General features: G+C 42.3%; 1 protein-coding gene across 2 annotated transcripts; it reads left to right on the forward strand.

Moving 5' to 3' along the window:
• Positions 1 to 1,609: 1,609 nt before the first annotated feature.
• HTRA3 (HtrA serine peptidase 3) lies at positions 1,610 to 39,658 on the forward strand. Of its 2 annotated transcripts, XM_039541931.1 has the most exons (9): positions 1,610 to 2,665; positions 15,961 to 16,060; positions 18,955 to 19,177; positions 20,707 to 20,901; positions 24,096 to 24,128; positions 24,789 to 24,903; positions 33,211 to 33,259; positions 36,547 to 36,642; positions 38,144 to 39,658. In XM_039541931.1, the coding sequence occupies exons 1-9, from the start codon at positions 2,242 to 2,244 to the stop codon at positions 38,307 to 38,309; spliced, it is 1,401 nt and encodes a 466-aa protein (XP_039397865.1). In that variant the 5' UTR covers positions 1,610 to 2,241; the 3' UTR covers positions 38,310 to 39,658. The 2 variants fall into 2 exon arrangements, with proteins under 2 accessions (XP_039397865.1, XP_039397866.1); XM_039541932.1 differs by lacking the exon at positions 24,096 to 24,128.
• The last annotated feature ends 32,431 nt before the right edge of the window (positions 39,659 to 72,089 follow it).

A 72,089-nucleotide genomic window follows, 5' to 3' on the forward strand; every position in this document is an offset into this window, starting at 1 on the left:
CTGTGGCAAAGTCTCAGAGCCTAAGTCGTCTCACTCCGTCTCGTGAGCCATACAGACGTTCCTGCTCAGGCTGGAGCCTGGGCTCTGACACTCTTCCTCCTCACCTGGTTTTGGAGTCCAGGCTCCAGCCCAAGCAGTAACCTCTACACTGCTATTTTTAGCTCCATAGCACAAGCCCCACATGCCCATCAGTTGACGGGCTCTGAGACCATAGGTGCTGCAAATAGTGGTGCTGCCGCACCCCTTGGCTTGAATTGGTTTCCATTACATACAGGGTTTACAGTTTGGTTCAATGGCTCTCAGCACTTCCCACTATACAAATTGTTCCAGCCTCTCTCTGAGAATCGCAGCCGCAGGTTTGTTTTTGCAGTGTAGACTTACCCACAGAAGCAGAGGTGCAGTCTGAACAGATGACTGGAAGCTAGAAATTCCTGAGTACTACTATAGGCCGTGACAGTGTCCTCTCGTGGCCTTGGTCAAATCATTCATCACCTAAAGTCAATGGGTGCAATCTGGACTTCAGTCCATGCTGTAATTGCCCTCTCTATAAAATGGGAATATAATATTACAGCCCTACCACTCAGCACTATGAGGATTAATTAATATGTGCAAAGTACTATGTAAGTATTACCTAGGGTGACCAGACAGCAAATGTGAAAAATCGGAATGGGGGTGGGGGGTAATAGAAGCCTATATAAGAAAAAGACCCCAAAATTAGGACTGTCCCTATAAAATCGGGACATCTGGTCACCCTGGGATTACCTCCTACTGAAGTATTTTATAAGAATGAGAATGTAAAAAGTAAGAATTAAAGTAGTTTTCAGCTAGTGGTAATTTGCAGGCAAAGGGCCAGAGCCTCAGCTGGTGTATATAGGCATCATGATTTCAGTGGATCTACGCAGATTTACATCAGTTGGGAACCTCACCCAGAGCTGGGAGTCACGAAGTCCTGAGCTGTAATCTAGCTGTGCCACTGAGCCTTTCTGGGGGGTCCGGCAAATCATCTCTCTGTGCCTCAATTTGCTCATCTGTAAAAAGAGGATCATAATACCCACTGCCCTGATAAGAGTGTTGTGGGAATTCACAGGACAATGGAGTCTGATCTTGGTTGGTCGCTAGGCCTTACCACAATGAACACAATTAATAATGTTTGTAGGGTGGTTTGAACAAATAAATACAGCAAATTATAAGTGTTAATTAATTAAGGCAAAGGTGAGAGGGAAAGAGGAAGAACATGAGGGAAGATGATGCCGTAGGCCATTTCCCTCTCCGATTTCCATGCATGCCGCGACTGAATTGTTCACAGCTAATTTTGGACCATCTGCTTGCGAGTTAATCCCTCATTTTCACACAGTGTAGCTCTGTCCTTCTGCCCACGGGCCCCAGAAACGCTGGGCTCGCTCCTGCTTTTCATCCTCGCTCTGTTTACCAACAGTTACTGTGGTGACGCAAACATTAAAAACCGAGCCTCTGTCCCAAAGTAAACTGCAGTCATTTCCCTTTGCACTGAACCCAGCCAGCTTGCTGACCCCAGACGTGATGTAGCCCTGTGAGTGTTTGAAGGGAAGGGAGGAGGGTTCTCCACTGAGTAGGTGGGGCCTGAGACTGCTGGCTGAAGCTGAGGTCTGTGCAGCTGGTCCTGCCTGTGCTGCTGCTGACAGGGACGCCTGAGAGGCAGCTGCAGCAGCAGCCACATCCCGCATATAACTGTCTTGCTTAACTTGCTTCTGTCTTCACTGCCTCTTGCAACTCTTCCTCCTGCAGCGCTCCCGATAACTCCTTCACAGCCCTGCAGACCTGGGGAGATAGAGGCCGTGTGGGGAGACTTTTTGAGGATTAAATCAGCTTTCGGAATCCCAGCCCTGCAATCTAGTCCCGGAGAGCAGCTGAGCCTTTGCAAGTTTACTGTACGTGAATGGACTGACCCAGCCTTTACTTAGTGGCTTCATGTTTTAACCTCTTTCCAGCCTCTGTTTTCTTTCTGCCTACTGCTCCCTCCTGTATTGTGGAGAGCCCCATAACATTAGCAGGGGTGCGCGAGTCACAGGCTGGGGGCTGTTGAGGAAGATTACCCCTTTCCTTTTCTTGTGTGTGCGCAAAGCCTGACTTTCCCTTTTCTATTATTCCCTCATTGCATTTTAATTGCACATTTTGCCTGTTCTTACCCCCTTACCCCCACCCCTTGTTATTCCCCTGGATTTGCACATTTTCCTCTCCCTGATTAAAAAAGTGTCACGGGTGATGACGGTTTTTCTGTTGCGAGTTTCGTTCCTGCTGCTGCTAAGTTCTAGCCGGGCCTTTGCAGAGCCCTTTGTGGTCAATGGCAAGTGTCCAGCTCGTTGCGATGTCTCCAAGTGCCCAAGCCCCAGCTGCCCAAGCGGCTACGTCCCCGATCGTTGCAACTGCTGCCTCATCTGCGCCGCGGGAGAAGGTGATTCCTGTGGCCGCAAGGAAGACCCACCGTGCGGGGACAGCCTGGATTGCAAGCACCCCATGGGCAAGCGCTTCGGCAAAGGCGTATGCCAGTGCAAGCTCAGCTACCAGGTGTGCGGCAGCGATGGCAGGACCTATGACAATGTGTGTCAGCTGAAGGCGGTGAGCCGTAAGACTTTACAACAGGGGTTGCCAGCTGTCATCCAGATCCAGAAAGGCGCCTGTGAATCGGGTAAGACCATGCAGGGCACCGCCACCCGCATCGTTACCACTGGTAACATTGAGCTGCTGCACTTTCAGCAGGGCCATCTTGGGTGATCGGGACTGCTTAACGTGCTCCACCCAGGAGACAGGATGCAATGGGCGGGGGAAGGGAGGCGTTTTGTGGGTGAAAATGAACCCCTTAGCTGTTATGCACATCCCACATCAGTTTTCAAGTTAAGGAAACATTTAAATTTCAAGTGATCTTGGAGGAGTGGATGGCTCAGAGCTGTTGTCAGTTAGACGCCTTACTCAGTTTGGCAACCGAAGAAGATCTAAGTTGATTGTGGCCTATGTGAAATGAGCCAGGGTGTTCAGGCCTTGTCCATATCAGATCAATCAGACTCACTAATGGGCACTGTGAACTAGTGGTTAGAGCCCTGGATTCAGGAGTACTGTGTTCTATTCCTGCTCTGCTTTTGATCTGCTGTGCGACTTTGGGCAAGACACTCTCCGTGCTTCCGTTTACACCACTTAAAATGGAATAATGAGACTTACATTCCTTTGTAAAGCACACTGAGATCTTTGGATGAAAAGCGATATAAAGGAGTGAGCATAGCATTTTATTAGCAGTAAGAGAGCAGCAATAGAAAGGCCAGGACTGCACGGTCAACATTATCCTTTCACCCTTAAAAATGGTCCTTCCAAGTCAAAATCAGGGCACTGAAATCTTATAGTCTGGGGCATTTCACAATGCCTACATTTGCACAATGAAATGTTTTGACCTGCCATACATCTATAAAAAAAAAAGAAAAGCACCTGTGATATCTTATGTATAAAGCTGGGCAAGAAGAGACATAACAATAACCAGCTTATCAGGTGCAAGCTAAAATATCACTTATTTTTTGTTTTACTGTAACAATGTACCATAGTTCATCATCCATACAGTAATCCCCACATATCATAGTGCTTTTGTGTATTTTGAAATGGCAAAGATACCAGGATGCTATTGTCTGTTCATCTTGTACAGTAAATCATTTGAATGTTTTAGAGTGCAATTTGGTATTATGGTTTTTGCCTGCCCTAGGATATTGTACTATTCCCTGCTCATGTCCAACTGGATTTACTAACTTCAAAAGATTTCGGTGATCAATTATTGATTTTTAGGTATTAAAATGAACAACTTTTCTGGAAGTGTCAATTTTACTTATTTTTGCAAAAGTTCACAAATTTTCTAGTAAATTATTTAACGGCTGATTTTCACGTTGTTTCCATCAACATCCCCAAAAACAACAGTGGGTAGGTATTCTGGCATTTTAAGTAACACATTAGTGCTTCAATAATGGCAGATGAAATATATTAGCAAGGGTTGTAAAAACCATTAGAACTGTGGGCAAACAATTCATTGGAAAGGATGTAGGTAGGGAAAGGGGACTTGCCTATTGGCAGACTGTTACAGCACTTTTCATCTGTAGCTCTCAAAGTGCTTGAGAAAGGAGCTAAATATTGTGATCTCCATTTTATAGATGGGGAAACTGAGACAGAGAGGTGGAGTGACTTGTCCTAGGTTATCTTGCAGGCCAGGGGCAGAGCCAAGAATAAAATACAAATGTCATAAATCCCAGTCCACTGTACTTTCTACTGAGCCTCTTTGCCTCCCTAAAATTTTAAAGTTGTAAAGTGCTTTTATCTAGACATCACATATAAAATCATTAACTCTGACACTTTCCATACTTAGTTTGAACTCATTCATTCAGAACATTTAGAATGTTTAATCATAACAATTAGCATTTGATATTGTATCTAAGGACTTAAGGAATGTTTTGGTTTTAGTGCATGTGGCATTTCTTCATGGCATCCTCCTGTGTTCACTGTAATAGGACTCAGGAATTTGGAGCAGCGGGGTAGAGGTTACATTTTTTTCAAGTAACTGTTTTTGTGTTCCTTTTATTTGACAACTTGTTTATAACCTGGGAAAACATCAGCTCCAATGTAACATCTGGTTTAGAGTGAAGTTCTGATTTTTTTTTAATTCTACAGCTGTGCTGACTGAAGCTCAAAGTGACCAAATGTCTCGCCCAAAGGTCAGACAGAATCAGTGGATGAGGCAGGTGTAGAAATAAATTATGGTTCTTTTAAAAACAGTAACATGCTATGGCTGTCATAAAAGATTGTAAAAAAGTAACTGTTCAAAGTTAAAGTCGTGTTTCTACATTTTCTCTATTTGTGCAGGGAATCTGGCTGCAGATTGCTCAGAATTTGGAGACACTGACATACTTATAAAGTTGATCCAATTTCACTCCACCAGATGTATATAAAATAATATCCAGACTAATGATAGCTTTACCAAGTGGTTTAGGCTATACCTTACAGAATATACCATGGCACGGAGGAGTAACCTTGGAACTTCTGCTGCTTTGCTTGTCAGAAGTTTGACATATGTAGGTGAGGTTAAGTAGTCAGTATATTTAGCTAAGATAGGGAGATACAAAACACTGACTGTACTTTCTAATGACATACATCTCTGATAAGTGTGGATTGATAAAAATAGGGCTGGTGGAAGACAGAGGGAGGAAGAATAGATGTCAAAAACAGAGGCCCAGAATGACTGAGTGGGTGAAGAGCATTCATTTTTCTGACCACCTCTGCTCCTTCATAACATTCTTTTGATGAGAAAGTAGCATGAAGGACAGCACAGACTCTTACACTGGGCATGCCAAATTCAAAGAACTGAGTATCATAGATCATTTGTATATACAAACACACCTATAAGCACCATACCGTGATGTCACTATTGTTACTGTGTAATGGCTTGAGCCTACAAACATGAACAGCCTTACTCAGGCGAGTAGCCCCAATGACCATGCGACTACTCATAGAACTTGGGATCAGGCCATAGAACAAGTAATTTGTTACTGATTTAATACAATGCAAATTCATTTTTTTTTTAGTGAATCAGCATTTTGCTATAGCTCTTAGTTTTTAAATGAATGTGTTCTATTGTGTTTTCTATGCCAAATGTAAAAAGACAAGCCATCCAAAAATGTTTTCCTCATTGTTTTAATAGCAGCTTAAACCCTCCTGGAAAACAAATGCTTTGCAATCAAAGATGCAAACCCTTACCTTCCATTAAAGTAAACATTTTAAGTTGTAATAATATTACTTATGCTCCCAATAAAGTCAATCAAACTATTCAAATGATTAGAGAATTGAAAGATCAGGCTCAAATTTTGCAGGTGTATCACATATGTTTTGTATTTCTCTTGCCAATTTCTTAACTATTTAAGACATTTGCATGCAACACGTTTTTGAGAGCGCCTTAGAATTCATGTGCTGTTAATACAGTATTCCCTGCATGAATCATCATTCTCTGCAACATCAGAGTTGGTTTCTGTGTGAACAACCCCATTTCTATGATCTGGGGAACAGTAGAAAGGAACGGGTGAAGTCTTGGAAAAACAAAATCTTCTTGTCATATAAACACATTTAGCAATGAAAATCCAGGTAAGAAAATCAGAGAAAATAACTAATACACCATGCAAGTGGAATTACTGTTAATAAATCTATTATATTTCAAAATAGTGTATGTGCTCCGTATACTGAATATCCACACACACACATAATATACAATATTTCAAAAGTTGCTCATGGGGGTAAGTAGCTTTTTAGGGGCTTGATCTAAAGACTATTGAAGTTGATGGAAAGAGTCCCTTTGACTTCAGTCAGCTATGGATCAGGCTTTATGGCATTAAGCTTGCAAAGATTTATGCACAGAGGGACTTTATGCCATGAATAGTCCTGCTGAAGTCAAAGGCTACACATGGCACAAAGTTACTCATGTGATTCAGTCTTTGCAGGATCAGACCCTAAAAAGTTGAGTTGACTACAATGTTTAAATACTTGAAAAGAGAATCAGAAAAAATGTGACTACAAATCTATCCAGCTCAGCTCTGCCTGGGACATTGAGGTTTACCGACTGTTTGCACATGTGCGTAATCTTGAAGCTACAACTTGGTATATAATTACTTTAAATGTTTGAGGAATAAGGCCAAGTGGGAGAAGAACTAGAGTCTTTTTTTTTTCTATTGCTGTCATAAGAGCCTCCAAGCAGCCTATGACTGTATATTTTAATAAGGGCAGCCCATTGCAAGCTATCAACTGGAAACACAAACTCTAAGTCTAGGGGCACATTCCTTTTTTTTTTTTTTTGGACTGTTTTTGTTTAGTCTGAGACTGTTTTAAAACATTTGCTTTGAGCTCTTGTGGGGAGAAGGGAAAATATTATTTAGTGACCAAAAGGAAAATATTATTTAGTGACCAAAAGGACATTTAGAATTTGATACTTTATTGTTCTGGTACAGAACATCTAAGGGGAAAGAGACATTTTGATGATTTCTTATTGCTTTTATTGCTTGCGAAAGAAGATCAGGCAGAAAGGCAAAGTGAAGCTCTCTCCTTCTGAAGCTAGCTAGGCAGCAAACTGTCCTCAGCTGGAAGGTATCTTTCAATCCAGCTCCATCCTGCCTTTGTTAACGCAGCTAAAGATTGAGAAAGCCCATTTCAGTGTTTGTTATAAGAACATAAGAATGGCCATATTGGGTCAGACTAATGATTCACATAGTCCAGTATCCTGTCTTTTGACAGTGGCTGGTTCCAGATGTTTCAGAGGGAATGAACAGAATAGGGAAACTACTGAGTGATCGATCCCCTGTTTTCCAATCCCAGCTTTCGACAGTCAGAGGTTTAGGTCCACCCAGAACATGGGGTTGTGTCCCTGACGTCTCAGCTAATAGCCATTGCTGGACCTATCCTCCATGAACGTATCTAATTCTTTTTTGAACCCACTTATACTTCTGGCCTTCACAACATCCTCTGGCAAGGAGTTCCACAGGTTGGCTGTGTGTTGTGTGTAGAAATACTTCCTTGTGTTTGTTTTAAACCTGCTGCCTATTTATTTCATTGGGTGACTCCTGGTTCTTGTGTAATGTGAAGTAGTAAATTACACTTCCTTATTCACTTTCTCCACACCACTCATCATTTTAAAGACTTCTATCATATTGCCCCTTAGTCATCTCTTTTCTAAGTTGAACAGTCCCAGTGTTTATAATCTCTCCTCATATGGATGCTGTTCCATACCCCTCATCATTTTTGTTGCCCTCCTCTGTACTTTTTCTAATTCTTTTCTAGTATATCTTTTTTGAGATGGGTCGACCAGAACCTCACGCAGTATTCAAGATGTGGGCGTACCATGGATTTATTTAGTGGCATAATGATATTTGCTGTTCATCATGCTGTTTTCATTTGTGCATGTTAGACATCCATCATAATAATATGTTGCCCGAAACATGACATAGTCTTATACTAACCAAGACTTTATGGTCAATGCACAGCTATACAACTTAATCTTAATTCATCAGAAAAGCTGCCTGGGATCCTATGATGCCAGCAGATGTTTCTGTTTTTTAAGCAGACACATAATCTTTTTATTTCTTTTTCATTTCTTTCCATGAGCAAATCCAAGCACAACAGGGACAATGCTTTCCTCCAGTGATCATTTGTCAGGTTGCAGTCCTCTATAAGCCTTAATAATATAGCTAAACACACAAATCTCTTCAATTTTAGACTTTAAATTAATTCTGAACCTGAATTTTTTAAAAAATTAGAAGACCACAAATTCCTACTAAGCACAAAATGGCCTATTTTAATATAACGTATTACCTCCAGAAAGGTAATGAGCCTCATCTTGCTCTCCCTCTTATTAATAGGCCAGATCCTCAGCTGGTATAAATTGGTGTATTTCCATTGACTTCAAAGGGGCTATGGCCATTTACTCCAAGTGGAGGATCTGGCTCACTGCCTCCACACTGGTTTAACTATTGACTTCAGCTGAGTTTTCCAGATTTACATGAGGGTTAGTGAGATCAGAATCAAGCCCATCATCTCTGCAGTTCAGCAAATCCACAAGTTATTATAGACTTCAGAATCTAAGATAGTAATAAGATGATAACCATGACACCTACATTTTCAGTGACATAAGGTTTAACCCCACAACTCCTAGTGATGTCAAAGAGGATTTTAATGATACCTGTATGTGGTTAAATCCCATAAAACTGAAAACTTAGGGCCAGATTTTTAAAAAAGATCTAACAGTGAATTACTCCCACTGAGGCATCTAAACAGAGGGGCAGGAGTTTGTGTTCTCAGTGGCAGCTGCTGTGTGCTGAACCCTTGTGAAAATCTATTCACTTAAGTTAGATGTCTAATTAGGAGCTAAACTTTTTGGAGAGTCTGGCCCCATGAGCACTTTTGGAAATCTTGTAGACAACTACAGATTCAGACAGTCCAGAAACAGTTCTGTCCAAAGTGCAATACTATGCAATGCCCTTATTTTGATTAACAAATGTATTTGAGCATAAGCTCTTGTGGGCTACTGGGGACCTCCCGCAGGCAAGCTGCCGAAGGCAGCCTGCCTGCCATGCTTGGGGCGGCAAAATACCTAGAGCCGCCCCAAGCACGGCAGGCAGGCTGCCTTCGGCGGCTTGCCTGTGGGAGGTCCCCGGTCCCGCGGATTCGGCGGCATGCCTGCGGGAGGTCTGCCAAAGCCGCGGGACCAGCGGACCTCCCGCAGGCAAGCCGCTGAAGGCAGCCTGCCTGCCATCCTCGCGGTGACTGGCAGAGCGCCCCCCGTGGCTTGTCGCCCAGGCACGCGCTTGGCGTGCTGGTGCCTGGAGCCACCCCTGAGCCCACTTCATCAGATGCATAGAATGGAACATATAGTGAGGAGATATATATACATACAGAGAATATGAAAAGGTGGGAGTTGCCCACTCTAAGAGGCTAATTAATTCAGATGAGCTATTAGCAGCAGGAGAAAAAAAACCTTTGTAGTGATAATCAAGATAGCCCATTTGAGACAGTTTGACAAGAAGGTGTGAGGATACTTAACATGGGGAAATAGATTCAATGTGTGTAATGGCTCATGTATCCTCAAGTTTATTTTGGTGAGTCTGAGGGATGATCTGGGATGAATGGATAGTTATAACATAGACAAAAAGGACGTTATCAAGGTGCCTTCAGAAAAAAAATGCAGCAAGTCTCAGTACATCAGTGGGTCAACTCATACCAAGGTATACTAGACTACAGCTCTTACCTTTACAGTCCACCAAATGTCTAGAGCTGTGTGTAGTTTGACAGAGTTTGTAAAAACTTAGAAGCATGTGGTGTCCCCACAATATATATTTTTTTGGTCTTTATTATAAAGCTGTCATACTGATATGGGACTTCTGACTGTTCAAAAAGTAACATTTATGTAGTTTCATAAGTTCTCAGCACCCACAATTGGGACAAGATTTTCCAGAGAGTTCACTTCCTATGTAGACTCCTAAATGAAGTGTCCAGTTCTTCAAATGTGTTCAGCTCCCATTGAGAACAATCCAGTTTACTGCTCCTGGGTATCAGATTGGTAGCTCTTCATAGAACCTCTCTCCTAAAATGAACTAAGTCTATTTATTCTGTATCCTGTACCCTCTTTACTCTGGGTTTCCCCTTCCTCCATTTTAGACTTAATAGAAATAAGTGGAAATGGGGAGTGAGATATTGGGTATGTCTACACTGCAATTAAACACCTGTGGCTGGCCCATGTGAGCTGACTTAGGCTCACAGGGCTTGTGCTGCGGGACAGAAAAACTGTGGTGTAGACATTTGGGTGTGGACTGGAGCCTGGGCTCTGGGACTCTTCCCTCTTGTGGGGTCCCAGAGCTTGGGCTCCAGTCTGAGCCCAAATGTCTACACTGCAATTTTATAAACCCACAGCTTAAGCCCCATGAGCCCAAGTCAGCTGACACAGGCCAGCCACAGGTGTTTAATTGCAGTGCAGACATATCCAATATCTCACTGCCCAGTTCCACTTCTTTCTGCCACGCCTCTCTCTCTCTCCTTTTATTTTACTTAAGGAAGAGACAAAAATATAAACTCACCATCAGTTGTTGAAGGCTCTAATGTTAATAACTTACTTTTTGGAATCTGTTGTTCCAGCTGGTCCAAATCAAACCCTCTCAGTACGTGAGCTGCGTACATGTACTGTGTCCTAGGCATCCAGGGCCTGGAGGCAGTCTTCTGCTGCTAATTAATATAAAACATTTCTACAAAGTTATAAATTTTGCTTCTCCAGCCAGTCACAAGGGAGTCACTAGAGTCAGGCTCTGAATCACCCTCATGGCTGAGTATACTGTCTGCAGTGCTTCTGATATTTGCTGGCCCAGGGAAAGAGGGACAAAGTTGTCTCCAGGCTAGGCCATGCTCATTGGTACAGGACTGCCCCACCTCATTTTGTCAGCCCCCTTCTCTGTTTGTGTGACTCTCCCCCTGTTACCCCCCAGCGTTGTCTTCTTCCCTTCCTCTCCTACCATATTTTCCTTCCTCCTCTTCAGTTTATCTTTCCCTCCTCCCCTAGACCAGTGGTGCACAAACTTTTCCAGTTGTGCCCCCACTTAACATGCACGGGATTTGTCATAACCCTCTCCCCTCCAGTACTTCTAATTGGAAACTGTTTGTTTGTTTTTGCAAGTTGGCAGAATGAAAAAATATTATTTTTTATTACTAAATTTATAAGACCAGCTAAAAGTTGTTAGGAAGTAGTAAACACAGCGTATTACGAACTGCAAATGTAGATTTAAAAAAAAAATTCAAATGAAAACAAATTAACCACTCGTGGACTATTTGTTAATATCACTTCTCACATCAGACTTACTAGCACCCCATTCCCACCCTTACTTCTCCGCTGCTGCAGGCAGCAGCATGGCTTTCAGAGCTGGGTGGCTCTGAAGGCAGTGCCGCAACCAGCGCCGCAGCAGTGCAGAAGCAAGGGTGGGGATGGGGCGCTAGTAAGTCTGCTGTGAGAAGTGATATTAATGAAGTTTCTTCCTGCCCTCCAAGAAAACCTCTTGTGCTCCCCACCCCCGTGGGGGGGCACACTCCCCAATTGGCGCACCACTGCCACAGATCACACCTGGAAAGCTGCTGCCACTCATAATGCTTCCTTAGTGGTCCAGCAGGAGCAGCCATGTGTAACGGATCCATTGTTTGCGAGACTCACTCTCCTGCTGATTCTGGTGGACTAGGGAAATGCTGCAGACAGGATCCTAGGCACAGACACAAAGGGTAAATTGGTGCAGTTCTATTGTTTTAAATGGAGCTATGCTGATTTTCATCAGCAGAGATCTGGCCTACAGGGCCACATTTATCATTAGATTACTCTAGTTTTGTGGCAGTTTACATCAACTGAGGTTCTGGCCCTCAGGCTTTCAGAGAACCTATAGGAAGACGTGATAATAATATTATGTCATGTCAGGGCATGTACTGAACTTGTATGTAAGTATTTAAACTCTTATAAGTAGATTTCATTGGAACAAGATGTACTACAGAGTCAAGCAAATTGCCTGTGATTTGAAAGTCAAATGAATCCCATGTAGCAGACATAAAATAAACAGCACTGTACACTGCTTATAGCTGATTGACCTACGTGATCCCTGTTTGCCGAATCCCCTTCGAACAAGGTACTGGAACAAGTGTATACGGTTAGTTAGAGAGATTGTTCAGAGTGCGTGAGAATGAACATAGAAATAAAAGGCTGCATCTAACTCTGCCAAGTCATTCCATCTATTTACACAATATCATATACATTTAGCTTGCTGAATATAAGTGTGGTTTCCACTAAAAAGCAAATCCTGCTCCAACAAAAGAAAAACCACAGCTGATTGTTACTACTATGGGAGTTCTATGGAGAAATGCCCAGTTGTCTTTCAGTTGGCTTAATCTGTGAGAGGTTTCGTTCCTTGGAACACTTCGCTGGTATTCGTGTTACAATTGTATCCACTCCATACTGAACTCAGATTGCACTAAAAATCCAAGTCATTTTACCCAAGCCATCAGGAGTGAGCTGAGTTGGAGTATGTAGCCCAATGAGATCTCCTTGTTCTTGTGTCACAAGAAAGAAAGAGCAGATGCTCCCGATCTACCAGCTCTCTACCATTCCTTATTTTATCATGTTACCTCTTCTTTCTAAGGTAAATAGTCCCAGCCCACTTAGCCTCTCTTCACATTAAAGCATTTCCATGTCTCCCATCTTTTCCATCACTCTTTTCTGAATCCTCTCTAATTCTGCCCTAGACTTTTTGAGACGGGGTGACCAGCCCTGCACCCAGACACTCAGGCGCAAGTGCCACCAATTTATATAATGGCACTAAAACAGCTTCCATTTTATTTTCCATCCCCTTCCCTATACATCCTAACATCCTGTTTGTTTTTTTGGCTGCAGGCTGCACAGTGAGTCCAGGCCTTCATTGAGCTGGCAACAGGAGCTCCCTTTCCTAAGTCGATATATTTAATTTAAAACCCTGTAAGATGTATGAATGGTTTTATTGTTTCCTCCAGTGGTGCATTATTTTGTGTTTGTCAACAATGAACTTCATTAGCCATTCACCTACCTTGTTTAGATCCCCAAGATGCATCCTAGTCTTCTCTCTGGACTTCAGTAAACTAAATAACTTGGTGTTATCTGAAAATTTTGCTACTTCATTACTCACCCGCCTTTCCAGTTCATTAACACACTAGACTTGATAACTGAGGCACACTAAACTTGATAACTGAGGCACCCCATTGTTCACATTTTGCCATGCTGAAAATTGTCCATTCAGTCCTCTCTTTGTTTTCTGTCTCTTAGACATTTTTTGATCTGTGACAATACTTCGACTCTCACCCAACGACTACTTAGCTTCTTTAGTTCCTTCTAGTGAGAGATCTTGTCAAAGGCCTTTTGGAAGTCCAAATAAATTATGTCAACTTGTTCTCTTTTATGCACTAGTTTATTGATATATTCAAAGACTTCTAATAGATTAGTGAGACATAATGTCCTTTTGCAAAGCCCTTACTGGTTAGACCATATCATATCATGATCTTCCAGTTGTCTTATTATTCTCTTTCTAAAGATTATTTCAATGAATTTATCAGGCACAGATATAAGGCTAACTGGGCTGTAATTCTCTGGATCACCTCTAGAGCTCACCTTTAAACTTTGGTGCCCAAGATAATCTTTGAACTAAGAACCAGGTAGAATATCAAAATATAGGAAAATGTTTTAAATTATTACTGATTCCTTCTCCCATCCCTCTTCCCCCAGCCCCATGTCTCTTCTTCCTCTTCCTCCTCTGTGTCAGCCTCTCTCTCTATTTTTCCTTTGTTTCTGACTCCCTTTCCCCGCCCCCAGCCTTTTAGTCTCCCTACTCTTATTCTCAGTCTCCTTCTGGGTCTGTCTCTGTCTCCTTTAAAAGTTAGGTAAGCTGCTGCAGAAAGAAAACAATGTAGATTATGCAGAGAAGTGCTTTATCTGTGCCTCTTGCTTGTTACATTGACTAGGCTAAGAAAAGTCTAATACATTTCAGTAGACTCTTCCATTCATATAGCATTTTTCCCTGAAGCACTACATAAACTGAACATATTATGGTGCCAATTCAACCTTGAGCCTGAGCTGAGCTCAGTGCAGGGACTGAGGAGGAGGCATAAAAGATCAGGCCTAAACAGAATGGGCCTTACTTCTGTTCTAACAGTGAGAGAATAGGCTGTGTTCCCTTTTCATTCAATCCACATCCTGCAAGTCTCCCTTAGGTACCAGGTGTGATGGAATAAGTTTTATGATGTGTAGTGAGTCCATCAACTCCTTCCCTTAATGCATGGAACTACAGCCATTGCACCAGATCTGAACTAACCTAGAGATGAAAAGTGCTATGTCTCATTACAAATCCTCTGAGCAATCCGGTACCCTAAGAGTTTATTTTAAATCACCAGACTGTGTACATATGACTACAATTGAGATAGCCGAAGATATAAAAGAAAGCTGCGATTGATCTTCTGACAGTGTTACAAAACAAGATTAACTCTGTATTGGTTTAAGCACAAAGTTTACATCTACCCTGAAATGACTATACTGTGTTCCAGCGGGGAATGCCTTATTGTACTGATTTCTATGATCTGTTTAGTCTCCACCATGGTTTTGCTGGGTGGGAAACTAGTCACAATTTTGGTTACAGGTGCGAAGTGTGATCTCCTCCTGCTGTTCTGTGAGGAAAATCAGCTCAAACTTTATTCCTATGCTCATGCATATTCCTGCTGATTTAGATCCTGAACCTCCAATGGGATTCATTTGCGTGGAATGCCATTGAAGTCATTGGTACTCCCCGCCAGCATAAGGGTCTGTATAAACACTTCCCTTTGCAGGACTGGAGTCTTAGTTATTATGGGAGTGTACAGTTAGAGTTGTTTACAACAGGGCCACCCAGAGGATTCAGGGGGCCTGGGGCAAAGCAATTTCGGGGGGGCCCTTCCATAAAAAATAGTTGCAATACTATAGAATACTATATTCTCGTGGGGGGCCCTGTGGGACCTGGGGAAAATTGTCTCACTTGCCCCCTCCCTCCCCGGGTGGCCCTGGTTTACAAACAGCTTCTTTTATGCTAGGAAATTTCAGAAATGTACTATTTGCCATTGCAAAACATTTGCAACAGAGTTTATCATTAAAGTGCTGAGAAACAATTGTCCATGTCTTTTAAGCTTCCTGTACTTTCTTTGGGGCAAGACTATCTACTATTATGTTTGTACAGTGCTACAATGGGCCCCCGTTCTCCTTAGACACTACTGTAATAAACATGATCAATTAAATGTAACGGTACAGATGTTCCCAAACTTCAGTGTCAATAACAACACGGAAAGCTGGGTTGGCCGTGGTGTTTATCTCAGAGATAATCTTTCTTTTACAGAATTTCATATTTTATTCATGTTTCTTTTCATAATACTGTCAAACTTATTACTGGATTATAGTAACAGATCATAAGGATTCTGGTAGATCTGCTTTCAGTTGGTATTTTCACAGTGAGTTCACACATAAGCTTTTGGGGGCAAGGACTGTCATTTATGGTACTTTAGTATAGTGCCTTGCACAGTGGGATCCTGACTTGGATAAGATCTCTAGGTGCTACTGCAATAGAAATTGTGAATAACAATTATGACTAGTTCTGAAAAAAAACAGCCAGACAAGGCCATCATTAAACCTTGTGAATTCCAATTAATCTAGGAAGTTCTTAGCCAAATGACCTTGCCAGTTTCTCAGGCCAAAACAAAACACAAGCAATTTTTTAAAGTCTCTTAATGGCTTATATGCCTTTCCCCTGTCTGGTTGGAAAATGTCCCCATGTGAACTATAGACAAATTTAACTCATCTGATTGGTACAAAGGGTATTTTCTTATTAACATACCCAATTTTTTCTGCTAGTATAGGTCACCAACAGCCCAACAGCCCAAGATACAAGTTTAACTTCATTGCAGATGTGGTGGAAAAGATTGCGCCCGCAGTTGTACACATTGAACTTTTCCTGAGGTAACTTTTTTTGACTGTGTGTGTTCTAACTGCATTGTTTAGAAGCATGCGACACATGCTTGTTCTGCCTTTTGAAACCAAGCAGCCTAGTAGCAGACTAGCCTCTGACTGAAGCCTGTAACTGTTAACGTTTTCTTAGAAACCAGCAATGTCCTGTGGTCAGACAAAGATAAACAAAACCAAAGTCTTGCAGGAGTGTTTTTTCAAATGATGTCTCAACCTCCCTGGAGCAGTGATGCCCAGTGTTAATTCAGCTACGCTTGCATGTAGGAAGGAATCCTGGTATTAAGTGGTAGTGCAAATGGATAATAAATGATAGTATTAATAGTACCTAGCTACTTATACTGCTTAACATCATCACAGTACTGTACATATGTTAACTATCCTCAGAACCTTTGGCTAGATGAAGTATTATATAGAATAAAATGAAGCTATCTTACGTGTTTTTGAGATTCATTCAATCTTGATTTGGACAGAATGTAAAATACGAACCATTCCAGTAAAAAAAAAAGTACATAAAAAGCTAAGCTAGAAAAAGGCTGCTTAAGGTGAGAGCTTAGAGAACCTCACTCTATTTACTTTATCCATGAGAAGGTTAAGAAGCAATATGATCAGGAGCTGTAAGTACCTAATTGGGGAAAAGATATCTGATAGCAGAGGGTGCTTGAATCTATTTGACAAATGCATGATAAGAGCCAATGCCCGGAAGCTGAAGCTCGATAAATTCAGATGAGAAGCACGGTGCAGTTTTTTAACAGGTAAGGGAATGAACCATTGGAACAACTTACCTGGGGATCTGGGGGTTTCTCCATCACTTGACATCTTAAATTAAGTTTGGATGTCTTTCCAAAAGATCTGCTGCAGCTCAAAGAGAAGTTACAGGCTTGATGCAGGAATCACTTGGTGAACTTCTAAGATCTGTGGCATGTGGGAGGTCCAACTCAATTATTCTGCCTGTAAAATCTATGAATCTATTAATAGTTTGCAAAAACTTTAAAACCCAAGACCTGTTTGCTCTCTCTGTGTATATATTATAACTCCGTTCTCCTTTCCAGAAAAGAAAACATTTGCCCCAGAGTCCTTGCAAAAACTCAGATCAGATTAACTCCTCATCCCTCAATGATGTGCTTTGTATTGGGCACTGATTGTGTCCCAGGACTGGCTGCACTTCAGTGTTGCTGTATGTACCCTGGGCTTCAAATAATTTCACAGCCTGGACTGCATCTTACCAGGGAGATTGATTCCTGGACCAGCTCCCCTCCCGTTTGCTATCACTGAAACCATCTCCCTTCCTATTTGCATAAAACTCCTATAGCAATGGCAGCAATTGCTGACAAGGACGAGTCATACTTAGAAAAAATCCTAATGTATTTGTAACTGTCTTCAGTGCAGTAAGTGTTTCTTCAGTTTTCTTAATCACACCATTTGCTTGTGCTTTTCATTTTGTCTCTCTTTTCTATCTCTTCTTTCCCCTGCTCAACATCTGCCTTCCTCTGAACATGCTTTTGTGCCCCCTGCTCCACTCTCCTATCCATGAGTTCCTGCTGCCAGATCCTCCTCTTTCCTGCACAAGCTGCCTTTCTGCCTGGGGCCTTTCTCCCTTGTTCCCTGGTTCCTCACTCCTACCAGAGGCGCCAGTCCCATTTGCAGTTCCCTCTGGTGTCTGGAAGCTCTTGTTTCCTGCCTTCATTCTCCTCTCACATAGCAGCAGTGATGAGTGGAGTCAGACGGGTCGATTCCTTTCCCTTTATTCCAGCTACCTTTACTGGCATCCAGGCACCTTCTTTGCAATGTAAATTACAGATACCTGTAAAAGTAGCTGAAAACAAAGATGCAAAAGGACCATGTGACCTTCCAGCTCTTTGCAAGCCTCTAGCAAAGTGCTCCATGGTCCCACATTTCAGAATCCCTGGCATGACATTCATTAGAGCTGGTCTAACAATGAACATAACATAAGAACGTAAGAATGGCCGTACTGGGTCAGACCAAAGGTCCATCTAGCTCAGTATCCTGTCTACCGACAGTGGCCAATGCCAGGTTCCCCAGGGAGTGAACCTAACAGGTAATGATCAAGTGATTTCTCTCCTGCCATCCATCTCCACCCTCTGACAAACAAACAGAGTCTAGGGACACCATTCCTTACCCATCGTGGCTAACAGCCATTAATGGACTTAACCTCCATGAATTTGTCCAATTCTCTTTTAAACGCTGTTATAGTCCTAGCCTTCATAACCTCCTCAGATAAGGAGTTCCACAAGTTGACTGTGTGCTGTGTGAAGAAGAACTTCCTTTTATTTGTTTTAAACCTGCTGCCTATTAATTTCATTTGGTGACCCCTAGTTCTTGTATTATGGGAATAAGTAAATAACTTTTACTTATCTACTTTCTCCACATCACTCATAATTTTATATACCTCTATCATATCCCCCCTTAGTCTCCTCTTTTCCAAGCTGAAAAGTCCTAGCCCCTTTAATTTCTCCTCATATGGGACCGTCCTCAAACCCCTAATCATTTTAGTTGCCCTTCTCTGAACCTTTTCTGGTGCCAGTATATCTTTTTTGAGATGAGGCGACCGCATCTGTACGCAGTATTCAAGATGTGGGTGTACCATCAATTTATATAAGGGCAATAATATATTCTCCATCTCATTCTCTATCCCCTTTGGATCCACATTTTTGTGAAAATTTTGTCTTTTTTTGTCAAAGTTTTCAAATTCAGTATTTTTTTACTAGATATAATATCAATGATAAAGTGCTTTGGGGTTCTTCAGCGTGAAAGGTGATATATATGTATGAGTTGTTACAAACTGTAATAAGCCTCATTAAATAATAATATTATTATTCCCCACAAGCTATTTAATTTATGAGATATTTTGTTGTTTGCTTCCGGTACAGACATCCTCTCTTTGGCCGAAATGTCCCCTTGTCCAGTGGATCTGGGTTTATAATGTCAGACTCAGGTTTAATTGTTACCAATGCCCACGTGGTGTCAAGCAGCAATGCTATATCAGGGCGACAACAGTTAAAAGTGCAGCTGCAGAATGGCGATACCTATGAAGCAACAATCAAAGACATTGACAAGAAGTCTGATATAGCAACAATAAAGATTCATCCTAAAGTAAGTAATCTAAAGGATTAAATGAATCAGACTGGTTGCCTCAGCTCATTTGTGTTTTAGGCACAGCCTTGTTTGCTGGAACATATTCCTAAGAATTCTTTAGAAACATATGTGGACTTGTTCATTATTAATGTCATGCAAATTTCACAGTGCAAATGAACCTAAGATATTTTTAATAGCAAGACATCGTCTTCACATTTCTTTGCTCCAATCAGGAATTAGCAGCCAGAGAGACTGCAAAATAAGCAAACAGCTTTCCAAGGAATTGTTTATTAGCAGATCTTGTTAATATGATACAATTCAGTTAAAAAGGGGAGGGAAAGAAGGTTCTCATTTCAATGACTAAACAGAGAGTAAAATCAAGAGCCCAGAACCAGTGATTTCAATGCAGTGCTCTGATTTATATCACTGAAGATCTGGCTCAAAATGTGGACTATTACTATTAGTGGAACATCACAGTGATCTTTAATAAAAGTCTGATTCTTCCAGTATTTTGACCAGAAATAGTTCCATCGTTGGGCAGGAATTGAACAAATTGCCTCATGGAAACTTATTTTGATTGTTGCCTGGGAATACTATATCTCTCATTCAGTAGTATTTACTAGTCAATGTGAAGCCTAATATAAATTGCAGATAAAATGTAAGGAATGGATTGCAGCTGTAGGCCTGGGAAATTTAACATCTTGTAATAAATTATTTCACCGTTTCTGGCATGGAAGCACTGATTAAAAGAAAGATGTGGATGCTGCATATTGGAAAACATAACTGGAGATGTGCGTGTGACTATGGTTGAAGAAAATAGTCCTTTTGATGTTGGGAGAGGATGGGATATTTGAAGTGAACATCCTCTCTCTCAAAAATTATCTGCTTTATTGGGACAGTTTAATACTTGTAGTTAAAGGCGCCATCCTACCTGAGGTGCACAAGAGGGGAACATTGGCCAAAGGGGAAGAGTCAGCCTGCTGAGAGCAGAATATGTGATGTGGTTGTACAGAAGGGAACCTGCCGTAGTACACAAGAGTCCCCTAGCAGTTACTCATAGCTTACATACAGCCAGGCTCTCCCACCTTTACTCACACAAGGTGATACCTTACTCCACAAATAATCCCATTGATTTCAGTGGTGCTACTTGGGCAGTAAGATACTGCACAATGTAAGTAAGGATGGCAGAATCTGGCTTGTGATGGGTTGCACACTATGACAATGGTGATCCCATGGAAAATGGGTGAGTTTGTCCCAGAATCCTGTTGGGGCTTATTCTGCCATCTACAATAATTGCAAGGCAGCTCCATTAGCACTGAGCACTTTTCTTCTGAAGACAGTAGCAGGAAGCAGTGACCTGCAGTGCATTGAGCTGGCCTGAGCTGTGGTATCCTGACTTATGATGGCAGAATTGCTCTTCCGCTGGACATAGGTGGCAGCATATCCTTCTGGCCGGTAGATAGGATTTGGTCCTTACATTTAATTTTGATTTACCAGCCATAAACTGACAGTAATTCTTTGTTTTCTTCCTGTTTTTATTTTAAAAGAAAAAACTGCCCGTATTATTACTGGGCCACTCGGCTGATCTGCGTCCTGGGGAGTTTGTTGTGGCTATTGGGAGCCCCTTTGCCTTGCAGAACACTGTGACAACAGGTATTGTCAGCACTGCTCAGCGAGATGGAAAGGAGCTAGGCCTGAGGGACTCGGATATGGATTACATTCAGACAGATGCCATTATCAATGTAAGTACTGGATAGGTGAGGAGTTCAGAAACTCACCAGATTTATAGTCCTGGAACCTTGAAATTCCACCAGGGCTGCAGGGAATAATTGCCCTGTTAGAGGAATTCAACTGAATAAAAGGGACCTCCTATAAAATAAATTATGCCCTCTTCATGCATGACAGATAGATTATTCTCTGTCTATGGGTTAGATTCTGACCTTAGCCCTGAGGAAGAGAATGTGCACAAGATGCCCCACCCCAGCAATAGTCCTGGGAGGCATTGTGAATGAGAGGCACCCCTTGGAGTTACAATGCCCCCCGTTTCTGCCTTATTCCAGGGAGCATATGTGCAATGACTAGGGTGACCAGATGTCCAGATTTAATAGGGACAGTCCCAATTTTGGGATCTTTTTCTTATTTAGCCTCTTATTACCCTCCACCTGCTCCCCATTTTTCACATTTGCTGTCTGGTCACCCTAGCAATGACATATTACTGGTATAGACCAGCAACGAATTATCGTGCTCCTGTCTGCACTGGCTTGGGCTACTCTGGCATGCAAGTTGTGAGAGTGGAGCCAAAGGTCCATTCATTCTCTACCCAGGGAAAGAATAAATGGGTGAGTAGCAGCACGTACCTGTATGTGCCCAGTTTTAAGGTTCAGGGGTCCCACACAGAGACTTAAGGAGAAGTTCTTAAGCACTTGTTCTGCCGTATAGTCCAAATGAAAATCTAGCCCTAAATCACTGTAACAGCCTGAGACTCCAATCAGGATTGAGGCCCCATTGTGTTATGTGCTGTACAGACACATATGAAGGTGCAGTTGCTACTCATATGAGAGGCTACAAGGGATGACCGATAAAGACTAAATTATGCCCTCAGATACTTGCGTGCAACTTCTAGTGAGTTTAAGGCAAGATGACAACTAAAGTCTGCCAAAACTTTAAAACAAAAACATTCCCAGAAATATGTATTCACTAAATTCAGACAATGTACTCAGCTGAGTAAATTAATAATATTTAGCCTTTTACACGTGCAAAACCCTTTGTAAATATTCATTATTTCTCACAACACCCTTTTGAGGTGGTTGTATCAAAGAATCTGGTTTATACACTGGGAAACAGATGTAGATGAGATTGAGGGTGACATTTAACAGCCTAAGTCCCATTAACTTCTAAATCACGGAGGCACTTTAAAGGTTGTATTTGAAGGGACAAACAGCAAGTTGGTGGCAGAGCCAGGATTAGAGCAGGACTTTCTTGACTTCAAATCGGTGAACATTGCTCCAAACCTGTGCATGAGGCCACCTGTGCCCCCAAAAGCTTCTGATCCAGTTCAGACACAGACAGCAGAGTTCAATATGTAATACAAGAGCAAAGGTGATATTATAGTAGCCAGGGCTTAAATTCTCATAGAGTATTTCCTGGAGTCCCCCCACTGACTCCCCACCAAGCATGCTATGAAAACTCCAGGGGGATTGAAAATATTTCCTGGAGCTCCACTCTGGACTACTCCGGCTGAATGTAAGCCCTGAGAGTAGGGAAGAAAGGAAAAGACCGGAAAAAGCAACATTTTGAGTTGTTCTTCCAACCGAGAACATGGGGTATGAAGATGGTCTCAGGCCTGGAGAAGCAGGAAGCTTAGTTAATTCACTCATTCCTCCTAAGCATAGGAAGAGTCTGATAGTTGCTCTATTCAGAAGCATTCCTCCTGCTCAGCCAAGACACTTCAGCAAGAATGCGTAGCTGCCTTGTGAAAGGGAAGGACTGACAAAAGAGGGACTGGGCAATACTCTACTAAACTGAACTTTATTGTATCTGTACACATGGGGTTTTTACCATCAAATTATGCTAGCACAGGACAGCAAGTGAAAGGTGACTCTGGTTCTCTGTTATTGTGAAAGTTTTTGCATGATTCAGGGTATTGTGTCTGAAAGAGCTGCTTTCATGGCTCAGTTTTCCACAGTCAGAAATAATTCAGATCTGGTACAAATGATTACTTGAAAAAGATACGCCATGAAATTAATAAAAACCAAAGTAGATTTTATGTTTTATTTTTTTGAGAATAAACACCGCTTTGCCCAGTGCAATCAACAGGTAAACTCTTAGATGGCTCGTACTGGTATTATTCGTCCATTGCTTGTTTATTTTGACTAGTAGCTTGCTGCTCTTGGCTCTTTGATAAACTGACCCAAAGAGTTGTCCCAACTCAAAAATAAATGTGTGCAGCCAACAGGTAGATAGGCAAGTGACCTCTACACATCCCACTTCCTGCAGCTCTCTGCTTTTTGGGTTTTTTCCTGGAAAGTCTTCAGATACTGGGAAAACTCAAAACTGCTTAATTAAACAGTTGCCACATTTCCCCCCAGAGCTAGCTGCATATCCATGATTAGTAAAGCAATCCCTGTGTCTCCTTATCTACCTCACAAGGAGGAGATGCAGTGAAGCTTAATTAATGTTGGCCAGGTTCTTTGTGCTCCTTGGGGAAAGTAGCTGACAGTATCCCAACCCAATGTGCTGATTGACAGGTCTAGGTTTTATTAACAAATATTGGTTTATTAACATGGTCCTGAGATGTAATTTGCTAAACATGGATTAAATGTTTTCCAACCTTTTTGCAGCAATACCTACAAGAATAAAAATATGGTTTTACATTTTAGAGACTTTCTTTACCATTTCCCTAATACTAATCCCAGTTTAGAACCTGATCCTGCAAAGAAGCAAATATAATCATAAGGTTCACCACTTGGATTCCTGTGCAGGATCAGATCCTTTGATTCTCAGTTCTCTATGGTAGGGATTGTGTCCTTCAGTGCAGTGCCTAGCTCACTCTGGGTACGTCTTCACTACCCGCCATATCGGCGGGTAGCAATCGATTTCTCGGAGTTCGATATATCGTGTCTCATCTAGATGCGATATATCGAACTCCGAACGCGCTCCCGTCGACTCCGGAACTCCACCACCGCGAACGGCGGTGGCAGAGTCGACGGGGGAGCCGCGGACGTCGATCCCGCGCCGTGAGGACGGGTAAGTAATTCGAACTAAGGTACTTCGACTTCAGCTACGCTATTCGCGTAGCTGAAGTTGCGTACCTTAGATCGAACCCCCCCTCCAGTGTAGACCAGGTCAGGTGCTAATAAATAACAGGATCTGAAGTGCGATTTTCCTTTCCTGCCATAAAATAACAATTTAACATATTCTGCCATTATATTTACAGTATGGAAACTCAGGAGGACCTCTGGTTAATTTGGTAAGAACAGATCAACTTTTTTTTTCCTTTACAGAACTGGCTTACTTATCTCTCATGTTCTCAGTGAAGGTGGAATGTCCAATATATTATACACATACACAAATCTAACATCATTGAAGTGACACATCTTCAAGAAAAATCACTAATAGCTAAATTGTCAGATAATGGCATATAAGTTATGCCTGTGAAAAACATCTATATGTGTCCAGTGTGGCTGCAGACTCTCCCTTTGCTAATGCAAATCTGGTAATTGCACACCTAACTGTATATGTAGAAAGACATGTATCTGATGTGTGCACAAATGCCCATTTTCTGCTTGGAAAATGGGCAAGTGCACATTTTTTTGCACATAGAACTTAGCATTAAGGTCTGAAAATGTGTCACTAGAAGACAAGTAAAGAAAAACAATTTGATTCAAGGTGAAGAATAATTTTATCATTATTTATTGTATCACCACTACCATATTTTGGGTACCTTTCTCAAAACCCATGAAAACAGTGATAATAGGAAAGAATAGCTTCCCCAGTAAGTCATTGCTCTACTTCTCCGGAGAGTGAGTAACTGACCTCAACGTACTTATTTGAAAAATAAGGCCTTAGGCACTGGGATTAACCTCGTAGTCCTTTAGAGACAATTTCATTGGCTGTCTTCTTTCCACAGGATGGTGAAGTGATTGGAATAAACACTTTAAAGGTTACTGCTGGAATTTCCTTTGCTATTCCTTCTGATCGCATCTCTCAGTTCCTCACAGAGTCACATGACAAACAAAATAAAGGTAAGTTCTATCAAGCAACACTGGCTAGAAAAAATATTGTTCTAAATGATACTGCAAACTCGTATTTTAGTAGTTTGCTCTGTGTTAACCAAAAAAGAAATACAGTGGCTGATTGCAATATCCAGCATATCTATTGTATTGATGTGGCTCCATTACTATAATACCTCACAATATCTAATGCGTTTATCCTCACTAGTCGCCTGTGAGGTAGATATTACCCCCTTTTTATATATAGTGAACCGGGCAAAGAGAAACTAAGCAACTTGCAAAAGATCATTCAGGCCACATGTGGTATTGCAGACAACTGAACCTGCATCTCCTGGGTCCCACGCAAGCACGTAATCATTGCATCATTCTTCCTTTCTGTTAGGCTACTCTACTGTACTCTGTATTATAGAATAGCACCATGCCAGCAGTAATGTTGAAAGACAATAAAATTAGTTCATAGAGAACCTTTCATCCTGAAGTATAATTCATACATTATATCCCTATGGAAACACATAATAATGTTATAATAACTAAAAGAATGAAACATTATTTTACATTTTCCTTAATTAGTACCCAGTTCTGAGAGGCAACTAACAAGCCTCACAACAGGAGGAAAAGAAATGTTGACTAAGAAACCCTGCTGTATTCCCATTAAAAGTTCCATAAGATCTTTTAATCTTATGGGTTGACAGGACAGAAGTGAGGCTCAGATCGCTATATAAATAACTTACAAAACACATTTAATTAATAGGGAGGTGCTCTGGAATGCATTTATTTTAAGACTTTTTTTTTTATAAATATGTTATTTGAAAATACTGTGTGGATTTTAGCTGTAAATTATCTGGTTCAAGAACTGCGTAATTTGTACACATTCAGTTGGCAGAGTGACAAAATGGACAGCTACAGCTCTGGGACACTCTCAGGTATGAACTTGGAAGATGGGGGCTGTCAGTGAAAGGCCACCAGGATGCAGGTCTTGGTTTCTGTTGGTGTTCAAACTGATAAGGACAAATGCCACCCACCTGCCCCGATGGCTGGGGGAACTTGATATGGACGGCAGTGAAGGGGAACAGTCCCATCAGCAAGGGAGGGAGACACTCACTTAGGGACACTGGGTAGCTTCTCCTCCTGGGTGTCTCGGGCACCTACTGGCAAGCTGGTGGGGAGGGCTGCTGATTGGCTAGCATTTACCAACATTTTACGGGGTATGTAGAGCCTCTTTTTGCTCCTGGAACCAATTAAATACCTGGTACAGGAGAGTATGGATGATATGCAGGTAGCACCCCTCCTTTGTATTAAAGTTTAATAAAAGTTGGGGCCTCCTGCTTAATTTCATGCATGTGCCTGTCCTCATTTTGCTGCTGTGTCCGCATCAAAACACAGGAAGGCTGCACACAGCTGAGGAAAGGAGTGTTGGCTTACAGCCTGAGAGAGGTTGTGGCGTCATTGTATATGGGGATTTGGGATTTGAAGACAGCTTCTTGGAAGTAAAAGTGGTATTTCATTATTCATAAACCTAGAGACCCAAAGAATAGATAGTATCTCACATATAAGACTCAGAGGGAAATTCACCAGAAAGGGTGAGAGTTGTAGATGAACCAGCTTAACTTGAGGTACACTTAGAAACAGCCTGTAGCTTGACCTTAATCAAGGAGGATTTCCCTCCTCTTCTTTGTCTTTTGCAAGGGACAGGGACAACCCCATTGCAGATTACCCTAAGGAGACAGGGAGCAGGCAGGGTGGGGGATAAGATCCAAACACCCAGGACACACTGGGTAGCTTTGGGAGGGATAATGCCACTACACCCTATTCATAAATGACTTCTATTTGCATGGTCTCCACTACTGGTGTGGTGATGATGATGATTGATTGATGATTATTGATAGTGGGGTAGCAGCTAGGCACCCCAGTCAGGGCCCACAAACCCATTGTGCGAGGTGCTGTACAAACACAGAACAGAGCCTGCCCCCAAAGAACTTACAGTGTAAGTACTCCAATTACTGTCAAATGTACTTCCCCACGCTGGACGTATCTGCTGGTCTTCAGGCTCCTATCTCTAACTGTGTCTGACACCTCATGCTGAATGAGTTGTTGCCATTTCAGACTCAACATGGCCAAAACTGACCTACTAATATTTCAGCCCAAACCTTCCTCCCCACCTCCCTACCTCTCTACCTCCAGTGCAATTCATAACTTTACCATCTTCCCTATCCCCCAAATCCATAACTTAGGGGTTATCTTTCATTCCTCCCTGTTCTTTTCTCAGCACACCCAGCTGGTATCCAAGTGGGGTCACTTCTCTAAAACCCGCCCCTTTCTTTGTGTACTGACTGCCAAATTGTTTGTCCCCATCCATATCCTCTCCCACCATGACTGCTGCAAGCCTCTCTTATTGGGTCTCTTCCCTAGTAACCTGCCCCACCTTCTCGTGCCTGTCCATCCAAAATGCTGCTGCCAAAATCAGTTTTCCTATGCCATCCCCTCAGCCATGTTGAGTCATTGCAGTAGCTTCCCATTGCCCGAGCCTCACATTCACAGTCTTTGCGTTCAAGGCCAGACCTAGCCTACGTCTCTGACTTGGTCTTCTTTTGTGCCCTGTCTCTTACTCCTCTACACTCACCAATGATTCTGGCCTCGCTATCCTCTTTATCTGCTTCTCTCGCAGACATGCCTGTGTCTCTTTCCATGCTGGAATGCCCATCCGGAACCTGTACAACTGGTCCCTCCCTCCTCTTCCACCATATGCTACACAGAGCAGACAAGAAGTGAAAGGGAAGAGACAGACCATTGTGATGTGTATGTACCGTACCGAGTGGCCACCAGATCTTGTTATTTTCAACTTTGTTTCTTCTCTACATGTCACACTTGGTTACTAACCCTCACTTGCAGTGTCATACTGATTCAAGACACTCATCTGGTCAGGCACCACTTGTATACTTGTAAGGAAGCACCTGGCCCATTTGCCCTGAACCACTGCCAAAGCAGAGCTATTCTTTAAAGTCATTTACTAGCCCTTGCTGTGGTGGAAATGTGGAAGGAATGAGTTTATTTCAGCAGTTATTTGCATGGTGTTAAGGATTAAAGTTTGCATTTTTGGACACTTAGTAATAGTTTTCAAATTTCCATACTTATGTTGTTCCTTGTTATGACCATAAATAGAATTTCTAGTTTTTCATCATCCTTTTCCTTGGGGCCACTTACATTTCATCATATGAAAATATAAAAAGGGAATTGGTAGTTTAACTTTGATCCACCCTCAGAATCATGCTACAATTAAATCATAGGGAATAAGGATAAGGGTGTTTCCATTCTGCTCTGAATATCATCTAATTGAAAAGATTGGATTGTGGAAGCATAAACTAGTACAGTAACCTTCTTAGGAAATGACTCTTTACACCTTGATTCTGCTGTAGAGGAGACAGCCATGACATATAATTAGTATGACTATGGCTTTTAAAATCTCAGTTGAGCAGATAACTTCATCAGTGTTGTATAATGTACATAGTCATGAAATCTTACTGTGTTTACTATGTAATCTTACTTTTATTAGGAATCCTGAGCAATATTTAAATGTATAGTCATTTACCACTCTATCAAATGGGATGGTCATAATAATAATACCTTATTTATTATTACCTTAATAATAATACTTTTATTATATAGAGCTTCAGCCATTCAAAACTATGTAAAAGCATTAATTAACCCTGAGCACCTCAGGTAGGTAGGTAAAATCATCCCCATTATATAAATGGGAAAATTGACTGTGCAAAAGCTGGAATTTTCAAACGGGGTACCTAAAATTAGGCACTTAAATAAGTGGTGTGATTTTCAGAGGTGCTGAGAATCCCCAGCTCCCTATGACTTCAACAGCTCAGCACCTCTGAAAATCAGGCCACTTATTTAGGTTCGTAATTTCAGAGATCCAGATATGAAAAGATCGGCTTTAGCAATCTGCTGAAGGCCAAAGTGGGAATCACTGGCAGGACTGGGATCAGAACTCAGGACTTCCTAGAAGAGTATTAGCAGAGAGTATGGGATGAAAGACAGTAAACTAATTATTAGCCTAAATATCAGCAAAATATTCTTGCCTTTGAGGACAGCTAAACTGAAGCATCTCACAGGATTGGCTCCATCCAGGGCTAAGCAAGCTGTTGGGTTTAGCAAATAGTAATAATTATTGAAGATAATAATAGAGATAAATAGCCGCATACAGGTAAAGATATTGATAACTGTCATTTGGGCTGTTTTTCATCTTAGAGTTGCATTCAGATCATTGGTTCACTCTACAACTCAGTTATACAGCTTGAGAAAATACACAGCCCCCTGTAAACAGGAGAGGCTGGAGATTTTTCACCGTATCTGTTTGGCAGTGGAATATTTTTCTTAAATAATTTCAGGCCCGCTGATGCAGTCTAAATGCAATGGGTGTGAACCGAATAGTAGGAAGTTTCCCTGCTTACCAAGTAGAGTGCAAGATTAGTTCCTTCCTTAGAAGGTCTTGGTGAAATCCTCACCCCATTGAAGTCAACAACAAAACTCCCATTAACTTCAATGGCACCAGGATTGCACTCTTACTGACTGCTGACAGAGGCAATACTCACATGAGAAAGTTATTCATGTACATGAGTGTTTGCAGGTTCAGGCCCATAATTTGGCTCTAACAATAATACTTTACTTTTGCTGTACTTTAACTTTGAGAAGAAGAGGCTGATAGTATCTAGTGTCTTTCTTATGTATGAGAATATCTCCTAGAACAGAAAGCTCCTTAAGTAGTTAGCTACTTCCAGCCTTTGGGGCCAGATTCACTAGCAAGCTCTGGCTGCTTTGCACTACTCCAGTTTAACTGACCTGTTAAACCAGGTTTGCAGCTGTTTTGCATCACTGGAGTGGCACAAATTATCTAGATCACACTGGTGAGTCCAGCACGTTCTGTTTCAGAGAACTTTTTAAAAGATCTTCTCCATGGGTCATACTGGCTTCAGACTGAAGTTGTTCCACATGTGTATATCTTGATTATTCCAGCATATGAACATTTTAAAATAATAATAATAACGCCTTAGTTACTGTGATTTCACTCTGGTGAGAGGCTCATTATTTTCAGGACCTCTTTCCAGTCTGTGCTTGCTGTCTTAATTATTTTTTTTTCTGCCTCCTGATCCCTACAGCAATTTAAAGTGCTCATGAAAACTGCCAGCTTGACAGCTCTGGAGACTGTAGCATGGCACACCATAGCTCCAGCTTCCCCGCACTGCTCTGCTAATGTAACTCAACTCTGCCCTCAAAAGAGCCATCCCTTTGTGGTGACAATGCACTGTAATTGAGTCTCAATGCCCATTCATTCCTTGGCTTCTTTGCTAAGATTGCCAGCAAGGCTGCCATTTTATACTCCCTCCCTCTGGTTTTGTTGTAGAAAACTTAACGTTTGCATATGACATTCAACTTGGAGAAATGCAATGTGATGTCCTTTTTGCAAAGAGAGTCTTAGGTTCTCATGTGTTTTGATGAGAACGCTCCAAGAAAAAAAGATGCAGGAGTCCTTGCAGAAGGCTTCTGCCCAGGCCACAGCAACAGATAAAATAATCTCACAAATTAGATCCTCGTGTGCATTTTACTATAATTATAAAACCCTTATTTTAAATGAGGTTTGTCAAACTCATTCTGGAGAGAGGGCCAAATTCCATTTTTACTTATGGTCCATAAACCTTCAGTCCACAGCAGATCTCCCATTGGTCTGTATGGGCAATTTCTACAAAGATCTAGGGTGGAATAAGGCCTTTACGTAGTGACTAAGCCATTATCATTACATTATTCTTATTTGTTCAGTGCCTCATTATCACATTTAGCATCACCCACAGGGACAATAGTGCCCTTTAGGATCAGCACTCTCTCTTCCCTTGGTTTCTCATCCATCTCCATTCTGTATCTGTTCCTGTACTGCTTCCATATCTGTGCCTCTTATCCTTTCATTCATCTGCACTTTCTTCTTTGCAGCAATTCCCAATTCAACCCCCCTCTCCATTCTGTGCACCGTTGTACTGCTTTCCCCTTCGCTATCCCAAGTCTTAACATGACCAGCAATTAAATAGTTATTGGTGACATTTAAAGGGTCATCCGACTTGTACACGCTCTCAGAAACATCTTTTCAGACTGATTGCAGACTCAGGAAGATGACACATTGCATCATTTCACACTCAGGTCCCACTCAAGTTTGAGAGGTTCCCTTTGCAAACATGAGAGCTAGGAACTGTGTGGGTTTTTTTTTTTTAAATGGAAGTTTCAGTTCCGAAGAAGCTATATATATATATTCTACAGATCACATAAATGGATCTGGCCTAGGCCATGGTGGTTGACCAGCCCTGTTTTGAACAATAGAACTCTATCTGGAGTTTACTGTAGCCAGTTTTGCTCAATTCATCTTAAAAATTTCAGGAGAGACTAAGCATTCCAGGGAGGGCAACAAAGATGGCTGGAGTTATCCTGTAAGATTGCCAAGGACCCAGTAAATCCCACATTTCTGGGATATGTTCCATTGACTTTAATGGGGATATAGGGTGCAAGGAATGCAGGAGTAGGTCCCCAGCCTGGGATTATTTATCCTGGAAAGAACAAGTATTAGAGGCAACTGTTTAGTCTCTCCTCTTCATCCTCTCTCATAATGTGAAAGCAGTAGGATGCTCAAAGAAGTTGAAAGACAATTATTCTGGAACAAGTGAGAGGACATTCTCTTTTATACATGATATAATCAACTGCAGAAGCACTCACTGCAGGACATCATCAAATCAAATTAGTACATAAAGCAGCTTTTTGGCATCACTGCCACTCAGAACGGTTGTAGCTACAGAACCAATGGAGTTGTCCCTGCCTATAGCAGGGCTGAATTTGCCCCATTTAAACTCACTTGTGCCACAAGTTCAAATGTGTAAGGATCACTTCACTGTGTTTTCATTCTTTGGAAAGCAGATACATTGAGGGTTTGTCTACACTTGCAGAGCTGCAGTGGCACCACTGAAGTGCTTCAATATAGATACTAGCTTTGATTACAGGAGAGGTAATCCACCTCTCTGAGAGGCAGTAGTTACGGTATCTGAAGAAAGAATTATTCCATCAGCCTAGTGCTCCCTACATAGGGTCTTAGGCTGGCTAACTGTGTCTCTCAAGGGTGTGGATTTTTCACACCCTGAGTGACATTTTCTAATGTAGACTGGCCCTAAGTGTCATGTAGTTTACTTGTGTGGGGCTTTCAGAGGTGTCCTTAGAAGGTTCTGTCTCTATAAACGTGGAAGACCCCATGGCACTTTTGTCTCATTGTTTAGGCACAGGCCCGGGAGGCAGGAGACTGGTTCTGTGAGAGCTTGAGTCATGGAACCTCTCAGTAAAATGGGGCTGAGCATACTTATCTGCCTCATGGGTGTGTGGTGAATCTAAACTAATTGAAGTTTAGTGGCTGTATATATAGTATTGTAAAGCACTTTGGAGTGCTATGGGATCTGCTCACTATGTGTGCTGTGCGACTAGTCACCTAAAGTATTGTTTCTGCTCCCTGCTTGGAAACTTTTAAAACAAGAGAATAGGCCCTGGTCCTGCGAGCAGTTCTGTGGGGATTTCACAGTATGACCTGATGGTTAGCAAATGTGGGCTTTGACACACCAACAAGGGAAGCAATTTCCAGGGTTGAGGACCTATTACTGAGAATTCTTTGCCTTTAGCACACTTCTGATAAACCAGAAGCTCTTAGCTTGACCACTACATGTGAGCTCAACACCTGCGTATGAGGCAAGGAAAGAAGTGTTTTATTTATTTATTTAACATTGTATTTATTTAGTTTTTTTGGTGAAATTTCCATTCTCCTCCCCCTGAAATTTTTTTTTTTTCAAAATCTCATTTTTTACAAAATTGACTTAACCCTCTTTGGCTCAAACATACTTAGTTACAAAAATGTGCATTCTCTTAGGTGTAATAAGTTCTAAAGATTTTTGTACTACTAAATCTTTTAGAAATCTAAATGTTTCCTGAACTTTCCTTAAGGAAAACTTTTATAGTACTGAAACCGATCTTTTGTGAGTCCTTTTATAGTGCCTATTATCTCAGCAATGGGACTAGAGAGGAGAAATCTTGATTCTAATCGTCCAGGGCTTCATGAGAGAAGGCACAAGACCTTAGAGTCATTCTAATCACTATGCATGCTTTGCATTCTCTGTGCTATTAATCTTGGCAAAGGCTGATACCTCTTACTTTTACTGGCTCTTACCATTTCAGTGGAAAAGGTGTTCTTGTGATTGCCTAAAATCTTTATATATAGCTGCTGTGTTTTTTTTTCAGATGGGAAAAAACGCTTCATTGGCATAAGGATGCTGACAATAACACCCATGTAAGTATCTTTTAAGTATTTTCATATAAACTGCATTGGTATATATAAAATGTATTATAAAGGTTCAGAGCAACAAAGTTCTGATTTGTATGTAAACTTCCACAAGGTTTGTGAACATTTTTAGTTTTCGGTAGTGAAATTTACATTCTGAGATCAGGAAATTAATCATCTCACAGTTCTCCCACTCCTGCCAATATACATTAATGCCTGCTCTGCAAACTTTCTCACTCTGCTTTTCCCAGTCAGCTGATGTTCTGTCAGAATCCAATTCCTTTTCTACAACCAAAATGAAAGTCACACTAAGCATTATTTTGATACCAGGGCAATACTTTTCCTTTAGTCCAGATACAGTGTAGGACTAAAAAAGTTAACTCCATTCACTTGTCCCATTTCACAGCCTACTTTGTTAAGAAAACCAACAAAACATTCCCTTGCCAGCTGAATGTATGCAAAAGAACTGGCAGAATAAGAACAATTTCTTCCAATTCTCTCTTCATCATATTTAACATAAAATCTGTCATTGTCTAGTGTCTGAAATATCAGTGGAGAGCAAATGAACATAAGAATGGCCATATTGGGTCAGGCCAATGGTCTGTCTAGCCTAGTATCCTGTCTTCTGATAGTGACCAGTGCCAGATGCTTCAGAGGGAATGACCAGAACAGGGCAATTTTTATTGAGTGATCCCTGTCGTCCACTCCCAGCTTCTGGCAATCAGAGGTTTAGGGACACCCAGAGCATGGGGTTGTGTCCCTGATGATCTTCTCTAATAGTCATTGCTGGACCTATCCTTCATGAACTTATCTAATTCTTGTTTGAACCCACTTATACTTTTGGCCTTCGCAACATCCCCTGGCAATGAGTTCCACAGGTTGATTGTGTTGTGTGAAGAAGTACTTCCTTACGTTTGTTTTAAACCTGCCACCTATTCATTTCATCGGGTGACCCCTGGTTCTTGTGTTATGTGAAGGGGTAAATAGCACTTCCTTATTCACTTTCTCCACACCATTCATGATTTTATAGACTTGTATCATATCCTGCCTTAATTGTCTCTTTTCTAAAATGAACAGTCCCACTCTTTTTAATCTCTCCTCTTATGGAAGCTGGTCGATCCCCTAATTATTGTGTTGTCCTTCTCCATACTTTGCCAATTCAAATATACTTTTTTTGAGATGGGATGACCAGAACTGCATGTAATATATTCAATGTGTGAGTGGATTTATATAGTGGCATTATATTTTCTGTCTTATTATCTATTTCTTTCTTAATGATTCCTAACATTTAGCTTTTTTGACTGCCACTGTACATTTAGCAGATGTTTTCAGGGAACTATCCATGATGCCCATCGCCATGTTTGGGGTTGGAAAGGAATTTTCTCTAGGACAGATTGGCAGAGGTTTTTCACCTTCCTCTACAGCACAATCAACCTGTACCAATCATGGTTTAAACTAGTGTAAATGGTGAATTCTCTGTAACTTGAAGTCTTTAAACCATGATTTGAGGACTTCAGTAACTCAGCCAGAGGTTAGGGCTCTATTGTAGGCGTGAGTGGTGAGGTTCTGTGGCCTGCAGTGTGCAGAAAGTCAGACTAGGTGATCATAGAATCATAGAACTGGAAGGGACCTCAAGAGGTCATCTAGTCCAGTCCCCTGCTCTCAAGGCAGGACTAAGTATTATCTAGACCATCCTTGACAGGTGTTTGTCCAACCTGCTCTTAAAAATCCCCAATGATGGAGATTCCACAACCTCCGTAGGCAATTTATCCAGTGCTTAACCACTCTGGCAGTTAGGAAGTTTTTCCTAATGTCCAACCTAAATCAACCTTGCTGCAATGATCATGATTGTCCCTTCTGACCTTAAAGGCTATGTGTCTATGCCTGCAAGGTCTTGCTTGAGTGGTAACGCCTAATTTAGACCCCATCCTTTGTATTATATTGGGATTATATTTTCCAATGTGCATTACTTTGCATTTACCAGCATTGAATTTCATCTGCCATTCTGCTGCCCAGTCACCTAATTTTGTGAGATTTCTTTATAACCCTTTGTACTCTTCTGTTTACACTTAGACAATTCCTCTTCTATACCAGTAGCTCTGTCTCCAGTGTGGCAGAAGGCTGTGTGACTAAACACCTGTTTGCAGCATATGCAGCTGATGCTTTTGACTAAACAGTACTTATTTTATTGAGTTATATTTTTGCTGTCTCCCACATAAGGGTCAAATCCTCAGCAGGAATAAATCAGTGTGTCTTCATTAACTTCAGTAGAAGCTGACAGACACCAGCTGAGGATTTATCTTTAAATATCATGACATATGCAGTCAGTGTGAGGCTTTGCTGCATTTGCAATATCTAAAGAAATACGGCAAGAAGTTTCCCTGGCCGTTTTTTGTAAATAACGGTGTCTGTTTGTGTGTGTGTTTGTTTTAACTTTATTAACTTCTTAAGCAGTGCAGGTTTCCTTTCCGTCTGACTGCATAGCTCACAAACTCCCCAGTTATGATACTGAAGCACAGCTATCTATGAAACTGAGTTGAAAGTCTTTACACCCAGAGATGGGCTTGAAGCAACTCTGTACCCTAAGCCTGGGATTCAGTCATCCTCTAACATTAGGGGGCCAAAGTGTTTTACAATCTGTATTTTGCAGCTGGCTCCTTACTCTTTTAACAAGCCAAATGCAGAACACTCAAAAGCAGAGCAAAATTTCCCAAACAAGATTTTTCTTGAAAAACTCAGGAGTCTGGTATTGCTGTGGGCCAGACACAGGTCTTCTGTTTGACTACTGGAGTTTTCAAAAGTGTTGTATTTTTAATTGCAGACACAATGAGAATGAAATGCCAAAATAAAGAAACTAGACTATTAGCAAATGTTTGCCTTATCACCAGTGTGAATGTTACTCAGCTTAGAAACTCTCTGGGCCATCTTTTCATTCTGTGTTAGTACAGCACCCAGCACACTGGGGTCCATAACTGGAGCTCTTAGGTGCTTCCACAATACAAAGCACAGCAAAAACAGAACAAGCTATTTCTGCATGAGGTACAAGACAATAATTATAGCATGTGCAATTGAGGATGCATGATAACAAATCTGATTCCTTTTAAAAATCTGCTGATATAGAGAGTTTTTTTCATTCAGGCAATTTTAATGATAATTTGTGGATACATACTTAGGTTAAGTAATGTATTTTATGACACTTATTTTATTCAAGAGAAAGCTCAAGAATAATGTAGTACGTTTGAAAATTATTTCTCTTTGAAACAATTACTGATTCCAATATTTTAATCTTCTCTTAGTCTTGTGGAAGAACTAAAACTCGATAATCCTGACTTTCCTGATGTCAGCAGTGGAATTTATGTACATGAAGTTGTCCCAAATTCACCTTCTCAGAGGTAGGTGGAATCCAAAGCAAACATCATTTTTCTTCATATTGAAGAAACTTATCCAACTGAAACTAGCAGGCAGTGTTGTTGTTTATATTCAAGGTCTTGTATGTTCTTGCTTTATATTATTTTTGCTTTTCAAAGGGAATTTGGGCCTTTTAGTAAAATACCTGTTAAAATATTTTGATGAATTTCTATTAACATTTAAAATAGTCAAATATTTATAATATCATTGCTAAGGGCAACATCTTAAAGTATTAGCTAGTTTGAATTTTTAAATAAATAAACACGCTTGAAGAACTATGTAACCATATTTGTATTTGAAAAGCAAAATTAAGTGTGAATAAACAGAACCTTTAATATCAATGAGGATGCTGCTTGCCAATCTTTGTTGAATAAATGTCTTCATATGTTCCCTATTACTATGACATCGTAGCTGTTGGCTTGAATTTTCTACAGACTAGGCTCAGTTTTCAAATGTCATTTCATACTAATATTGTTAAGCCCCAACACTTCATCTCAGAGGAATGAATGATTGTTTTTTCAGGCTTTCTACATATCCGATTTTAAGACTTTTTCTAGGAATTAATAAGAAAATTGGAGGATGAACTAAAAGTCATTCAGATAAATATTTGAAGGCAAAGAAAAAAAATTACCAGCATTTTGGTCAGTACATTCCGTCCACTTTAGAATTTTTAGAAGTAGACTTTGTTTCTTTCCAAGACACTCAGTGTATATTCCAGGGAACAGTCTAATCTTGGCAGAGGGATGGACTAGAAAGACTCATGGTGAAAGGTATCTTTCATGTCTATGTTGTTATAGGTACTGAAATTTTGAGAAAACAATACACAGAGAAAACTAGATTTATGCTCTATCTGTTGTCACTGTTTTAGAAGATATCTCTTCAATTCAATGCTCCATTGGCACAATTTTTCATATAACGTTTTTTTTTTTCAAAAAGTGCAGATTCTGCAATGCCAAAACATTTTGCAGATTTGTATTGATTTTGCCAAATTGCTCATTTTGGAAAAAAAAATTAAAATAAAACATCTCATTTCAATTTTTCAGTTTTGAAATGACATTTTTGCTTCAAAATTTTCTTTAACGTTATTTTTTAAAAGTCAAAAACATTTCAAAATTATCAAGATCAAAAAGAAACATTTTGATTTTGTCAAATTGAAATATTTAATCTGAGCAAAAGCAATTTTGTTAATTCACTGAAATTCAGAATATTAATTTTTTATCCATTCTGAAATGATTTTTCAACTTTTTGAAATTGCCAACAAATCAAAAAAATCCATTATTTGCCTAGCTCTAATGCTTCATGTTTGATTTTAGAATACTGCTGAGATTACAGTTTACTGCAGTTAGTAACACCCTGAGTACAATTTACTTATGTACCACTTCCATCAAATAAGTGGTGCATAGACCTTGTGCTGGTCCTATATATGGGGTGAATGTCATGCCTTTGAATACACAGATTAATCCTTGCTTTATCTTGCCTATGCAGAGGTGGCATCAAAGATGGAGACATCATTGTCAAAGTAAATGGACGTCCTTTGATGACCTCCAGTGACCTGCAAGAGGCTGTGATGAATGAGTCACCTCTACTACTTGAAGTTCGAAGGGGAAATGATGACTTGCTATTTAACATAGAGCCTGAAGTTGTCATGTAGATTGAACTGAGGAAGCTCACACCATAACTAAACTCACTTATTATGAAACATCAGATACCTCCTTTACAGCTGCAGTGATTATACTTCCTGTTGACTAATGACAAGGTGGACTAACTTGATTGCCTGAGCCATATCTGTACAGAGTAATTACATTTAATTAGGTTACAAAATAAAAACAAACGTGATTTTACCTTCCAAGTAATTTTGTAAAAAATATTTTGAGGATAACAATAAACAACCCCACAATGTGTGTAAATTGGGCACATTAATCATATGTCTGCCATTGCAGGAGCCTCAGGCACAGGTGCACTTTGGCCCTTCTGTTCTCTGCCTGTGGCACATAATAGTCTAATCTCCTGTGACCATAATGCTTCGGTCTAATTTTGGTTGTTGGCTTTAGTGTATGGGTATGGGTGGTATTGATGGCCTGTGATGTACAGAGTTCAGACTGGAACTGGTGGTCCCTCTGCCTTAAACTCTATGACTCTTTCTGGAGTATCACTATAGAAATTAAGTATCAGAGGGGTAGCCGTGTTAGTCTGGATCTGTAAAACAGCAAAGAGTCCTGTAGCACCTTATAGACTAACAGATGTATTGGAGCATGAGCTTTCGTGGGTGAATGCATGCATCCGACCAAGTGGGTGTTCACCGATGAAAGCTCATGCTCCAATACATCTGTTAGTCTATAAGGTGCCACAGGACTCTCTGCTACTACTATAGAAATTGGCTCCAATCCCAGTGTCTTTAAATTTAATAGAAGTTTTGCCATTGATGGCAGGGTCAGTCCTGTAATTTGAAAGTCCATAACTCCATCAACAGTGAGGAAACATGGTTAAAAAGGGGAAATTACCATTGGATGATTATAAGCAGGATTTTGACACAACAGAACTAAGCTACTTTGACCAAAAGCTGAGCTTTTTTTGTTTGTTTGTTTGTTTTTGCGTTTTTTGCCTCTTTGAATGTGAAATTAGCATTGGCAAAGCCTTTATTAGTTCTTGGAGCTTGTACATTATATGTGAATGCAGGAGGGGAAAATTCTGTAAATATAAAAATAGTATGAAAGTGGTAACAGGCTATAGAGTGTTACACCTAGGTCATGCAATTCTGGAATATAGTAAATGATTCTTATAGAATTAATGCTTTAGTTAAATATATAAAAGTCAAAACAATGTGCAGAAAAAAAAGTTTGAAAATGCACAATATTTTTACAGGGTTTTTTAAAGTCATGGTACAAATTAGTTTTTCATTATACTGGTATGCTTTGCTGAAAAATTGATATACTACTTATGCTTGTACTGTATATGTTTCTACTGTAAGGAAATTGAAGTTTGCACAAATAAAATTTTGCTTTGCACCACTGTTAATAATTATTTTTGCAAATATTCTCTTGTTCTGGAACAGATTTAGCTAAAGAAAGTTGGGCTGATTGATATGAAAGCCTTTTAAAGGCTACAGAAGCCTTGATGTTGTAGCTTTGTAATGGAATTTTTTTGCTGAGATTCTTCCCTTAGCCTATGATTAGTAATGCCTTATGCACATTATAATTCACATTTTATAATGTGATTTTCATATTTTTATTATTATTATTTGTACTATGGTGGAAGCTAGACAACCCTGCTAAGACACAGTTGGGGAACTGAGGAACAGAAAGAGTAGGTAACTTGCCCCAGGTCAAACCCACTGGTTTGAGTTGGGCTAAGGGGCTTGGGCTAAGGAGCTGTTTTATTTTGGTGTAGACACTGGGGCTCAGGCTGCAGCCTGGGGTCTAGGACCCTGCGAGGTGGGAGGGTCCCAGAGTTTCAGCTGCAGCCCAAGCCCAAACATCTACACTGCAATTAAACACTCCTTAGCCCAAGACCTGCAAGCCTGAGTCAGCTGGCACAAATCAGCTGCGGGTGACAAACTGCAGTGTAGACATACCCACAGTAAGCCTGGGGCATAGCCAGGAACTGAACCTAGCTCTCCTGAGCCCCAGGCCCTAAAACATAAGAGTTGCCTTTCTCAGTGAAGTTCACCATCGTTCCTAACTCATGTACAGGAATTTTCTAAGGCCACTGTCTTTGTTCTGTCTTGTCAGGGACTCTTTTTAAAACTACCCAAACATTTTAGTCTTGGCTATTGATTGTGCAAGCGTTGTGCATGTGGAACTCCCATGGAAAGCTACAAGTGTTCTGTATGTGGAGAATTAGCCAGATCAAGCCCTTTGCAGTAAAATACACACACAGGCTCCAAACCTGCAAATAGCTATGCAAGTGCTTAACTATTAACGTAATGGGCTATGTTTTCTCTATACAAAGATCAAGCTCTTTGGTACCTGTGACAGGGAGCATGAACCCCACACCAGCCTGGAAAGGGTTAAGGAGCTGCTCAGTGCTGGAGTAGCCCTGCCCCACCACATCAGTAAATCATGCCAAAAGTGGAGGAGGACTTTAAAAGGCAGAAACTCATTTCAGTAATGGGCAGCTCTGGGAGGGGGACAGAGAGTTGAGCGTCTCAGCTCCCAGAAAGTGACTTGGTAGCCAGCAGAGCTCATGCCCGTGCCTAAAAGAAATACAGGCCCTCTGTGTTGAAGGGGGAAGACTGTATCCTATAGCTCTTACTAGAGAATGAGTGGACTTTAAGTTGGACTACAGCCCATGCAGGGCCCCTCTGAAGAAAGAATGAGGTGTACTTGTGGCACCTTAGATTACATGTACATGTACAATGTACATTGGCCAAACCGGACAGTCTCTATGCAAAAGAATAAATGGACACAAATCAGAAGTCAAGAATTATAACATTCAAAAACCAGTCGGAGAACATTTCAACCTCCCTGGTCACTCAGTTACAGACCTAAAAGTCACAATTCTTCAACAAAAAAACTTCAAAAAACAGACTCCAACGAGAAACTGCAGAACTGGAATTAATTTGCAAACTGGACATCATTAAATTAGGCTTGAATAAAGACTGGGAGTGGATGGGTCATTATACAAAGTAAAACCTATTTCCGCATGCTAATTTTACCACTACTGTTACTCACACCTTCTTGTCAACTGTTGGAAATGGACCATCCTGATTATCACTACAAAAGTGTTTTTGCCTCCTGCTGATAATAGCCCACCTTAATTGATTAGTCTTGTTAGAATTGGTATAGCAACACCCATTTTTTCATGTTCTCTGTGTGTATATATATATATATATATCTTCCTACTGTATTTTCCACTGCATGCATCTGATGAAGTGGGCTTTAGCCCATGAAAGCTTATGCTCAAATAAATGTGCTAGTCTCTAAGGTGCCACAAGTACTCCTTGTTCTTTTTGCTGATACAGACTAACACGGCTACCACTCTGAAATCTGAAGAAAGAGAGGCTAGTGTCTTAGCTGGGACTACCTGTTTATTTTTCTCTTTATTTATTTTCTTTTGCTGCTCCTGAGTGGTTGGTCTGTTCTCTGGCATGCTGAAAGAGGGAGAAATATCCGGAAGGGCTTGGCTGGATGAGAACCCATCACTGCCAGAGTTCTACAGAGGGCTCCTACTTTAGCAGCTGGACCTGAGTGAATGCACGTTCCCTGCAACACCCCAAAGGGCTGCAGTGTTAGCATCAGGTTTTTGACAGGACCATGTAAGTTATTGCTGCATTTAAAAGAAATCACAAAGACCTCTTTATATTGAGATAATATGGAGTCCTAATGTAATTTTTAGCCAAAGCTAAAAGCTTATAAATAAGAAGTGGGTTTTAGCCCTCAAAAGCTTATGCTCAAATAAATGTGCTAGTCTCTAAGGTGGCACAAGTACTCCTCGTTCTTTTTGTATAGTGATTGTTTGCAGTGTTGTTGTAACTGTGCTGGTCCCAGGATATTAAAGACCAGATAAGTGAGGTAATGATTTATTGGACCAACTTTGGTTGGTGAAGGAGACAAGCTTTCACGCTACACAGAGCTTTTCTTCAGGTCTCGGGAAGGTAATCAAAGTGACTCAGAGACCTTCAGTTGCTAAGCATCCCAGTGTAGTTTATTTACACTTGCTCTTTCCACCACTTTACTGATTCATACACCATAATTATTATTCCGTTTCTCCTCACTTCCCTCAGGGAAGATAAAAGAGATCCTTCCCAGTTCTGCAAGCCTCCTTTTTCCCTTGTACTCCCTTGCTATGCTTTATTACACCTCCTGTGTTAATGGGCCAATTTTCTCATTAGCTCTCCCCCAGCCCATTCTAATCCACTAATTCAGCTGTTGGTTCCCAGCACTCTGTCACAATGTCACAGCTCAATACAAGGTGGAACAGATTGCTTAGTTTAAGTAGTTAACACATTTCAAAGGACCATTCAAGGTGATGTGGACTATTAACAATTGCAGTCACAGGATAAAAATGGGGGTTGGGGATTACAGATTGTTCTAGTAAACCATAAATCCAGTGTCTTTATTAAGACTGTAATTTTTAGTGTCTAACAAAATTATGAATTTGTTTTGTTTTAAACCTGCTGGCTATTAATTTTATATGGTGACCCGAAGTTCTTGTGTTATGAGGAGTAAATAACACTTCCTTCTTTACTTTCTCCACTCCAGTCATGATTTTATAGACCTTTATCATATCCCTCCTTAGTCATCTCTTTTCCAAGCTGAAAAGTCCCAGTCTTCTTAATCTCTCCTCATATGGCAGTCGTTCCACACCCCTAATTATTTTTGCTGCCCTTTTCTGAACCTTTTCCAATTCCATGATATATCTTCTTTGAGATCGGGCAACCACATCTGCACATAGTATTCAAGATGTGGGTGTAACATGGATTTATAGAGAGGCAGGATCTGGTGCTGCTCTGAATTGGTGGACTCTAGTCTGTGGGGACCTTCCTTCTAATGATGAGTTTGGGCAGCTGTTTGAAGATCAGAAGATGAGGTTCAAAAATATTTCTTTCAGGATGGAGTCTCCATTGAGTATGGATTATAGTTGTTTGATACCTCATATGAGTTCCAGTATAAGGTGGGGACAACTAGGGGTGTGCTTTATTTTGGTGGTCTTTTATTTTTCTGGATTAAAGCAGGTTCTCTTGGGGTATTTGGGTGGCCTGTTTGATGATGCAATCTACTTTTCTGGTGTATACTGTATAGTTGTCTGTAGGGTTCTATTGTTGTTGCTGATGTGGGAGTGTTCTAGAGAGTTTTTTGTGAGTGGTGGTTGTTTGAAGTTGTGGTGGAAATCTGAGGAACTTTGGGTCTTCTACCTAGAAGATGAAAATATCACTGATGTATAACATTGGTTTTGTGTCAAGTATCAGAGGGGTAGCCGTGTTACTCTGGATCTGTAAAAGCAGCTAAGAGTCCTGTGGCACCTTATAGACTAACAGACATATTGGAGAATGAGCTTTCATGGGTGAATACTCACTTTGTCAGATGCAGGACGGTTTTGTGGTGCATTGTCTAGAAATTCTTCTTCAAGGTGGCCCATAAAGAGGTTAGCATATTGGAGAGCCATCCTAGTACTCATGGCTGTTTCCATGGTTTGGAAAAAGTGTTTTGTGGTTGAATGTAAAATTGTTATGGATGAGGATGAAATAGATAAGTTTGTCAATGTGTTTGCAGTGGATATCTGAGAGTTTTCCATTGTCTTGTAGATATTTGAGGAAGGTAGTGATGCCGTCATGGTGAGGGATATTGGTGTATAAGGAAGTGTCATCCATGGTGGCAAGGATGATGTTCTGAGGGTTGTTAATGTTATAGAGTTTCTGGAGGAAGTTGGTTGTGTCCTGGAGGAAACTGGTATTTTGTATGGTGTGTGGTTTGAGATGATTTTGACGAGTCCTGATATTTCTCCAGTAAGAGTGCTGTGGCCAGATATCATAAGTCTGCCAGAGTTCACTTGTTTGTGTATCTTGAGAAGCATGTAGAAGATCCTTAGGGTGGGTTTGTGGGGGATGAGGTTGTGGACATTTTTTTGGAATTGTTTGGGGAAGGATTTGATGATATCTTTAAATTCCTGGGTGAATTGTGGTGATGGGTTCCTTTGAGTTTTTTCTTTCAGTGTAATGATCAAGGATATAGTTTTTGTTCACTGAGAGTCTCAGTCCTGTCCTTCAGAAAACGAGCCTTGGAGCTTAAATTCATAACTTTGCTCGAGACTAAAATTCATGGCCTTAATAAAGACACTGGCCCCAGAATCCAGCATGGGGACTGATAGGAGCCAGCAGCAGGCACTGATTGAGGACAATGAAGTCACGCTGTTGATGAAACCCGTTCCAGAGCAGGCTTTGGAGCAGGAGCAACAGCAGCACATTCTGGGTCCATACTTGGAGGAGCTGATGGTCTCCTGAAGGAACAGCCCACTGTGGAACCTGCAGTAGACACAGATGGGACAGAAGTCGACCCTAGGGTCGGTAAGTTTCTGGCTCTATTTTAATGTTTTATTAATACAGTAATAGGAGCAGATTCTGCTGTATGAACTAAGGCAAAAGTTATGAGAAGCTCTGGCTAGTAGCGTGTATCTGCTAATTGTGGTTTGTTTGCCAGTGGTGTGGCTTCGCCCCTCCTTCCTCCTCCACCCAACCACATGGAGTTCAGAAAAGTGACCAGGACCAGGTGATTCAAACAGTAAAAAACACCTTTAAAGTGTATTTTGACAGGAAAGGGACAGACTTTTGCCATTCCTGTTTCTTAAAAACATTAACCTTACCTTGCCATACCTGTAAGTATGCTGCTCTGTAACCATTCTACAGGCTTTCGAGCCACCTGGAAACAGTGAGTTCTGTGCATGTGTGTGTGGGGAAATGTGTTCCAGTCACAAATCTAGTCCATTTCAATTACAGGTAGTCCTTATAGTCCAGAGGTGACAGAATCATTTGTCCCAAATATGCCTCTGGTTTGAAATTTTGTCCAGAAATGTGCTGGTGGCTGGGAAGGAGAGACTGAATTTCTGTGTTTTCATGCAGTCAAAACGCACTACACCGTGTGGAAGCTAATGCAGCATTCTGTGGATTTCCTCATGAATTCTGACCTGGGTGCTGATAGCTGCAAACTTTTCCTGAAGCAGGAACTCCAGGTGGGGATGGTTGTATTTTTCAGGGCTATTTTGGTAGCTGACCAGCCCATGCCACTTACAGATGTGCTGCTCAGTCAGTATACGTCTGAATAGTTCTCTTGCATACAGTGCAGGTTTCCCGCCAGCAGCTTGAAGTGACATCGTCCTTTGCCAGTCAGGTACCACAAGAACTGTGATGTCCTTCAAAATGTGGAAGCCGTGAAATAATTGAAAAAGCTTTTGTAGCACAGTCACCGATGGGAGCTGTATACCCCAAACCCAAGTAGTTTTGCAATTTTCTGAAATAAAAAAAAGCCGCTTTGCATTTTTAATTTACCTTTGTGCCTGTCATTTTTTTTGTTGCCATTAGCCAGGCTATATCCAGGGAGCTTCTGTGGTCAGAGGCATTCTTCTCACAATATACTGAAGTTCGGTTTATAAAAGGACCATTTTATGTCCTAGAAATTCCACAAGGATTTTTTTTCTGTGTTCCTACAGTGAGCTATTTGAGACAATAATCCTCTGTGCCTTGTCCTTTCCAGGCCCCTTGACCTCTCTTGGTTGCAGTACCTCCACAGCTCATCCACACTGCAGTAGAAGCCTGGGACAACATATCTTCATGAACCTTTCCAAGAGGAAGCATTGCCATGATGAACTTCAAACATAAGTTCTGGAGAAGACCAACAAGCAGGTTCAGTACCAAAGGCAATGGCACTTATGGCTGGAGGAAAGGCAAACCATACCACAAGACAAGAGAAAGGGTCAAGTGGTTTTCAGCACAGGAGCAGGCATTTGCTTCACAGTTCCTGGAACAGGAATGGTGGCTAAGGGAGGAGGACAGAGTTTACCAGAAAGAGCTGTTTGAGTGACTCATATCACTAGTGACTGCAGAAGTAGTGGCTCCTGCTGGATCACCCCTGCTATGGCCTGAGTCCCCTGTGTGCTACCTTGAGCTGCAGCCCAGAAGCAGCTTAGAAGACTCCATCACTGGCTGGCACCTGCAAGTGGGGCCCCATGAGCAGCTGGGCAGGGCTTGCCCCACGCAATCCTCCATATTGACCCACTCCTGTGTGAGTGCCCCAACCTCCCTCCTACAGTGTTGCATGCATGGCAAATGTGGAAAGAAGAACAAGTGGCCATAGGACGTGCCATGGTACAGGGATGTCTGTGTTTTATATGATTTTACTATTCATGCACTTTATTTTTATTTTTCTGTAAGGTTCTGTTACTGGTGTTTTGGTGTAGTAATGGGAGCTTGCCTACCTGGGAATCCTAATAGAGGTTTATAAAAGTTTGTTTTTTTTATATGTGAAGAATTTATTTATTTCGATGACTGCTTCATATCTTATGATGTGTATTCAAAATAATAAAGGTAAAGACATGATCAGGGACAATTAGGAATTAATATGCAAAGATTGTCCCTCAATACAGTTATCTATAGCAATTCACACTTCAGTCACTTCCTTACATCATTCCATACTGTGAATAATCACCCTCCCCCACACCCAATTTCATAAGTGGTCTTGTCATTCATAAGTACATGGCATTAAAATTCCACGCCTCTTCCCAAAAACTCAACTCCTCTTCACAATCCATACCATCATTCCTCACACCCCCGCCCCCACAAGCATATTCATAAAGGTACTATTCCCCCTCTTCCGTTGCACCGTGCAAGTCCATAATGTGGGAGCACAAAACATCTCTGGCTTCTGGTACCTGGGTGCATCCAGCTTCAGTAGGTGTGCTTTCTGGCTGAGCGTACTGATTCAGGGGCCCCTTGTTGTCATAGGTCCATTCAGGGGGAAATGGCTCACCTCTGGCTTCATAATGATTGTGAAGAACACAGCAAGCCACAGCAATGCAGACAGCACTGATGACACTGGCATCCAAATGTAAACATCTCAAATGGGATTTCAGTCTGCCAAAAGCACATTCAACGACCATTCTGCACCTGCTGGGAATGTAATTAAAGCATCTTTTGCCAGGGCCTCTGAAATCAGGGTATAATTTCATAAGCCAAGGCAGAAAGAAGTATGCAGGCTCCCCCAGAATAACAGTGGGGACAGTAACTCCATTTATAATGTCACTTGGTGGGAATAGTGTCCCAGCCTGTCCATGAATGTAGACTCCTCTCGGTGGAAAACCCTGGCTTCATGAACTTTCCCAGTGCAACCCACATTGACATTCATAAATCACCCTCCGTGGTCCACAAGAGCCTGCATAACAATAGAGTACAGTAGTACTCTTTGGGGTTTATGTGCTGGAGGAGGGCAAACTATGGGCACATGAGTCCTATCAATGGCCCCAGTCACTTTGGAATAAACCATACAACTCATTGCCTCAGAAACCTCCACAACCACTTTCCAACACCAAACTGGTTTGCGATGAACCTATAGCAGTCTGGAGTAGCCAGTTTACAGATGGCTATAGTTACCTGCTTCTGGCCTGGCACGGGTGGCCTCATGCATGTGTCTTTATGCTGGAGGGTCAGGACAAGCTGCTCACAAAGCTCCAGAAATGTAGCCTTCTTCATGCAAAAGTGCTGGAGCCCTTGCTGGTCACTCCAAGTCTGCATGACGATGTGATCCCACCAATCTGTGCTTGTGGTCCAGCTCCCGAAGTGCCGGTGGGGGTATCAGGGGCTGTACTGAGAAGCATCAGTTTGTGTTCCATGCTTGGGTACCTCTCCTCCTGCTCCATAATAAACGGTGTCAGGTTCCTTTGGTGGGTCAGAAAACACTGTTGAAATGTCCACCAGCATCTCATGGAAGCTCTGCCTGTTTCCTGACACAGGAGAGAAAGCACAAGCAAGAGGAGTTCTTAAAAAAGTGCCTCCTCCATGTAGCTGCCTCCAGTAGCTGGGAGCACACTGACCAAAATGACTATTTGGCAGGATGTGTTGGTGGATTGTTCTAACTTCCTGTAGTGTGCAGCGTGGAGCCAAGTTTTCCCATAGTGCACCATGGTCAAAGGGCTAGAGTGGCCACATTTTGGGTGGGTGCCAGGGAGTCTGGATATGGTTGGTTGGACCCAGGTGCTGCAGTTTGGACACCAGAGCCCCAGATTCCAGCCTGGGTTAGAAAATTCTTAACCCGGGGTTAACCGTCAGTGTAGATGCTCAAGCCCTGGGTTCTCTAATCCAGTCAGTTGACTCAAGTCCCACTAACCCTGGGTTTACATTGCAGTGTACCTTTGAGTACCTTTCCCAGACCTGAAGAAGAGCTCTGTGTAGCTCAAAATCTTTTCTATTTCACCAAAAAAAGTTGTTTCAATAAAATATATTACCTCATCCATGTTGCCACTGTATAATGAGACCATAATACATAGATATGAGGGAAAATAGGTATTTGATTTTGCTCCTAACACCTCAGTGAAGAAGTTCCATGACAAAACATTTTCTTAAATTTCGTCTGAGTATCCTTTGGAACGTACATATCTGATGATCCACACAACTGCTGTGCCTTTGCATTGGAATAGATTTGATTCTAGGGAGAATAAAAGGTCAGATGCTGCTTTATGGGAAAGAAAACTTTGTCATTTCTCTCCAATGTAATATTGTCTGTGGCTCAAGTCTAATAGTGGTGTGACACTAATGAAAGCTGGGAAGAAAGTGTGAACTTTATTTCCTGGATCCAGTCATGTGACCTGGGTCATGGTTTCAAAAGTTAATAGCCCTGTCATAAAATGAGTTTGGTATCCACTAATGCCAGGAGCTAATGTTCCATCTAAAACACTATATTACCATCCCTAGTTTCACAGCACCTATTTTAGCAAAGTTCTTTGGACTATAAAATGCTTGGCTGGATCTCCTTAAATGTTCAGGCACTTTTCTGTAATACAGTTGCCTGGCTGTGTTTCTCTCCAAGGCAAAAATACTGGCTACATATAGCAGAAGTATGATTTTGATCTCTAAGAGAAAACTGGCAGCTGTAGTTTGTCTAAGTCAAGTTCAGGTCAACAGGATGAAAGCATTTGGTGTTCATTAGCTGGACAATCCGTTATTCCCAGAAAGATGTCTAATCCTGCCTCATTGTTTACATAAAAGGCCTGATCCATGGAAGTAAAATGATAGACTCCCATTGACTTCAGTGAATGATGGATCACGCGGAGAGTCAGACAGGAGTACAGGGCATTCCGCAGCCATGTAAGAAAATAAGATGCCTGCTCCAGAGAGCTTGCAAGCAAAGGGCCTGTTTCTGTTCCCAGTGAACTCAAGGAAGATTTTCTGTTGGCTGCAATGCGAGCAGGACTGGGCCCAAAATAAGAGGAAGAAATGATTGGAGCAGGGAGTAGTGGGTGGGATGCAGGTTGGAACAGAGATGAAGGAAGGAAACAGCAGAGAAAAAGAGAAGTGTGAGGTCTCTCATGGGAGACAACTGGTTTTAAGGAAAGCAGATCTTAATCTTTCATTTGTTTTCTATATTTTGTGGGTCAGATCCTTGGCCAAAGTACCATAAAGATGGCTTACCCAGCTACATGGGGATTCTTTCTGCCCATGGGACTGGCACAAAGCTGCCTTAGTGGCTCCTAATCCATCCCTTCTCCCTGCCCTCAGTGTAGGGGTGTATGGCTGGGACATCCCTATATTCCAGCAATGCCCTCCTGCCAAAATGGGCCATGCAGGCCATTGACAGTGCGGATTAGAGCAGCCTTGAGCCTGGGAGTCGTTTGCTGCTGAGCTGCAGGAGCATGCAATGCCTTTGTGCACACACATATACCTGTTATGGGATAGACCAACCCCACAGGGAACCAGAAGAGGTTAATGAGAGCCTGGGGGCTCAGTAAGTCTTGTCCTGCTACACCTGCAGTAGATGTTTCAAGCCTGGAGGGAGGAGTTGAAAGGGCTGAACCCAGATCAGCTGGGGGGCTGACCAGGAAGAGGAGCAGATTGCCCAGCTGGAGTTAGGGAGTTGAGTGAAGCTGCTGGCAGACAAAGCTCCTGGAAGGTAGGTAGGGAGGGCTGTGTCTGGGAGCTCAAGATGGTTGGGAAGGGAAGTGGGAGGAAGTGAATCTGTCCAGTATTCTCTGTGCTAGTGGAAGGACTTGAAGGGAGCTGGAAGATTCCTGTTGAGTCAAGGGCTGCCCAGGCACGGGAATAAAGAAAACTCCCCCTGTAGCAGAAGGTGCTGAGAGGCTCTGCAGTGAGCCTGTGGAAGAGGCTTAGATGGAGAGGAACTGCTACATGGTGAGCTTGGGAAGAAGCTGCGGCAAAGGCAAGGGTAAGTAGGTGGTCCAGGGAGGCAGCATGGGGCCTGGATCTGAACCCAGAGGAAAGGGACTCAGGAGGGCTCTGATTCCCCTACTGGCCCACTGAGGACAGTGGAGTGGAAACCCCCTGATAAACCCCTCCCCGACACTAGGGGTAAGGGCTAGTGAGTCTGAGGCTATGGACTATTGGCTTACCCCAGAAGGGGTGGGACTACATGTGACCCAGCTAAAGAGCCTAGTCACAAGAAGTAGAGCACTGCAGGGCTGGAAAAGAAGTCAGCAGGAGACACAAAGGGAGCCTGCTATGCCAGGCCCAGCAACAAGGGGTGAGTCACACTTATGATGTGCTCTGCCCCTTTCCTGGGCTGCTCTTAGCAGCATTCCTCAGCCACAGGTCAGGATTGGGCCTATTGTTTGCTTCCCTTTCCCTCCCACTCCTGTCATGTGAGCATTTGCACCTGCTGTGTTCAAATAACTGCTATTATTGTAAGGAAAGGAAACTAGTATTTATAATCAAAGGTGCAGCACAAAGCTTTCAATGGGGCACTATATAAAGCCAAGGTGTGTTTTCCCATTTAGAGAATTATTCCACCCCACAAGCCTAAAAACTGTTTGCATAAACTTGAATGTGTTTAGATGGGTGCGTAGCCTTAACCCACTTATATATCAGCTGGCATTCCGTAGTTGTTGTTGTTAATATTCCTTTCTTGCTTGAGGGTTTGTTTGCTTAGGAGGAATTCAGAGGAAAGAGGACTAGACGAATTATTTTTTTTCCTTCTTGGATTCATCAGGAGTCTACAATGCTGTTGTGTGCACTGGGTTGGTCACTGTCTCATCTGGTGGTTTAGTGGTGGTTAGGTAAACTGGTGTGGGATAAAGAAACTGGGTTTGACCATCAAAGGTCACAGAGGCCAGGAACTGGGGCTCAGAGGGAGAGAGAGAGCATGAAAAACAGACCAGAGAAGGTGTGTATGTGCTTGATATGGGTGCCAATGTGCACTTCTAAACTGAAATATAAGGATTGTTATGAAGCTTGCCAAAGGCTGTCTTGGAAGTTTGCATGCATATTTTTTTTTTTTGAGTTTCCACTATCTTCACATGCAGGCCTGTGTTTACTCTCATGCCATGTTCCCACAACTGAAAATTATCATTGTTATGCAAATACCTTCAGTCTTCTATTGAGTCCTTTCCACCAGCACTCATAAGCAGACAGGGTGTTTGCCTTAAAGCATTAAGAGGTGTTCATTTTTTTGGCAGAAAGGACCAGGCCCACTTGCAACTGTGCAGATGCCCTGAAAGAGGTTTTGGTGGTTGGCCCTGCTCTGATTGACAGGAGTGAAGTTCTCTGGCCCACACATTGGGGAATCTACATGCAGGTATGGAACCCAGGAGCATTCTGTGCTATAGTCTGGTGCATTAGTGTATCAACCAGCAGGGGTGAAAGTAACTGAAGGGACTCCTGAGTGGGGGCATGACCTCAACCTTTAAATCACCCCGGAGCTCCCAGCTGCAGAGGTGGCTGAGAGCTCAGGGGCAAAATAAAGGGCCAGAGCCTCTAGCTCTTTAAATCCCCACCTGAGCCCGGCTGCGGGAGCTCCGGCGGTGATTTAAAGGGCCTGGGGCTCCCCGCAGTGGCCGGAGCGCTGGGCCCTTTAAATCATTGCCTGGGAAGCCGGTTCAGTCCGGCACAGCATACCAGCTCTTGCCGGTACACCGTACCAGCTTGCTTTCACCTCTGTCAACCAGGCAGAGAATGGATGGAATAGAAACTGCCTCTGGACATAGTAGTGAGGCTTTGGGCTGTCAAGTAGTAAATAAATATGACCGAATAACAGGAAAAGTATATTTACTCTTTCTCATGTGAGATTTTTTTTTTCCTCTGGGAGAGGAGGAAAGCCAGGAAAAGCAATTGCCTCCCCTTCAAAGGACTCCTCTGGGCACTGTGGGAACATGTTAAAAAGCTGCTCACTCTTTGTTGCTCCAACAAACACTAGCCACAGCTTTCACAAACAGCCAACCCCAGTCATGGTAAGAGAAAAACAAGTTCCTGCAGGAAGCAGTCGCCAAGGAAAACACTTGGGCAATTCAAAAGACTTAGTCACACAGTTGCACAGCTGCTAAATTCAATGACTTACGCTGCAAGATTGTCTCCATGTGGAATTGGGTTCCACTGTATCTCGCCTTCCCTAGATGGGAGTAGGTGGGCATTTTGTGTCACTACCTGGAAACCAGGAGCTTAGCAAAAAATAAGACACAAAATTTTGCCTCCAACCATAAAGGTTGCCACATTAAGAGCCTGATAGGATGATGAGGAGAGGAGACCTCCTGGGGCTGGAGAAAACTGTGCTGGTGATTTGGGAGCTGACTCTAGCCTCTGAACTGGCAATGAAACAGTGTGCCAGCATTGGGGATAGGGGAGACACTGCTGTTAGAGGAATCCTTGTGGCACCTTAGAAACTAACAAATTTATTTTGGAATAAGCTTTTGTGGGCTAAAACCCACTTCATCAGATGCTTCATCGATTTTTAGCCCACAAAAGCTTATGCCCAAATAAATGTATTAGTCTCTAAGGTGCCACAAGAACTCCTCGTTCTTTTTGCTGATACAAACTAACATGGCTACCACTCTGAAATCTGCTGTTAGAGTAGCTGTCTTCCATGTCAGATAGAACATTCATGGTCATAAAAAAAAAAACTTAACTCTTTTCAGAAGATTAAGATATTTGCCTTTGGTTGTATCTAAAAATGAATAGTTTTTTCTATACCTAAAAATTTGGGACTTTAAAGTCCAATGCCTCGGGACCTTTCATGACTAGAAACCAGTCCTATGCATTCCATTGGACAAGCTGGGCATTGCCTATGGGATTGGCTGCCACTGCTGCCTCTCCAGGATCACGAGAGATTTCAAAATTTACAACACACTCATCTATGACTAAATATTGTCTATCCCGGCATTTGGTCTAGTGTAAATCTGAAGAAAAAAGTGCCACATTTGAGGAAAAATAGGAAACTTTTGTAGCAGATGGATGTTTGGTTTTTTTGTTTTTTTTTCTCCCTCCCCCCCCCCCCCCGCTCTTTATAGCTGCTCAGTAGTGTGGAATGTTGAGAAAGGGTGAGAGGTGACAGATTAGTGGGCAGTTTGCAGATGAAGTGATGAAAGGTGCAATGATAAATGCCGTGGTCACATGGCTCTGCAATTAATCCACCAAAAGCTATTGGCTCCACAGAGATGGTGTACAGATCTTGCACCCAGTTCACTGAGCTATTGGGGTATTTTTAGAAGAAAAGCTCTGAGGTCTCTTGCTAATCTCAGTCATTAGTGGTGTTATCAGGATGCATCCACAGACATATTGTGGGGAAGCAGCTGTTTATGTTGAATAAGAGCAGCTGCAAGGGAAAGAAAGACACATGAGTAGGACCTGGGGAAATTGCAAAAAAGACATATGAAAGAAAAGCTTGGTAGAAATCCTGTAAATCACCATGCTGACTAAACATTCCTTTTAAAAACCTAGTAAGCCTTGCTAACATGATTATAGCATAGTTGAAATGATGGAATTTATTATGTGTGTTGAAAAGGAAAAAATCCTGGAGACAATGTTTGTCTTAAGTCTGCATTTTAATGGCCACCAAGGTCAATGAGCCAAAGTCTTAGTGGTATTTTGATGGCTAACTTGCAGTGAAATCAATGGTAGTTAGATGGCTAAATACCATTTTAAAAACCTGGCTTAGTATTTACAATCTTTGCCTTACTTTTTGAATTCTCTCCACAGCATATAATCAGTGATGAGCTCCCAAAATCCTAAGAACCGGTTCCACACGCTCCGGGTTTTCGGCGGGATTTCGGCGGCAGGTCCTTCACCCAGAGCGAGTGAAGGACCCACTGCCGAAGTGCCACCAAAGACCTGGTAGGGAACCATGCGGTTAGTACAAGCCCCACGTGACTGTATTTCCCCCCCCCCCATCTGACCCCAACCCATGTCCTGCCCCTGACTGCCCCCCTCAGAACCCACAAGTATCTCCTCCCCCCCCCTCCACCACTGGGGTAGCAGCAGCAGCCTGGGGCTCCACGGGCTATTTAAAGGGCCGGGGCTCCCCTGCTTCTACCACCCCGGTCCTTTAAATAGCTGCCGGAGCCCTGGGGAAGCGGCGGGGCTCCAGCAGCTATTTAAACGGCCCAGGGCAGCACAGGCAGCTGGAGCCCCAGACTTTTTAAATAGCCCCCAGAGCCCTGCAGCCCTACCCCAGGGCTCCAGCAGTGGGGCTCTGGTGGCAATTTAAATTGCCCCTTGGGGAAGCCGGGCCACCCCGGTACGGTGTGCCGGCTCTTGCCGGTACACCGTACTGGGCTCTACTGGCTTACTTTCACCTTTGCCCCTACCCAACTCGCCCCGCTCCCTGTCCCCTGACTGCCCAGACCCCATCCACCACCACCCTGACAGACCCCCCTGGAATTCCCATGCCTATCCAACCTCCCCATTCCCTGGCCCCTGACTGCCCCCCCAGAACCTCTGCCCCCCTCCAACCGCTCCCTGCCCGGCCCCTGCCTTATCCAACCCCTCCTCCCAGCCCCGGCCCAGCCCCCTTACCATGCTGCTCAGGGCAGCATGTAAGGATGCCGGGTCATGCCGCGTGGCCCGCTGGAGCTTGCAGCGTCCCCCCCTTTATCTTGCTGCTCAAAGTGGCAGAAGCTGCAGAGCTGCCCAGAGCGTTGGTGCCGGCGGCTCGGCATGCGGCGGCTCTGCAAAGTGGAGCGGGGCGGGGGAGCCTCAGCCTCCCCAGCTGGGAGCTCAGGCGGGGGACAGGATGGTCCTGCGGGCCGGATGTGGCCCAGGGACTGGAGTTGTTTGCCCGCCCCTTTAACAGCCGGTTCTACACCGGCTTCTAAATTTAACAACCGGTTCCGGCTCACCACTGCATATAATGTGACATTTTACATGGGTTCACAGAATCAGTATTTTCTTTATGAAGAATTGAGCCTGGGTCTAACTTTTTGTTCTGCATGCTGAAAGGAAATAGTAAGGGTCTTTCCTATTCCCATGGACTCTAATGGTGTAGTATCCGGCCCTGAAATGAAAGACTAAGAGCTAGCCCTTCGCCTAACAAGGCCCTTTTTTTGAAGTGCCTTGGGCAGATTTTGGTAACCGTGTGGTTCCAGGTCAGGAATAATTTCCACAATGTATACAGTTATGGAAAGCTTTAAAAGTGCTAGAAAAATTGATACGTTACCATAGCTTCCACAGAAGAGTTGTATCTTGCAGGAAGTTTGCCAGGGTAGGGCCTCTCTCTCTGAGGCCCACCCTGACAGACATAGCCACCTCCTATATAAGCCCTCTGCGGTGACCCAAATTAGCAGAAATGATAAATTTAGAACAGGAATTGACATGCAAGATGTTTTTCTTTTCTCTTTAGAAGACTGTTTAATTTTTTACTTAAACCAGAAGCTGAATTCCATCTCCAGTGGTGAAAGGTTGGGATGCTTGTCAATGGGCACCAACAGAGATAGTCACTGGAGTTGGTGGGAGGTGACTACAGGTAAAGGACATCAAAGATGGAGCTGGGGGAATTGTAAAGTTAAAATCTGTTCATTTTACAATTCAGCATCTGTATTTACCACAGTAATAGTGATTAGAAACAGAGTCTCTCTGTGAAATAAATAAGCTGTGGTCTGAAGTGGAGCAAAAGGGTGGAAATTGCATTGAATGTAGGTAGGAAGGCTTTGTAAAGCAGAACAGTGGCTATGCAGTACTACCCCACTCACTACAGCAGTGGTTGTCAACCTATGGCACGCGTGCCGAAGGCAGCACATGAGCTGATTTTTCAGTGGCACTCACGCTGCCCGGGTCCTGGCCACCGGTCTGGGGAGCTCTGCATTTTAATTTAATTTTAAATGAAGCTTCTTAAACATTTTAAAAATCTTATTTACTTTACATACAACAATAGTTTAGCTATATATTATAGACTTATAGAAAGAGACCTTCTAAAAACATTAAAATGCATTAGGGGCATGCGAAACCTTAAATTAGAGTGAATAAATGAAGACTCAGCACACCAATTCTGAAAGGTTGCCGACTCCTGCACTACAGAGTCACCTACCACAAGAAGGTGGGGAAGCCAATTGCAGCATGGAATATCTGTTAGATACATGAGTTACTGGGAAGGCTATATGGCCATATCTATTAGTAATGGGGGCTGTATTAAAAACCATGCTATCCAAGTGGATGGTTGTTAGTTCTCTGTGTATGGCCCATGGGCTTTTCATTTGTGTGCCTTCAGCCTACAAATTGCCTTCCCATCCTGTGGCAAATATTTTGATATTTGATTTTTGTCCTGAATTGCAACCAGAAAGTCAAACAAATGATATTTTTCACAGAATAAAAAGTTACAACAAATTTCAACTCAGGCATATTAAAACAATTCTGTGACTCGGTGTACTAAGCTCTTCAGGGGGCTCTGTGCTCCTATTACACCACACTCCAGGAAAGGAGCAGTGAAGGTGGGTCCTCCAGGCCTGCCTAGAGAGGCTTCATGGAAGTAACCAATCAGAGCCAAGCAAGCTCAGATAAAAGGAGCTGCAGGGCCTTAGCAGGTCAGTTCCTGGCTGGCGGCATAGTGAGAAAGGATGCTCCTCTCTGGCCAAAGGAATTTAAGGAATAGCAAGAATCTGTTTCTGGCTGCATTTTGCTTAGAGGGGCTTGCATAGGGAGAGAGGTCCTAAGAAGCTTAACCCTGAGGTAAGGATGAAGCAAGAAGGGTCCAGGGAAGAAGTGCCAGCAAACTGAAATTGAGCAGTGCATAGCTGTTGTGTATAGAGCAGGGCTGGCTGGGGGGGCAAGTGGGGCAATTTGCCCTGGGCCCTGCGGGGCTCCCACAAGAGTTTTTTGGGGCCCCTGGAGCGGGGTCCTTCACTCTCTCCGGGCTCCCGGAGCTGCTTCTGCTCCGGGTCTTTGCCGGCAATTTGGCGGCGGGGGGTCCTTCTGCTCCGGGACCCTCCACTGAAGTGCCCTGAAGACCCACGGTGGGGGGTCCTTCCACCCCGGGACCCGCTGCCGAAGTGCCAGGTCTTCGGTGGCAATTCGTTGGTGGGGGGGCCCCCCGCCGCCGAAAACCCCAGGCCCCCTGAATCCTCTGGGTGGCCCTGGTATAGAGTCCCTGGGTCGGAATCTGAAAGAGTGGGCAGGCCTGGGTTCCCTTGATGGCCACAAGTAAAGTGGTATAAACCCCACAAAGGAGGCAGGACTGAGTTGGGAGCTCAAACAAAAGGCTGCATTTAAAGGGGGCCCAGTGCCAGGACTGAAGACCATACTAAGGATAAATAGACTGTTTGCTTAATACCCTGGAAAGAGTTCGTTTTTGACTGTGATGGGCTGAGCCACTGAAGGCTCACCAAGCAGGGCTGACAATCGTCAGGGATGCCAGGAGCAGGAAAAGACCTGCAATACTAAATGCAGCAGCAAGATGCACTCAAGAGCTGGATGTCCCCTGCCATAAGTTCATTTTGACATCTTTATTCAAAAGAAAATGTGATATTCTGATTTAAAATTAATGTGAAATAAAACCTTTTTGTTACATTTCATCCAACAGAGCCACTGTGGTACTGTATGGGAGTTGTAATTTGGGTGTTTCATGCCCCTATTCTCAACTATGGGATGTAGCCTAGTTGCACTTCGGTTCTGGGACCCTCCTGATGCATCTAAGCAGGTTATCCAGAGGCTAGATGGTGGTATTTCATGGTTGTAGTCCAGCCAAGGAACCTGACCCATAGGGAATATGAGGCACCCATCCTACAGCTCCCATAAGGTACTGCAGTATCTCAATTATACTCAGGTGTCTACACTAGGAAACATTTAGAAACAGGGATTATATAAAATAAAAAATACTATATAATATTTTTAAATTTAAAAACTAAAAAAAACAGCAGGTCTACACAAACAGCAATGGAGCAATAGTCCTCTGGGGATATTTCAAAAAGCTCTCAGAGAGCAGCTGAAATAGTCCTGTAGTGTAGACAAGCCCTCAGATTCACACTGAGCTGAAATGTTTAGATACAATCCAATGGAATGAAATGGTTTGTTTTGGGTCAAACTGACCCCAAACAACTTTATTTTCCTCTTGGGAAATTTTTTTATTTTGTGGAAACCACAGTTTCAGTCAATAACACATTTCAAAGGAAAATTTCAAACCAACTCTACCTATGTGAGCATGTCAGCTGGGCCAACTCTAGGCAGTACCAAGTGTGAAACCTCACAGAGATCCATGTTACTAGCACTTCCTCTCATCTCACAGCCTGCCACCCACCTTTTAAGGATGAAGTATGGAGGGAAGGGGGCCAACTTCCATGCAACTTTCTGCTCCGTTCTAGCTGCTGAAAGCCGCCTTATTCTGTCAGTAATATTAAGCACCCTGAGGTACATTGCTTGTTAACTTTTCTGCACCCCCTAAGGTCAAATATACCTGTCCTGCCCAACTGTTGAACCCTCCAAATCCACAGATGTCATGTGGGTTACACATCTGTCTGAGGCCCCATGTGTTTTATTTTATATGAAACCTAGGGTCAGCCTTACACAGCAGCCCTTCCGCATTTCTGTTGGCTTACACTGAAAAGGGGAGGATATGGCAACCCATAGCTCCCAAATATCTCACAATTGTGCACTTTTATATGAGATGGTAACATGGACCCAGACTTTCAGACTTACGCAGTTGTGTGTACATTGGTTATTTGCATGCTTAACTCTATGTGTAAAATGGATATTTGCACAATCACAACCAGTTTTATGCTGTTAACACTTGCATGGAATTGAATGCACCTAGAGTGAAAATCTGGCCCTATGCTACTAGAAATGGTTGTAATATTAGGCAAAAATTAATGTAACTAAGCAATCTAATCACATTTAGATACCATTCATAATTATTTTCTAACAAATATCTACTAACAATAGAAAAAAATGTTGATTACACACTGTATTGAGACTCCTGAACTGAAAGTTATAATCTATTTTGGAAGACTGTTCTATGCCTAGTCTTTTTACTTTTTTAATCACCTTAAGCTAGGAAAGAACTGTGTAAGCAACAAATTTTAGTTTCAATAGTGTGTGGCACAAGTGTTTTCTGCTGTAAATAATTCCATAACTTTTATTTTTGCTAACAGTAACAAATACAAAGTCATACTGATTGTACTGTACTGCACTGGGTGGGTTTATTTTAGCTTAAACTTCCCTCCTAAAAAAAGAAACAGCATATGTGGTGTTTTAATTTTCCTTATTCTGTACAGATTGGAGAAAAGAAATCAACAAATGGGTCTTAATTACATGAGGTACAAAAAAACCCAGACTGTTCTGGGTTGTACCCAAGAACTAATACTATGGCCATATCAGATTATAAATACTAATTTTTCAGTTTTGACTGTAAATGTTTCTAAAAATAGAGGGACTGAGTGAAGGTTTACAATTTGTTACAATGATGAATCACTGTTACTTCTCCATGTTAAACTTTGTAGGGCCTTTGTAAATGTGTGTGTGACTCAATAAGAACTAGATCAGTGGTTCTCAAACTTCTTTTTCGCGGACCACTTGAAAATTGCTGAGGGTCTCAGCAGAACACTTAATGATCTTTCCAAATGCTGTTTGTACCATTAGCTAATTATTGGATAAAAGCATTACATTAAAAAAACCCCTTAATAATAATAGTTTGTTGTTCTACAAATAAAAGCACACAACTCATATTTTAATATCAATAGTCTTACCTTTCAAATGTGATGGATGTGTCCTGTCTCCCCTGCCGTGGCAGCTGCTGAGCTGGGTCTGGGAAGGAGAGGGGTCTCTCCCCCGCCACAGCAGCCGCAGAGCTGAGGGTGGGAAGAAGGACCATCTCTCCCTGGCAGCCGCAGCCCTGGAGCTGGGAAAGTTGCCTTTTTCTGTGGCTGCCGCAGCCCTGCATGTCCCAAATTCCCCCCCATCCCCTCTTCTCACCCCACTGCCACCTCCCACCTACCTCCTATTCCCCCCAAGGCCACCATCTCACCTTATATGTTTGTCTTCTCCAGGGTCCAGGCACCTAATTAGTGGAGCCACGTCTGCGCAGCTCCATTAATTAGGTGGACGATCCTTCATTCTCTCATCTGTGGCCGCCTAGGTGTGCACCTTAGAGGGAACTATCTGCAGACCACCTGAATGGAGCTCGCAGACCACTGGTGGTCCACGGACCACAGTTTGAGAATCTCTGAACTAGATCAACAACATAATACAATGAAGTAGAAAGTCCAAAGAACTGTGTAGAGTTTCTGTAAATTCGGTGAATGTCTTACCTTAGCTGTCAACCTTCCAAGATCCAAATGTGTCACAACGATCTGTTTCATGTATAATATCAAAAATAAGATACTCATAGAAACTAGTGCCCTCGTGCAACAAGGAACTTATGTATGTAGCAACTTTAAGCATGTGAGCAGTCCCAGTGAAATCAATCATGTGCTTGTGTACTTGATTGAACTGGGGCCTAGGAATAGTGCGGGCTTCATTTCTTTATTAATGTTCGTTCTTTGCATTCTGGTAGCATGCACATTGTGTTAAGCCATCCACATACCAAAAAAATCATGGTCCTACTCTCATGTAACATAAATGAATAAATATAAGCTATCCTCAAATGCCTCTCTAACTAGTCACTGTTACTAAATAGCTAATTTCTGTTAATCATCACAGTAGAATCATAGAATAGAATCATAGAATATCAGGGTTGGAAGGGACCTCAGGAGGTCATCTAGTCCAACTCCCTGCTCAAAGCAGGACCAATCCCCAACTAAATCATCCCAGCCAGGGCTTTGTCAAGCCTGACCTTAGAAACCTCTAAGGAAGGAGATTCCACCACCTCCCTAGTTAACCCATTCCAATGCTTCACCAACCTCCTAGTGAAAAAGTTTTTCCTAATATCCAACCTAAACCTCCCCCACTGCAACTTGAGACCATTACTCCTTGTTCTGTCATCAGGTAACACTGAGAACAGTCTAGATCCATTCTCTTTTTGGAACCCTCTTTCAGGTAGTTGAAAGCAGCTATCAAATCCGCCCTCGTTCTTCTCTTCTGCAGACTAAACAATCCCAGTTCCCTCAGCCTCTCCTCATAAGTCATGTGCTCCAGACCCCTAATCATTTTTGTTGCCTTTCGGGAAATAGGTCTTGAGAAGGATTTGAAGTAGAAGAAGGTAATAGACATGATAGCATGTGTATCAAACAGGGATCTGCAGCAGGGCAGAATAATAGAAGGACAAATGCAATAAGAAAGTGTTTAACTATCACAAGGCAGATTGTGAAGGGACTTCAAGGTCAGGGCAAGTGGAAGGATTCAGAGTGTAATGTGAGGATCAGAGTAGAAGGCAAGAGATTATCTCAACAGTTGTATTTTGTATGCACTGGAGAGGTGTCGGGTGGGTATGAAAGAGGCCATAGAGGAGGGAGCTACCAGTAATCAACTCTAGATCTGAATGTTTCCTGCAACCTCACTTTCAATGTTTGGGAGGCAGGGGACTGAGAGTTTGGCAGGGCCGCCCAGAGGATTCAGAGGGCCTGGGGCAAAGCAATTTCAGGGCCCCTTCCATTAAAAAAAAAAAAAAAAAAGTTGCAATACTATATTCTTGTGGGGGCCCCTGGGGAAAATTGCCCCACTTGCCCCCCCCTCCCTCCCGGTGACCCTGGAGTGTGGTTCTATTCCAAACTGCAATTGACTCGCTGTTACTGTCTCTTTATTGTTCGTTTGTTTTGTGGCTTTTTTTGGTTCACAGGTCTAACCATTTTTTAACCCAAAGTTTTGGAATTTTGACAGACTTTTTAATGTTTTTCTTGAAGCAATGGGAAATTATGAAATGAAACATCTTTCTGAAACAAAAACACTTCGTTCAGAAATGCCAAAATGAACTGTTTTGACATTTTCAACATTTAGAAAAAAAATCTTCTGACTAAACCAACTTGCTGAAATTGACCCAAATCACAAATTGTTTTGGTCAACCCAAATCTGCATGTTCACTGAGAAAAGGTTTTGTGGTAAAAATTTTGCCCAGCTCTAGTAAAAGACCTTAGACTAATCACTTGGTATCTTTGTGCCTCATAATATGCGGTTGGGAATCATTCTTACCCACCTTTTATAAAGCATTTTGAAATCTCAAGCAAAATGTATATATTTATACATCTGATTAATGTATATAAAAAGTGAGACAGCAGGTTTATGTGGCTGGCACCAGGCAGATGTCTAAAATAAGTGATGCCTCTATCGGCATCTGGAGACAGTGAACATTTCATAAGAATGTTTAGGGATACACTTTTATAGGTGCTACTGTTTCAGTGCTTTTGCAGTAGAGTGGCAACATGCCCAATTGCTGTCCATAAACACCCACATATTTACTTTGGAATGCCGTCAAGACAACAATTTAAAGTTAGCACAGATGAAAATCAGGACATCAGTTTGTTAAACAAATAGTTAAAGTGCGGGATTTCCTTTTTAGGTGGATTATTTTAATAGAAGGAAAGCTGAATTACTTCCGCTGCTACATATTTTATCAAAAATATCCTACATACTATAATTAATATACATCATAGTGAAAAACTCCAAATTATCATTTCAAATTAGAGATAGGGACAATTTTTGCCTTGATAGAAACAGCTGCAACTTGACTCCACTTATACCATCATCTAGCTGATCCTAAATGTTTAGGGTCTGAATCAAACCCTACTGAAGTCAATGGAAACAATCCCATTGACTTTGTTCAGACTTGATCCAAAATCTTAATCTGGTTCAAATGCAGTAGGAAGTCTAGTTTGTAAAATTTGACCTGCTACTACACCATTGAATATTGCACAGTATTATAAGGAAGGCTATGTTTTAGTCACGGATATTTTTAGTAAAAGTCATGGTCACAGGCAGTAAACAAAAATTCACAGCCTGTGACCTGTCCATGACTTACTATATACCCCGAGAGAGGGGGCACAGCGTGGGAGGGCATGCCATGAGTGCTGTGGTGGGGGAGGGGGTTGGTGGGGCTGGGGCAGGCTCCCTACCTGGCTCCTGGGAAGCGGCGACCCCAGTTCCTACCTCCACGTGCTGCCTCCACTCCGCCCCAAGCCCCGGTTCTGTAGCTCCCATTGGCTGGGAACTGCGGCCAATGGGAGCTGCGGGGTGGTGCCAATGGGCAGAATCAGCATGTGGAGCTAGGAGTTGAGGGAGGGGAGTTGAGGGAGGAGGTGGGGGGCCCGAGACTGCCCCAGCAGCAGCCTGTGCGAATGGCCCAGGGGCTGTCTGAGGTGCTCAGGTGGTTCCCGGTCCATCTGCATGGGCCACTGCAGAAATCACAGAGGTCATGGGAAGCCACAGAATCCGTGACCTCTGTGACAAACCTGAAGCCTTAATTATAAGTAACTTATCCACTATGTCCACATTCCTATTTAGACACTTGTTCATTAATTGGACCAGAGGGTCATGCAAAAATCCAGGCAGCAAGTCAACCTATGTATGAGCCTATTCCTGAAGTCCAGAGCACTACTCATGGCCCAGCAACACAAACTCTGAACAGGGAACAGGAAAATGCCCCTTAAATCTTTGTAGTCATTAAGGGCACAGTTGGTTCCTGAAGGTCTGAATCTCTGGGAGCTGTTTGGAAAGCTCACTAGTAGGAAGATTACCAGCTGGTGTTCCCAAAACAAAGTTTTAAGGAGCACTAAGGAGTCATGTGTTAGCCGAGTCATCAGTTAGCCACCTCATCAGTCCTTTAGAAAGCTGATAGGCATTAGCTGACTTTTATTCTCTTTGTATTTATGGTATTGGCAGAATGGTTTTAAAGCATCTGTTGAGTTTAATACTTAGCAAGTAATGTGTGCATTATACAACACTAACGCATCAGGTAACCATTTCAGTACTGGCAGGGCTTTCTAGCAAATTGGCATCAGAAGGAGACAAATGAGACTGGGTTTTTATTGTATTTTATTCCCCAAGATGCAAAAAAGCTTCCAAATTCTGTTACTAGAAGTTTCAGAAGAACAGTTATAGCTGAGGAATATTTTATTTTTGCCAATATTTAGGATAGACCATCCAATTAAACAGCTCTTTCTAGCTGCATGACTGATATCTTTCCATTCTCATATGTTGTTTTTTGCCAAATCTCTCCCGCCAAATAGCTCCAACAGACAATCTCAGGGAGATACCATCCAAGGAAAATGAATACAGGCGAGTCTTATCTTACGTGGGGGTTCCGTTCCGCGGTTAGCGCGTAAAGCGAAAACCGCGTATAGTCAAAATTACATTGAGTTGAATGGCGGGCGGAATCACTCACACTACAGAAACAATATTTAAATTGTTGTTTTTCTCTTTTTTGTTTGTTTTTGCCGACCGCATAAAGCTGAAATCGCGCATGTTAAATGCGCGTAAGATGTGACAGACCTGTAGATATGTTCAGAAAGGAGAAGTCTAAGGCCTGGTCTACACTAGACATCAATCCAGGGTGTGAAAATCCCACACCCTGGAGCGGTGTAATTAAGCCGACTTAAATACCGGTGTAGATAGTGCTAGGTCAATGGAAGAATTCTTCCATTAACCTAGCTTCCAGTGGGAGAACCCCTCCCGTGAGCATAGATAGTGTTTACCCTGAAGCCCTGCAGAGGCACAGCTGTGCTGCTGTAGCATTTTCAGTGTAGACAAGCCCTAAGAAATTCTGTCTATGGGCTTGTCTACAAAGGGTTGGCAAAGCACATTAGAGCGTGTGCTTTGTAAAGTGCTTTAACAAGCTGCACAATAACCACCCCATGTAGATCCTGCTGGTGTGAACTAAAACAATCAAGCTTGCATTAAGATAGTCTGCCCTACCTCTCTCCCCCACCCCCACAGTTCATATGACAGCTGGTTGAGATTTTTCCATCAAATATGTTTTTTGATGGAAAATAGTTTCCACAAAATTGAAACTTTCTATGGAAAATTTTTGACTTTTGCCAAACGCTTCAAGTTTACATCAGGAAAATCATAACAAAATACTTCATTTAGGGTTGGGGTGACCTGAATCAAAATATTTCAGTTTGTTTGAACTGAACTGAAACATTTCCATGTAGATCAGTTCAACATTAAACTTTCCAGCTGAGCTGGCAAAGTATGTCATGGTAGTTGAGGTTTTGTTACTGTTACTCCATATCATTTTTCAGTCTTAAGTATAGAAAAGAGAATGGTCAAATCTTCTGGGGGGAAATCACAACACTTCAATGTCAAAAAGTGTTTGGAAAAAAGATTACATCAAAAAATGCCTTTGTTTTAGAAGAGTTTTTGTTCAAAAAAAATTCAGCTCTACCTTGAGCATCAACAAAATTCTAACCAAAGCTCCTAAAATCCTTTCTCATTGTCCTTTTTGGATCCATGTAAAGCCTAAGATGGGTTCTCTGGAGTTTGTCACTTATTTGGCTGGACTGCAAATATCCCTTCGAGTGTTGTATCCTACTAGTTTTCTAAATTAAGCCTCCAAACAGGTAACCAAAATACTTTCTAATACAGGGGTGTCCAACTTGAGCCAGAGAAGGAGCCAGAATTTACCAATGTACATTGCCAAAGAGCCACAGTAATATGTCAGCAGCCCCCCAATCAGCTCACCCCCATTCCCCTGCTCCCACCCACCGGCAGCCCTGCCGATCAGCACCTCCTGCTCCCTCCCTCCCTGCACCCCCTGATCAGCTGTTTCATGGCATGCAGGAGGCTCTGGGGGCTAGGGGGAGAAGCAAGGGCATAGCAGGCTCAGGGGAAGGGGGCAGGAAGGGGTGAAGTGGAGGCAGGGCCTGTGGCAGAGCCAGGGGTTGAGTTGAGCACCCCCCAGCACATTGCAAAGTTGGTGCCGGTACAAGGAGCCGCATATTAACTTCTGAAGAGCTGCATGTGGCTCCGGAGCCACACATTCGCCGCCCCTGTTCTAATATATTAACAGGAAATAGCCCCTTCACCCTCCACTTTCTTTGGAAATGTTTGCGTGTCTTGGTAGGTATCAGCCCAACAGCCTTGTAGCCTGAAATCCTCTAATGAATAGCCATATCAGGATGGCATAGGCCATAGTCCTGCAACTTTCCCTACGTGAATGATTTTTCTAGAGCTGATTGAAAAATCCAATTTTATTTTGGCCAAAAAATAAGTGAGTGAAAGATTTTCGTTGGACATTTTTCATGGAGAATTTTGATTCCAATTTCTATTTTTTAAAAAAAATTAAACAAAAGGAAATTTTCACTGATTACTTTCAAATGGACTTTTTTAAAAAAAACAATTTATAATCATACAACTGGAATGGATCTCGAGAGTTCAGCTAGTCAGTCATGGCAGGACTAAGTATTATCTAGACCATCCCTGACAGGTGTTTGTCTAACCTGCTCTTAAAAATCTCCAGTGATGGAGATTCCACAACCTCCCTAGGCAATTTATTCCAGTGCTTAACCACCCTGACAGTTAGGAAGTTTTTCCTAATGTCCAACCTAAACCTCTCTTGCTGCAATGTAAGCCCATTGCTTCTTGTCCCTCCTCCTTGTAACAACATCCATTATAAAAATGTTCTTTTTTTTAAATGAAATGAAACTGAGAAGTGTTCATTTAATTATTAAAAGTTTGATGAAACAGTGAAAACTTCACTAAAATCGAACATTGATGAAACTGCAGTTTTGATGAAAAAATGGTGGGTGGAAAATGTTCACCAGCTCAGATTTCTGCCCTGACATGCAAAGACAACCTGTAGAGATGTCAGAGTAATTCAGTTTCCACAGTGTCATGGGGTGACTGGCCTCTTGAAGGGAAGTCAGGGCCCAGTCTATCCATGAGGGCTTCTTTCAGGAGAACAAGCCCATCTTAGGCAGTTGATGACTTCTAAGTTGGCTAGGTGGTTGGTTATCTGCTAATGAGCACCTGGACCTGATGGCTCCGGTAGCTTTTTCATTGGAGGGTGGACCCTAAGGAGTGGAGCTTCCCAGGAATAAAGCAGGAATTCTCCCAGGGAAAGGAACTTTAGGAGGGAGCTCCCACATAACTGTAGGAAGCCCAGCCTGTGCTGGTGGGAGAGGAGCTGCAATTGGCAGGAAGGCGCTGCAGAGGCACTAGCTCTAAGAAAGCAATGAAGGTCAAGAGTGCCTTGTGGGTAAAGGGTGTGGACCTGGGACTGATGAGTGGCTAAATTCATCTCCCTGGTAAGAAGCCTAGATGAAAGGCTTTCTGGTGTTTCTGTTGATCTTTCAATTAATAAATGAGACCCTTGGAACGGTGAAGAGGAGGTGCTGCTTGACATATGACAGCTTTGAACTTACTGACAGCCCAACTGGGGAAATGAAGGTAGGAAGTAGTGCCACACCTGGTTGCTGGGGGCACATGAGCGGGGCACGTACACCTTACAATAGCCAAATCAATCCTTACTGTCTTTTGAGACTAGCAAGAAAGTGCCAGCCTTTGGTTTGGATATCTGACCACCGAGAACTGGACTGAGTGCAGCAAACTCACTTGACATAGGCCAACAAACAGCTATCAAATGGCAACAATTTTTGAACCAGGGACCATGAGGTAAAAAGTTGAATAACATATTACTAATCCTCTGTGTCATTTAGCTAACCACTTGGCTCCCCCTCAAAGCAAACCAAACCACGCAACACAGTTTGTAATTTTGCTGTGAGCAGGTTAAGAATATATCAGATTAGCTGAGCCACACTAGTGTCTTGGTAAAGAAAACATTATTTGTGGGATGTCTGAGGGCCCAGAATCTTATAGTGGTAGCTTAATTGTCATTGTCTCCTTTTTCAGATGAAATAAAGTTTTATCTCATTTGTCTTCAAAGCCATCTAACTTTTTTCAGAACAAAAGAAAGAATGGATAGAACAAATGTATAGGAAGTAGGATTTGACCCCACTGCCCAAGCTTTATCTTGCACGATACTGAGAGTTGCCTCAGTTGTTTACACAATGTATATACATGCACCAAAGTTAGCAAGAAAAGATTCTCTCTAATTTATATACGTTAGAGAGAGAGTGGTGTGTGTGGTTGTTTTGTTTTGTATTGATGCCCTCATAAGATCAGTCAGACCAAAGGGCAAGTCTGCTCATAGAGTTTTCTTTAGATTTGAATGTACAGTAAACAAAAAGGTTTGCACTCTAGGCCACCCTTTTAGGGATTGCCTAAGAACTGAGAGATCTTGTGAACACATGCACGCATTTGGAATAATTCTATTTTGCAAAGGGTAGGAGAAATAGTTGTTCAAAGGACTTGCAGATGAAACTGGGTTTTAGTTGCAGGTGTTTATGACAATCTTTTTCTTATTCTAGACATTTTGTTTCTTTCAGAGAGTCTCCCAATGAGAGATGTTTGCTCATTGCTTTTTTTAGTACAAGCAAAATACAGGCTTCCTTGAGTGAAAACATATATTCAAATCAATGCAGAATGTCTTAATTCTGGCTAGAACCTTGAGGCTGTATTTGTGTTCTCTAATGAGATTAGTTCTCCTTCCAATTTAGCTGGCCTATTCAAGCCCATTTATGGCTGCGTAGCAGATTTAGAAGCTTCCCCATAAATTTAATCTGCTCTTCAGTGGTGACAAATAAAATGTCATCCTTCAGTAAAAAGTTATCAGATCTCAAAGGGTAAGATTCTAATTTTTCAACCTTAGTTTCCATTTCTGAATAAAATGGCGCATGACCAGAAATAGATATCATTAGGCCTTTCCATCTCTGGCCATAACTGAATCAATATACTTCTTGGATTCTAATTAAAACTAGAGTTGAGAACTAGCCTCTAGCTATCCCAGTATTTCCTATCTCCCCTGTTTAATCTTTTAGATTAGAAGCTCTTCACAGCAGTGGCTGACTTCATTTTGTGCTTTGCATGCAGTCAGTGATCAGCTAATAGGAAATGATATACTTATTGAACCACAGAGCCACACTAACTTACCTGAGTTTGTGGTTTGATGTTTACCAAAAATTTAGGGAACATAGACTGAAATTTAATTATTGGAGATATACCAATCTCCTAGAGCTGGAAGGGACTTTGAAAAGTCATTGAATCCAGCCCCCTGCCTTTACAAGCAGGACCAATTTTTGCCCTAGATCTCTAAGTGACCCCCTCAAGATTTGAACTCACAATCCTGGGTTTAGTGGGCCAATGCTCAAACCACTGAGCTATCCCCTCTCCATTCACATAGAATTGTAGGAGTAGAAGGGATCGCTGGAGGTCATCTAGTCCAGTCCCATGCACTCGTGGCAAGACTAAGTATTATCTAGACCATCTCTGACAGGTGTTTGTCTAACCTGCTCTTAAAAAGTCTCCAGTGATGGAGATTCCAGAACCTCCCAGGGCAATTGATTCCGGTGCTTAACCACTCTGCCAGTTAGGAGGTTTTTCCTGACATCCAACCTAAATGGCCCTTGCTGTAATTTAAGCCCATTGCTTCTTGTCCTATCATCAGAGGTTAGGGAGAACAATTTTTCTCCCTCCTTCTTGTAACAACCTCTTAATGTACTTGAAAACTATATCCCCTCTCCGTCTTCTCTTCTCCAGACTGAAAAAATTGGCTTTGTTTAATGTTCCCTCATAGGTCATATTTTCTAGACCTTTAATCATTTTTGTTGCTCTTTTCTGGACTTTCTCCAATTTGTCCACATCTTTCCTGAAATGTGGCACCCAGAACTGGACACAATACTCCAGTTGAGGCCTAATCAGTGCAGAGTAGAGTGGAAGAATTACTTCTTGTGTCTTGTTTACAACACTTGTGCTCATACATCCCAGAATGCTTTTTGCAATAGTGTTACACTGTTGACTCCTATTTAGCCTGTGATCCACTATGATCCCCAGATTCCTTTCTGCAGTACTTCTTCCTAGGCCATCATTTCCAGTTATGTATGTGTGCAACTGCTTGTTCCTTCCTAAGTGGAGTAGTTTACATTTGTCTTTATTGAATTTCATCCTATGTACTTTGGACAGTTTGTCCAGATTGTCCAGATATTTTGAATTTTAATCCTATCCTCCAAAGCACTTGCAACTCGCGCCTCCCACCCCCAGGTTTGTATTGTCTGCACACTTTAAGTGTGTACTCTCATTATCTAAATAACTGAGGAAGATATTGAACAGACTTGAACCCAGAACTGATCCCTGCGAGCCCCCACTCATTATGCCCTTCCAGCTTGACTGTGAACCACACCACTGATAACTACTCTCTGGGAACAGTTTTCCAACCAGTTATGCACCCATCTTATAGTAGCTGCATCTCAGTTGTATTTCCCTAGTTTGTTTATGAGAAAGACATATGAAACTGATCAAAAACCTTACTAAAGTCGAGATATATCATATCTACCACTTCCCCCCACACTCCCAATCCACAAGACTTGCTACCCTGTCAAAGAAAGCTATTAGGTTAGTTTGACACAATTTGTTCTTGACAAATCCATGCTTGCTGTTACTCATCACCTTATTATCTTCTAGGTGTTTGCAAATTGCTTAATTTTTTGCTTCATTACCTTTCTGGGTACTGAAGTTAAGCTGACTAGTCTGTAAATCTTGGTGTTGTCCTTATTTCCCTTTTGATAGACAGGCATTATATTTTCCTTTTCCAGTCCTCTGGAATCTCTCCCATCTTCCATGACACATGCCTGGGAATATTAAAATTAAAGTAAAGTGGGGGGAGTGGGAGTATAATGCTCCTTCCTCTGCTGAAAGCTTCCCCTTCTCTCCCTTGCTAATCCCATAAAGCCTGTAACTTGCCTAGTTACAGAGGAGCCTCAGAGGGGAATAGTCACACACTCCTTCCTGCACATGAAACACACACTCCTTCCTGCACATGTTCCATCCCAACCTCCCTCAAGGTGCAGAAGGAATCCCATGGTGGCTAGAAATGTGCAGGAGATCTGGACCATCTGCATGAGCTCACATCATTCTAGCCCCACCCAGCAGAAATGATACTCAGGATCTTCCATGCCCATAAAGAGAGTGAGAGGGACAGAAGTTGCCTCACTAGTTGCAATTACTGGAAAACAAACCTTTCTGGGAGGTTTTTTGGCCACACTCTCAGCTTTATTATTTGTTGCTTCCATGTAGATCTGTGTTAATGCATTTAAAAACAAGTGCTCTTTAAGTGTTCAGTAAGCCTGTTTGATGAATCAAAATAAACTAGCTAACTAAATACACAACTAACAATGAGAGGGAAATGTGGAATTCTTTACTGATCCCACTGTAAGCAAATACTGCAGCTCACGTGACCACTAATGAAGTGAGCTGAGGCTCCTGCCAATAGTGGCCCTAATAAAATGCTAAGAACATTGTCAGATTTAGGTTGTAACTTGCTTTCCTTCATAGGACTTCTCAGAATGTGCTTTTTTTACACCCCATTTTTAGGGAGTTTCATGTTAAGTCTGTGGTGTTTGAAGTCTAGATGGGCTCACCTTATGGAATAAGATCTTAATATGAAATATACTCAAAGGGAGATAAATTATGGACATCCATCCTTTCTTCTTTGTGGGTGGCTCCCATTCTTTATATACTGGGCACTTAAGAGGGGTTAAAGTAACACAAACACAGTTCTACAATATGGAAGGGGATTATTAAAAGCATTTGGCATGCACAGAAACT

The sequence above is a fragment of the Mauremys reevesii genome, linkage group 5, assembly GCF_016161935.1.
Source record: "Mauremys reevesii isolate NIE-2019 linkage group 5, ASM1616193v1, whole genome shotgun sequence".
NCBI lineage: Eukaryota > Metazoa > Chordata > Testudines > Geoemydidae > Mauremys > Mauremys reevesii.

What these genes read in the sequence shown, in the direction of transcription:
- HTRA3 (XM_039541931.1), top strand. Translation starts at nt 2,242, where the DNA reads ATGACGGTTTTTCTGTTGCGAGTTTCGTTCCTGCTGCTGCTAAGTTCT. An exon ending in GAAAGGCGCCTGTGAATCGG is followed by an intron (nt 2,666 to 15,960) that starts GTAAGACCATGC and finishes CTGCTAGTATAG; the next exon opens with GTCACCAACAGCCCAACAGC. An exon ending in CCAAATTCACCTTCTCAGAG is followed by an intron (nt 36,643 to 38,143) that starts GTAGGTGGAATC and finishes TTGCCTATGCAG; the next exon opens with AGGTGGCATCAAAGATGGAG.